This window comes from Gastrolobium bilobum, unplaced genomic scaffold, assembly GCF_033153095.1.
Source record: "Gastrolobium bilobum isolate Gb01-03AN ecotype WA unplaced genomic scaffold, APGP_CSIRO_Gbil_v1 utg3796, whole genome shotgun sequence".
NCBI lineage: Eukaryota > Viridiplantae > Streptophyta > Magnoliopsida > Fabales > Fabaceae > Gastrolobium > Gastrolobium bilobum.
Genome location: NW_026896017.1, coordinates 138973 through 191546, shown reverse-complemented (window position 1 = coordinate 191546; position 52574 = coordinate 138973). Strand labels below are relative to the sequence as shown.

Genomic DNA, 52574 nt, shown 5'->3' with positions numbered 1-52574 from the left:
GTTATGTTTACTTGCACCTTGACTAGTAGTATTGCTGGAAATATCTCAGTTTCCCAAGGTCTTTGACTTCAAACTCAGAGGCAAGCCGTGTTTGCAGAATCTGTCTCTCCACAAAATCATCACCTGTGATAATAATATCATCAACATATACAAGGAGCACAGTAAGCTTCCCTTTTGGGAGTGCTTGAAAAAAATAGTGTGATCTCCTTGACTTTGTTTATATCCTAAGGTCATCATAACCTTAGTAAACTTTTCAAACCAGGCACGAGGTGACTGCTTCAATCCATACAAGGCCTTTTTTAATTTCCGATGTTTCTGTAGACTTCTTCTTCTAACTCACCATTGAGGAAAGCATTCTAAATGTTTCTTCATAATCAATGCCATAGGTTTGAGAGTAACCTTTGGCAACTAATCGAGCTTTGTATCTCTCAAGAGTTCCATCAGAATTATATTTCAGGGCATAAACCCATCTGCACCCTACTGCTTTCTTTCCAGTAGGTCTATCAATAACCTCCCATGTTTATTTTTCTCCAATGCATTCATCTCCTCTTGCATGGCTTGAGCCCAATTCCTATCTTTCAAGGCTTCATGTACTGATTTTGGGATTGCAATAGAGTCTAGTGCTGAAACAAAGCTTTTGTGCTGCACAGAAAGATTAGCAGAGGAAACAAACTGGGAGATAGGGTATTGAGTACAAGAGGGACAGCAGGGACAAGATTTCTTAGGACAAGCTCTTTTTTCTTTTCTAAGAGCAATGGGTAAATCATCAGAATCAGTAGTAATGGGTAAGTCATCAGAAGTATTAACATCATGATCAGAAATATGAGATTCAGGACTTACCAGTGGTTCAGACGATTGAGGTTGCTGCTGAAAAAGGTGTCATTCTTTCCTCTGGTGTACTTGATGTATCAATCACAGGAGTGATAGCACTACAAAGGAGAAACAGACACAGGAGGAACAGGACCAGGTGTAGCATAGGTAAAGGATTAGACCTTCTTGATGAGATTTCTGGTGAAGGAACATAACCAAATGTAACAATACACATTTAATAGCCCTAGGGTTTAATAGCCAACTTACTACGATAGTTTTTTACCAAACTGGGTCTCAATCATTTTATAAAATTGAAAGAACAGTTGTGGTACCTCAGACTTTTCACGCATTAAGTACACCCAAGTTACACGAGTGCAATCATCAATAAAAGAAACAAACCATCTATTTCCAGAACCATGAGGGACTTTAGAGGGACCCCAAACATCAGAATGAATAAGATCAAAAGGTTCAACACTCCTAGTAATACTAGAAGGAAAAGACACACGATGATGCTTAGCAAATTCACAAACATCACAATGAAAAGACTCAACAGATTTAGACAAAAACAATGACGGAAATAAAGATTTGAGTAAACTAAATGGAGGATGACCTAAGCGCTTATGATGAAGCCAAATCAAAGAATCAGCAGTTGATTGACCATGAGAGATCAAGATGTGATTTGTTACTTTATTTGCAGGAGATTGTGACACCAGATAGTACAACCCACCTTGCTCTTTAGCACTACCAATCGTCTTCCCCGTGGCGAGATCCTGAAAAACACAATGGGTAGGATAGAAGGTTACAGTACAATTCAAATCTTTTGTAATTTTATGAATAGAAAGAAGATTCGTGGAGAGTTTAGGAACATGAAGAACATCCTTAAGATGTAAGGACTGCTGTAAGTTTATGTCACCAGATCCCGCAACTGATGTATGAGAGCCATCAGCTACGGCTATTGTATGAGTTCCAATGGTAGGATGATAAGAGGTAAAGGAGTCAGCACAACAAGCCATATGATCAGTAGCACCAGAATCAACAACCCAAGAATGTTTAAAATCATTACATGAAGAAAGGAAAGAATAAGTTTTGGAGCTCATACCAGTCATAGTCAAAGCACTAGTATCAGATGGCTTACTCATAGAATCAAGAATGGTTCGGAGCCGTTCCAACTCATCTGGACGAAATGCAGGTTGGGTCTTATTAGGTGTAGGAGTTATTTCAGAGGAAGTAAAATGCGCTTGACCACGCAACTTTGCCATCTTTTCTAAGACAGATTGCTTTCCATAAAGGCGAAAGCATAAATCCTTGATATGACCTGTTCTTTTACAATAAGAACACCATCGATCATCTCTCTTAGGTCTAGAAGAGGTACCATCATAAAATTTTGAAAAAGAACTCCTTTGAGAAGAGGCCATACTGCACAGAAAATGGTCAAAGAAAAGCTCCAAGAAGCCAAAAAAATCACAAATAAATACCAAACGATGTCCGATCAAAGAGAGGAGCACAGATCCAGAAAGAGGATGAAGGGACGATCAAGATCGCGGTGGTCCGATCCGGAAAAATGATCTCACGCGCCGCCACGCGCCGGTGAGATTGGCTGCGCGTGGGCTTCACTCGCGGTTGAAGGGGCGGCGCGTGTGGGTGCGTGCGGTGGCCGTCCGGTTTGAAATTTCTGGAGCAACGTCGTTCGGTGAGCGCGGTTCTTTCTGGGTCTGTTCGGAGTTGAAAAACCACCGGGAAAGGGTCCAATTGTGATGAACAGATGCTGTCTTGTGATGAAGAATAATGGAGACGATGAACAGTAACAGAGATCCAGTATAACAGAGATCTTCTCGGTCCAAGAGGTCCCCGGAAAAAAAAATCCGGTGGCGGCTGATGGCAGCGAGAGACAAAAAGAATAAAATGTTCTTGTTCTAAAGACAATAGGCGCGGAAGCAGAGCCCTCAGGATCGAGAGCATACCAACTTGAAATAAAATGGTATTTGAAATATTATTGAATCGTATTTGAATCTGTACATAGGGGTCTCTATTTATAGAGACTTCTTGACCTAATTTTGACCTAATGGGCTTGGCCCAATATACAAGTAACGGACTAAATAAATACAAATAAATGACTACATAATTACTATTTAATACAAATAAATGACTACATAATTACTAATAAATGACTACATAATTACTATTTACAACAAGAGCACATTAATGATTTTATATTATATTATATTTTTTAACAATTATTTTAATTTTTAGTAAATAACAACTCATTAAAATAAAGATATAGGAAACAATTATGATTATGGAGAAAAGGAAAAGAATTTATCGGGTTAGCGGCGACCGGTGTTGAATCCAAAAGAATTTCATAGTTCAATTTCATGAGAAAAAAAGAAATTCAAGATAATATTGAACCTGTGGTTTTGGTCAGACCACAGAAATGAACTATATATATATATATATAGTGGGAAAGGTGGGGGACACAAGAAGGGGATGGAAGAATACATATAAGATCAATGTTATTTTAAATTTCAATTTTATTTGAATAATGTTGCTTGCTGTGCCTAAGGTCCTTTGTATTTTTATTTAATGTAAGGGCAAAACGACCCTACTAGTAACAATTGATAAAAGTTTTTCCAACTCAAAGCTGTTTTGAAATGTGTTTCTTGACTATAGCAGTTAAACACGTTGGTCAACTTGACAAGACCAGTGCCTTCACAGTGCATGGCGCGACCAACAGTCATGTCATCACCTCATACAGTCCCGTCAAGTTGAATGACGCGTTCAGTGTCAAAATCATATGTGACACGTAGATCCTGTCAAGAATTGTGACGCATCCAACGTGTTATGGATCACGCCAAATTTTGTGACGCGTTGCTTCTTTCCAAACTCGTCAGCAAGAATGACGGATCCTTTGCACCCCCGTCTCACGTAGGTTATGCTTAATATTTAATACTTATTTCATTACTGTTTAATATTATTTTTTACTATTTTCATTACTGTTTAAGAGTCACTAGCTAGTTATGCTTAATATTTAATTAAATCAATAAGTATAATTACTGTTTAATAATTTCACTAACATGTAATCTATTCAACTAAGTAGGTTTTTTTCTTAAGGTTTCATAACTTATAATTACTAAATTAATTAAAACAAAAATGATAAAACAATTAAAATTAGTGGATACCCTAAACCCAAAAAAACCCTAAATAAAAAATGAATGGATCTAATTAAGACTTCAATAATTCTAAAGGCTAATTGAAGTTATAAAATAATTAAAAAAGTAATTAAAAAAAATTATTACTAAATATTAGAACAGTAATTAAATTTATAAAATAATTGAATTTATAAAATAATTAAAACAGGCATTTATAAAATATTAGAGTTTCAATAATTAAAACACTAATTACAAATTCATTATTTTACTAAATAGATTTTATTATTACGGTTTAAATAACATAAACACTAAGACAATTAAAATAATCAAAATACTATTTTTGATTACTATTTTTATTACTATTTCATAAATACATTATAAAAATAGTAACTGTAATAGTATACAGTATAAAAACACTAATTAAAAATAGTATACTATTTTTATACAGTATAAAAATAGTATTTAATTTGATTATTGTTATGCAGTGTGGCATTTCAGTAGTAAGTACTCAGGCAGTGGTCCATGACCATATATTCGGCGCCGGTTGCGTAGAGTCACGTATAGTTATTACCTTTCGCTTCTGTTTCACTCTCAGAACTAGTTAATTAGGTACGTACGTAGTGAGATATATATATCTATCTATATATATGTGGCAATATGTAAGGGAAGTAGTTTTACAAATTTCACTGAGTGAAACATTTTACTACTTCATAAACTTCAAATTTACAATATTAACCAACCAACTAGTTCAGGACCACACCGAGATCGATCTCAAAGGTACGTCAAAGCCAAACTATGACGTAAGTTACAATTTGCAGGCAGCAGATTTTTTTTCAGTGTTTCAAAACTCTTGTGCAGATATATTATATATATAGCTTCATTCAAATGTGTGGTTAATTTCATAGCCATCTTATTAAGGACCACTCTCATGAGATCAAAGAAGCTCGATCTCTCTACCTATCTTTCTTTTAGGTATAGCTAGCTAGGTAGGTCATTTTATCGTTTTCGATCTTTCTCGTGGAAATTGGAAGAAAATAACCATTTGGCTTGGTTTTTTAATTTCAATGAGTTGGGGTTGGGGATCGATCCAGTTAAGTTCTAACTAGATATACATGTGTTCCCCACCAGGACCTCAACAACCTAGCTCGATCTAGTTCAATACTGGCACCTATAATTTATTTATTTAACTTCGAAATTAACTTGATCCCTCGTTCAGATAGATCCAACGTAATGCTTAACCTCGATCGATCACTCGATGTAATATGCTTAATTATAGTAACAAGAGATTATTTATTTATTTATTTATTTAACATTCAATGTGTACTATCTCAGTAATAGTATTAAAAATATAATAAGAATGAGAGGTATTGACGGCCAAACATACATAACACGGAGATTCAAGCTTAAGCAGAATTTATTTTCTTTCTTTAATAGTAGACATCAGTCACTTGTAACTAAGTTAACACTTTTAACACAAACCATACTCAACGGTCAGCATATATATATATACTTAAAAAGAGGAGGAACTTTCATTCCACAAAGTCGAAGCTCGATATCCTTGTTTAAAATTATTGATCTAGTGGTGTCAACTTTAGGATTTAACCTGTCTAAAAGATAGTGAGTTTGATTCTTTAGAGTCCCCATTTCTGAAGAGAGTGAGGAGGCTCAAATTCAAAATCGAATAAGTGAGACTCATTAAAACTTTGGATAACAAATGATATTTACCAAAAAAATAAAAAAATAAACACCCTGCTATCTTTCATTTAAAATTATGGGAAATGTTTTTCATCTGTCGCAGAGGAGAAGCTATGCTTTCTTACTGAGACATTAACAAGTAGGGGCCATCATTTAAAATAAAAAAATTTAAAAAGAAAAGTTGGTACAAAATCCTATGTACGTGTAGGAAGGAGGAATAGTGTTCCTGCAACAGAAGAAAACAAAATCCCTAAAATTATTGACCTCATGGAATATTGAACAAAGCCTAAAGCAGCAACCAGTATTTTATGAAGTTATGCTATTTTTATACCACTTGGATTCCTATATATTTGGCATTATTTTCTACACACAAAATATGCAACAATAATCATTAATTCCTCTTTGCATTAGCAGATAAAGTTTTATAGAAACTATAAAGAATAGTACAGAAAAATTTCATGTACCTCTTAATTGATGGAGTAATAATTAATGGCACTCTATGATCTTCCCTTTTGAAACTAGGCATTAGACCAGTGTTTCATTATTTGTTGGCAGTGTCCAATCCATACGCCAGAACTAAGGCTCTCCCTATTAAAAGCATGTACGTGGTGTTGTTATCATGGGACGTGAATCAATAAACAAACAAAACAACTCCAATTGATCATGTGAACTTGCATTCTAAGATGACCTTTGTCTTATCCATTTCTTTCACCATTCGCTTCAAAATTCTTTCCTTATATATCGTAAGTACTCCAAAAAAGTCCAAAAGCACGCAGTCCTATAAATCAAAATAGCCCCGTTAGACATTCAATTGCATCAAAGATTCAAAATTCTATATATTAAACTAAGGGAACCTAGATCCGAACTTTATGCACAGATAGAGAGACAGAAGAAGGAGTACAAGTGAGATAGCACACTGCAACACTGTCCAAGTCATAATTAAGGCGAAAGAAGATAGGGTTAAATGAACAGAGATGAATTCAACTTCTGTTTTATTTATCATCCTTTATTTGTCTTTTATATGTACAACAGAGGTGGCAGTATCTCTGTATGGGAGAAAATTTTCATGTATGAGAGCACCAAACTCGGTGTTTTTTTTTTTTTTTTTTTTTTTTACAAAATAGGAAAACATTCTTTTTATTCATATTTTTTCTATATGTTTCTATAAATTTTAAAAAAATTCCTATTTAATAAAAAAAATACCGAATTCGGTGCCGATGCATTAAAATTTTTCTCTTCTTCCTGGGTGTTGCAATTTTGGAACTTATTTGACTTGTTTGAGCCTTTTTCCCTTATGATCAATGTTGTTAAAATCGATATCTTACATAAGATCGAGAGGTGATAAAAAAATCATAAATCGTAAGATCGACACGGATTGTAAGATCGTATCTGTACATATATAATATTAAAATAACATGAATATAAAATTGTATTTTATACATATATATGATAATAATTAATCCAAATTATACAATAATAATTAATTCAAATATATACAATAACCATTAATCCAAATCATCATTTAATTAAAAATTTCAAATTATAAAGAATAATTAATTTATTATTATTATTAATTATACAAAAAAAAAAGATTGAAAGTCAAAATTTGTATTGAAAAATGAAAAAATAATCAGCATTTTTGACACCATGTGAGTTAATATGAAAAAACAAAAACTAATACGGTGAATATAGACCACATAAATCAAGAGGTGGAAGAATAAAAGAATAAAAAAAATAAAAGTACAGAACCTACTTTTGAAAAGTCACTTTACCAGTAGACGGCCAAACAAAAGATGAACTCAGTTGAAGGTTGCAGGACATGCATAACTAGTCTAAGAACCAGCGATTATAGAAAGTAAGAGAAGGTCATATTGCAGAGATCGGTCACACATTGGTGACGAAAGGAAAATCTCAAACGAAAGGAAAATCACAAAAATAGGGTTTCTACTTTAATGAAATTAGTTTTTTAACCTTTTAATCCACTCTGGGTCGCTGGTTTGGTTGCTAGATTTTTTGGATTTGTTTTTTCTTTGAAATGCTGGAACGGTGGGATCGCACGATCTCACCGATTTTACGATTTTCCACTTCGATTTCATAAATTTCCACTTCATCTCGATCTTACACTTCGATTTTGATAACTATGCTTATGATGCATAATGCAAGATATATTATTCGCTTAGTTATTTTCTCAAACTATTTATTAATTTAATTTGAGTGAAACATGCATAAAAAAAAAGTGTATGCGTTTAAATTACTCATCATGATAAAAATTAATACAATATAAGACGCATATTTTAGCCGTGTCCAATTAATAAATAATTTGTCAAAAAAAATTAAATCGATAATATGACTTGAATTCTGGATCCGAAGGATAAAAAAACCGACTTGTGGGCAACGGATAATGCTTTTTTTTTTTCTAGTTGGAACTTTTTACATCAATTGACACTGAAAAATAATTTTTTCCGTCAAAATAGTTAAATCATTTTTATACTTTATTTATTTAAATAAAAATAAAAAACATATTTTGGAATATAAACGTTTCTTGTTATATAATGATGTATAAGTATCGTTACTCATTACTAATATTTCAATTGTTAATTAATAAAGTTAATAAATTAAGAATTTTATAATATTCATATTATATGATAAGAGAATTCTTATGTCATTGAAACAAAAATTCATATGGAACTTATATGTCAGAAAAAGTCAAGAGTAAGATTCATGTCAGCATGAAAAAAATCGAAAAATATATAAAGTGATGTATAAGTATCGTTACTCAATATTACTAATATTTCAATTATTAACTAATAAAGTTTATATATTAAGGGTTTTATAATTCTTATATTACATGAGAAGAGAATTCTTATGTCATTGAAATAAAAATTCATATGAAATCTATATGATAAAAAAAGTCAATGATTGAGATTCATGTTAGTACAAAAATCAAAAGTGTGTAAGAAATTTTTCTTTCTCATGTTACCTAAGAATTATAAAACTCATGAATTAACTACTTAGGGGACGTTTGATACGCGTTATTCTTTAGGATTCCTGAGAAACTGAATTTTTTTAAAATTTTAATTTTCGGATATTATCATAAACTGAATTTTTTTATCATATTTTTGAAAATCGAGATTTCCGGATAATTTTTTTTTTCTTTTCTACCAAACGCCCCTTGAGATATATATAAATTGAGTAGCAAGTTAATAATTCTTTCATAAAAACGAAAACACGTAACTTGTTTAATACATTTTATTAACTAATGAATAAGATATCATTAACTAAAGTAGAATAATATAAAAATATAATGTACAAATGATAGAACTGTTTGCCAATATATTCGAATGATTGATTTTTTTATTTCCTTGCCTTTTTTTGTGATATAATTTTTAAAGAAACTAAGTCATTTTGGTGTATTTTGTCATTCTCTCTGCTTCACTTTTTTTATATTCCTAATTTTATAAAAAAGAAAAATTGAAAAAACACATCAAAACGATATAATTTTATTAAAAATGATAAAAAGTTATGACATTTAAAATGAGAAATATTTTTTTCAAAAATTAAATAAGAGGTATTGAGTGAAATTAAATATTTACTTGTTTTATATTGAGTAGCAAGTTAATATACAAATTGAGTAGCAAGTTAATAGTTCTTTCTTAAAAACGAAAACACGTAACTTGTTTAATACATTTTATTAAGGGGAAGGTTATACTTACAACCTATTTTCTTTACAATCTCTTACAACCATATATCTTAACCGTTGATTTTCGTCAATCAACGGTTAAGATTTTCGCAAATTAAATTTATTAATTAAATATTAAATTACAATAAATGATAACCGTTGATTGACGGAAATCAACGGTTAAGATATATGGTTGAAAGAGGTTGTAAAGAAAATATGTTATAAGTATAACCTTCCCCTTTTATTAACTAATGAATAAGATATCATTAACTAAAGTAGAGTAGTATATAAATATAGGGGTTTGTATTTGCCATTTAACATAACACAACAAACTTTTCTACACACACATTTTGTGGAGTCCACACTTTTTGAAGGAAAAAAAATTATGACACACTAAACGAATCTCTATAACATTACACAATCACTTTTCTTGCAACATAACTCTTATAAAACTCATAAATATAATCTACAAATGATATAACTGTTTGCCAATATATTCGAATTATTGATTTTTTAATTCCTTGCCTTTTCTCGTGATATAACTTTTAAAGAAACTAAGTCATTTTGGCATATTTTGGCATTTTCTTTCCTTCATTTTTTGTATCTTCCTAATTTTATAAAAAAGAAAAATTAAAAAACACACCAAAATGACGATGTTAAAAATGATACAAAATTGTATCATTTAAAATAGTAAATATTTTTTTCAAAAATTAAATAAGAAGTATTGAATGAAATTAAATATTTACTTGTTTTATATTGAGTAAATAATTTAAAAAATTTATTAACTTATTTCATATAAATTATGATAAGTTTAAAAACAATTTTGTTTTTTAAAACAAAAAAAAGGGTCCCCATGGAAGCTATTTCGGGGCCAACTGACAAATGCCTTACCTTTTTACGCATCGTCCTGACAGCGCGTCCCTTATACAGTCTTTGTTCCCCGATATGAAACTTGCAGGTACAATTTTCATAATTTGACTTTTTGAAATTGAAACTTAATTTCAAAAATACAAAATTATAGTTAATAAATAATTATTACATAATAGAATACGACAAAAATATTTATTCTTTTAAAGGAGATAACATCATGTTCTTTTAATTGAAATATCGTGTTTCACTATAATATTTAATTATTATTTTTGAAAAATGATAAAGAAAAAATAATTGATTAAATATTAAATGAAACAGTTTTATAAAAAAATAACGTAATATTATATTCTTTAAAAGAATATATATATATATATATATATATATATATATATATATATATATATATATATATAAGAAGGTTATACTTACAATCTTTTTTTTTACAATCTTTTACAATCATATCTTAACACCGTTGATTTCCGTCAATCAACAGTGTTAAGATATGGTTTGTAAAAGGTTGTAAAAAAAAATTATAAGTATAACCTTCCTCTATAAATATATATATCGTTTCTCAAGCTGCTTGAGATAATCTTATCTCCGGCTACTAAATCATAACCGTACAGAGATGGATCAATGGTGATAAAAGAAGAGAGAGAAAAATGGAATCATAACCATTCAAAGGTGAATCAATTGATATAAAGAAATAAATAAATAAAACGACGTAGTTTTAGAGTATGCAGAGATAAACTTATCTCAAACTGCTTGAGAAATATTTTTTCCATATATATATTGGGGAAAGATATTGTGACAACCAAGTTGTGTTACAACCAAGTGACTACCAATCAATCTCACCGTTAGATCGATTATGTTGATCCAACGGTTATATTTATTTCTAACTTTGTATGGTCATGATTCCCTATATTTAAAGTGAAAGCATTAAATATGGGATATCATAATCATACAAAAGTGAAAATAAATATAAAGGTTTAAATTTGGGGAATCATGACCATACAAAGATGGAAATAAATATAACCGTTGGATCAATATAATCGATCTAACGGTAAGATTGATTGGTAGTCACTTAGTAGTAACACAACTTGGTTGTCACAATATCCTTCCCCATATATATTAACTCAACATTTTTTTTCTAACATATTTCACTAACTATGAAAGAAACAAAATCCAATTCACAAATCCAACACTCATTAATTCCTCAGGGGTGAAACTGGGTCGGGCCGGCCTACGGCTCGGCCTACATCAAGTCTAACCTGACCTAGTATATTTCGTAAAATAAGTCTAACTTGGGCCTTGAAAAAACTTGTGTAATAAACACGCCGTAGGCCCACTTTCACAAGGCCTGACCTATAAGCCAACAAGTCTTCCTATATTGTACTATTTATTTTAAATAAAATAAAATAGAATAAGTATGCCTTGAAGAAAAAATAAAAAATATAAATTTAATCAATTACAATTATTTATAACTCAATTATATTTTATTATATTTTAATAGAAATCTGACTTTATTTCTTATGTAGGAGGAACCAATATCTCAACATGTTAGATTGTGTATATAAATATATTAAAAGATTTTTGGGAGATGTTATATACTTACTACAAGCATCATGATGTATTTGTTGGATTCATGTAGTTATTTTAACTTACATAGTATGAATTTGTTTGTTGGATCTGATGAAATTTATGTTATTTAGTTTGAGCACTTTGCTTTTGAAAGTGACTTAAATGCAGATTGTGATGAGTTTTGTTGTGATTCATGATTCTATTATAACGTTGAAATTGTGAATTTTGGTTTAGCAACAGAATTTGAGTATTTTGTGAAGTTGATTCATAGTTCTGTTTGGAAGTTAAAAATTAACAGGCTAACGGACTAGGCCAGGCCATTTATTTTTTGATGAATGGGCCAAGTCAGGCTAACAGTAAAACCTGTACTAGGCTTGGGCCAGACTAAATTAAAATTTTTGACATAGACTTGGGCTTTTTGAGACAAAGCTTGATCCAGCCCAGCCCACTTTCACCCTACTCAATACTATGTGAGTCTAACCATCACAAAAGCCAAGAACTAGATAGTGCAGTCTATATTGTCTTTGTCAGAATTGACTTAAGAAAAACAAAAACAAAATTGAAATGGTTATGTTATTTTAGAAATTAACTTTCTCAAAATTTTGATTATTATATAGAAGTAAGAGTTTATTATGCTTGGGCTTTATGTTATGGTTAATATATATTTTTTGTCATTTCAAAATTCCGTAAGATAATTAAAAAAATCAAATCTATTTGTCAATTACTAAAGAAAATTAGTGGCGCAATAATGATTTATGTATGTGACATAATATTTCATCAACTTAATATATTATAAAGGGAAAAACATCTATGCTTTTAAAGGATATAACCTTATATCATTTTAGATCATAACTGTTGATTTCCGTCCATCAATGATTATAATCTATTGGGTCAAACTTAATGGGTCAAATTTAATATTAATTAATTAATAATTTTGATCCAATAAATTATAACCGTAGATGGACGGAAATCAACGGTTAGGATCTAAAATGATATAAGCTTATATCTTTTAAAATGACAGATGTTATTTCCTATTATAAATCAATCAGCGATTTTAATTTATTTAAATTTTATAAGATAAACAAATAAATATAAATAATATATTTAATAAAGATAATAATATAATTTTAAGCATATTAAAGTTATTAATAAGTCTATTAAGATATTTCACCTAAGAAAATGGCATGCACGTATATATTATATATTTTGGTGGCTAACTTTTAATATTATATGATGATGAACTAACGGAAAATCTATGAAAGCTGGAAAATTTCAAAAAAGAAATTAAAAAAAAAAAAAGCTAAACTGAACTGAATTGAACCATATTTATTTTTAGTAGTGTAAAAAAATTAAATCAACCAAACTGAATTGCAAACCAGATTGGTTAAATATCCAAATTACTTTTTAAAACTGGTTTAGTTTGCTTGAACCGAATCACTTTTTTAATTTGGCATAGAAAATGGAACCAAACTTAAATGTGGACACTTCTAAATTTAAGCCCTCTCGTAATTAATAATTTCGTATTTTTGACTAGCTTGCTTTCAAAAGAGAGAGTAATATTGAAACCCTTCATTGCCACGCCTTTCTATCTTCTGTCTACCATTGTGGTCCATCCTAAGTCCTAACCGAGGGAAGCCCTCAAGCCCATATAAGACACACGAATTTTGGCGATAGAATAATTGAAAGGAAGAGACACGAAAGTGAAGCCAGACATGGATTGGACTAAGAGCACAAGAACCTTTGATCCTCTAGCAGAGTCTTCCTTAAGCTTCCTCTACAACTATAACAACAACCCATATCCAGGTAACAGAACAAGAAAAACACTAGTCTTCAAAGGATTAATTTGACCTTTTTCATCGAATGTCAAGTTGCATTTCTTTTCTTATTCTTCATAGTTTACAATTTTGGAAACAATTAGCTTCCGTGTGTGTGTGTGAGAGAGAGAGAGAGAGTGACTTCCTTAGCAGCCAGTCTATAATTGATTAACCACTTTAAATGGTTGACTATTTATAGAGTCTTGCACATGAATAGTAACTTGAATCCCCAGCAAACTGTCCCAGTTTCTTTCTTTCTTTTTTGAACAGTACATACATAATAGGCAACCTTGAAAAGGCATATATTTTGAAATTGCACTTGATATTTCAGCTAAGAAAACATCCACAATATATATACTTTAAAAAATGTGATTCCAAAGCTAACTAAACGGTCAAGGATTTGCTTTGGTCGAGGGTTCAAATTTTGGCTAAAGCAAATTCTTAGAATTCTTTGGTTGTGAGAGGGGAATTGCCTTTCCTCCGAATGAGAAATAGTCTCATCTTTTTTTGTGACAGTGGTATCTCCGGGTTATCTACCTAAAATAAAAAAAAAATTGTGATTCCTGTTTTAGACACCAAGTCTCTAACACTGATGTATATGTTAAGGAATGGAAGTGAAACAACAGGCATTGGCCGAGACATCACAAATGTTGCACCCCACAATGGACAAAATGAACCGTGGAAACCGGGAGAAGAAGAAGCGGTTAACAAGTAACCAGAGTGAGTTACTGGAAAGGAGTTTCCAGGAGGATATAAAGTTGGACCCTGAAAAGAAGATGAAGCTTTCAAGGGATCTAGGGCTCCACCCTCGCCAGATTGCTGTTTGGTTCCAAAATAGACGTACAAGGTGGAAGACCAAGCAGCTTGAACACTTGTACGATGTTCTTAAACAGGAATTTTGCCTCATCTCGAAAGAAAACCAAAAGCTTCAAGAAGAGGTTGGTTGGAATATAACATTAATTACACATGTCTCTCTCTCTCTCTCTGTGTGTGTTTGTTTGTCTTATAACTAACATTTCATTAAGTATTGTTTATGCTTTAATTTGTTTGTCTCAACTTGAAGTTAGTTTATTTCCCGAATTGGGTTGATTCCTGTAGCTGATATATATGGCCTGAGCAGGTTATAAATTTGAAGGCAAGGCTCGGAGAGCAAGCTTTTAGGACGCAAACATTTGCTGGTTACACAGAAATCTCTGCGGAAGAAACAGTAGAAAGCACGTCAGAGGCGCTACGTGGTTCCAACAAGCCACAGGAAACGAGTAACTTTGAGAAGGTTGAAGAGGGTTACTGTTCTTTTACTGTGGAGGATTATAACACTGTCTCACTGCCTCTCTGCCACTGGTCAATTGTGCCTCATTATCCCTAATCTACAATGGGTTTAGGGATTTAGGGATAGCCCTTTAGGAACTGGCATTAAGATCCACGCAGACCTGTCTGGATGTTAATTAGGACTCATAAAAAACAGCTATTCGGCGACGTGCATTAGGTAGTTGGTAGTTTCCATTAAGTTGCAGAGTGTGTTATTTCTTACTACTTTTAGATAAGAAAACAATGATTGCACACTATATATTTTACAATTTTCTTTGGTTTAACGTTTCTCTCGTAAAGTTATTTTCTGCAATTTTAAAAATAAAGTGTTTGGGTTACACGAAATAAGTTTATATAAACACTTTTTCCATTTTCTTTACACCACATTGTTTGCAGAAAAGAAATATGTCCTAGGATGTTTTTTTTTTTTATTACATAACAAAAAGTGGTATAAGGACAATGTAATAAAAATGATGCGCTAATATCATTGATTAAGATATAAGTCATTGTAATTAGTAAGAATTTTAATTTTAATGATTATTGCGGGCGTAGCTAAATAAAAAGAGAGTCAAGGTGAGTTGTAAGTGGGAGCTAGCAATTTAGTCATCAAAACGGCTCTGCACGAGTAAGTTCAAAATGATCCAACATGATATTGTTCATTTTAGTGGTAAGAAATGACTTACCTACCTCAACTCATTTACATTAGTCGGATAAACAACTTGACACATCTAAATGAAAAGAATATAAAATCTTTAAAAGCGCATCTTACAGTATCGAAGGGATGAAAAGATTTCTTTCATTCTGATGAAAACTGATAAAATGAAAAGTAAGTCAAATGTACAAAGTGCCCTCCAATATGTATTAGGCACGTAAGCTAAAACAGAAAGCTAAAGAAAAAAAAAGGAACGCCCACATGGCAAGCCTAACAAAAATAACTAATAACTGCTTTCTAACTTACTGCATCTAATCACTGATAACAAGCAACAATACTGGCATCAAAAAAATCACACTGGCAATGGGCTCTGCTAGGGTTTCTGGGGGACTCGATATTTCAGAGAGCAATGCTGGAGATTTTCAATCAAAGGAAGATGATGATTTACTGAAGAGAAGTATAGAAAGACCAAAGGAAGCTGTACCGAACGTGGTAGCCATGGCAGTAGAGGGCGAGAAAGATGTCGGTATAGAAGAGGCTATGGGGTCACCGGAGAAAGAGGTTACCAAAGGGACCAGAAAGATGATATCTTACAAAGATACACTCCTCCAGTTCAATGGAGCTAGTAGAGAAAACGAAGAAGAAGAGCACTGGATGGCTCAACTGAGAAGGGAAGAAGAAGAAGCTGACTTCGTGGATGAAGGGGACAACATAGAAGAGGAGGATCCTTTCTGTCCATCTCTCAAAATCCCAAAAGAGGTTCATCTCGAAGCTTGCAAAAAGTGGAGGAAGGCACTGATAGTGAAGTTGCTAGGAAAAAGACTGAATGTCAAATTTCTACTAGGCAGGTTGCTGAAGATGTGGAGTATCTCAGGGAGATATGAGTTTATAGACCTGGAAAATGATTTCTTTCTGTTCAAATTCCAGGATGAGAAAGATTACACTCACGTGCTTGAGGATGGTCCCTGGATCATTGCTGATCACTATGTAACAGTTCAAAGGTGGAGACCTATGTTTGATCCATTCGACGTAACCATGAGAAAACTTGCTATTTGGATTAGAGTACCGGGTCTCCCGCTTGAATATTACACATCCCACATTCTGTGGAAAATTGGAAATATGTTTGGGCGAACCATAAAACTGGATAAAAACTCCATAAGCAAGCCAGAATCCAACGTGGAAGAAGTTACTGAAAGAGCAAAGTTTGCTCGTATCTGCGTGGAAGTGGATTTATCTAAGAAGTTTCTATCGAAGTTCAAAGTAGGAAGCAAAATTTTTCATGTCGCTTATGAAGGCCTGCATCTGATATGCTTTGGATGCGGAGGGTATGGCCACAGAAAGGATCTCTGTCCGGAAAGACAAGACATGGTTAATGCAAATAGCAGCAAGATAAATTTGGAAAAGGAACCTGGAGGAATCAGTGCCAGCAAAGGAAAGTCCATATCATCTGAACCATTCGGAGAATGGATGATAGTCCAACGGCCGGTAAGAGGAAGGAAAACTAAAGAAGTCCAGCCGAAACGGGAAGGAGTCGATATGAAGCAGATGATGAACAGTACCAGAGCTGATAAAGCTAAACCTAAAGGTAACAGCGACAAATCCTTGATTCAAGCAGCCAAACCTGGTGGCTCGCGGTTCGAGATCATTAGAGAGACAGTAGAGGGAGATGTGAACAGTAAACATCCACTGTTTCAGATAGCCAAAGCGGGGGGCTCGCAGTTCGAAATCACCAGAGGAACAAAAGGAAAAGAAGTGAACAGAGGTCAACCTCTGACTCAGACAGCCATAGCTGATGGCTCGCGGCTCGAAGCAATCAGGGAGACAGAGGAGGTAGGTTCGGTGACGGATATGATTTCTGAGGGAGTTTCAGAATTGATAGGTGAAGTGGTGGGGCCCTCCACAGTGGAAGTCAATCAACTGGAGACCAAACCAAACTTGCGGGTCCAGTGCTTGGACAAAGAAAGAATTCCAAATTATAGAAGCCCAAAACCTAAGAGAATTGGGCCCACTAAGCTCAGGCCTGGAAAAAACATCAGTAAACCTACTCAAAAGCCCAACTTTATACCGAAGAAACCAATGAACGTAGCGAAATTTCCAAGGCAGTCCAGGTCAATGGAAAACGTCAATGGAAGTTCTTCGGATTCTAAAGAGGAGATAAAGGTCACCATGTCAAGCGTTGAAGCCAAGGAGAACATCAACCCTCAAGGGAAATTTCCAGACGCCCTGGAATTGATGAGGAGATACTCCCAGACACCTGAAGGGAAGGAACTAGATGCCAACTTGTTTTCCCTGGATGGCATGAAGGTCTTTACAGAGATCATGAAGTAACCAATCAGGGTTTTGGAGGTTCGTTCGCCTTTATCCTTATCAGTTTTTATGATAGTGTGCAGCTGGAATGTCAGGGGTGCAGGTAAGAAAGGCCTGACCCCCCTTATTCAAGATATGACTAAAAAATTCAAAATTAATGTCTTGTGCCTGTTGGAAACAAGGATTAGCGGTGTCTTAGCAAAGAGGTGCATCTCTAATCTGGGTTTCAATAACCATTTCATCCAAGAAGCGGTTGGTTTCTCAGGAGGCCTGTGGTTGCTTTGGAATAATGAGGAGGTGGATGTTAGAATCATTTCTGCTCACCATCAGTTTCTGCATACGGCTTTGGTGTGGAAAGAAACCAGGAAGGAAGAGCTGATAACCTTTATTTATGCGAGCCCAAGGTGCACTGAAAGAAGAGTCCTTTGGGAGAACATTAGAGATCTGAGCATTAGTAACTCTGATGCGTGGATAACTATGGGGGACTTTAACGCTTACCTCAGGGCGGAGGAGAAGACTGGGGGCCTTGATCCTCACTGGACCTCAATGAGAGACTTCCAGAATTGCCTAGATGACTGTGACCTTTCAGACATTGGGTTCAAAGGGCCAAGATTTACTTGGAAGAGGGGGAAGCTGTTTGAAAGACTTGACAGAGCCTGTAGCAACGAGAACTGGAACATGAGATTTCCTAATAGATTTCTCTCCCATCTTCCTTTCTATAGCTCTGATCATCGTCCTATTATCCTGTTCAACGGGACCCCTTCTAGGTGCACTAATAGTACTAGACCCTTCAGGTTCATGGCTTCTTGGTTAACCTGTGAATCATTCCCTGGTATAATGAACAGATGCTGGAAAGAGGAAGCAATCTGGGGTGAAGCTAGCGAGAAATTCAAGGTTGAAGCTTCAAAATGGCATAATGAAACTTATAAGGAAGCTAATCGTAGGAAATTCTTGCTTCATGCCAGAATTAAAGGTATTGATGAGAGACTGAATAGGTATCAGGATTCTGCACTAGAAACCAATCAGAGCAACCTATGGAGAGAGCTGAATGATATCTACCTTCGTGAGGAAATCCTGTGGTTCCAAAGATCGAGATGCAAGTGGTTAAAGTTTGGAGACAGAAACTCAAAATTCTTTCACTCCACAACAATTGCTAGACGTAGAGCTAACAGAGTTGACTCTTTGAAAGATGAGAATGGCAATTGGATAGGAGAACCTAATCTTCTAGTGAGCATGATTACTCAGTATTTTGAGAACCTATACACTGAAAAGAATACCTGCAAAGCTATCTTCCCAGTGAAAAATGCTTTTCCAACTCTTCGTAACCAAAGTCTTCAGAGGTTGGTGATGACACCGTCGGCTGAGGAGATCAAGAATGTGATATTTCAATTTGGGGGATTTAAAGCCCCAGGGGCTGATGGTCTCAATGCTATCTTCTTCCAATCCCAATGGGACAAGGTCGGCAAGGTTGTCTGTAGAGTTGTAGAGGAAGCTTTCATCAACCCAGGTAGTGTGAGTGCCATCAACCAGACACTGTTATGTCTGATCCCCAAGGTAGACTGTCCTGAATCCGTAAAACAACTGCGTCCTATCAGTCTTTGTAATGTCATATACAAGACCATCACCAAGCTAATCTCGAACAGGCTCAGGAATCATATGAACCACCTTATTATGCCTAACCAATGCAGCTTCGTGAGAGGAAGACATAGTTCGGATAATATTATAATAGCCCAGGAAATCATCCACTCAATGAGATCCAAAAAAGGTAAAAAAGGCTGGATGGCCATCAAAGTGGATCTTGAAAAAGCCTATGATAAACTGGGCTGGGATTTTATCCAAGACACACTTAAAGACATCGGACTTCCTGATCCCCTAGTTAGCATCATTATGAGTTGCGTTTCATCCTGCTCAATGAATGTTTTGTGGAATGGTGCTACTACTAGAGAGTTCAAACCTTCCAGAGGAGTTAGGCAAGGGGACCCCCTCTCCCCGTATATCTTTATTCTGTGCATTGAGAGGCTAGCTCATCTAATTAGCCTTGCTGTGGAGGAGAAAGAATGGAGACCAATTACCTTGAGGAAGAACGGGCCTCCTATTTCCCACCTCTTTTTTGCTGATGACCTACTTTTGTTTGGAGAAGCCTCACTGAAACAAGCCAAGATTATAAAGCAGATTCTCCAGTGTTTTTGCAACAGTTCTGGGCAAAGTATTAGTGTGGAGAAGACTAGGGTGCTTATGTCAAGAAACGTCAACCATAACCATGCTTTGGAATTAAGTAATGAGTTGGGCTTTGGTCTAACTAGCGACCTGGGGAAGTACCTAGGAATCAATCTCCACCAAAAAAGAGTTACTAAAGGCAGCTTCAGCCACATCATGGAGAGAGTCTACCGTAAGCTGGGATCTTGGAAAAGAAGAACGTTATCCTTAGCTGGGAGAAATGTTCTTGCTCAATCAGTTCTTTCAGCCTTACCTATGTATGCCATGCAAACCAATCTCATGCCAGTAGGCTGTTGTGATGAGATTGAGAAATTGTCTCGGAGCTTCTTGTGGAATTCAGGAAGCAATGACAGAAGTCCTCACCACGTGGCTTGGAATAGAGTGTGTACCCCGAAAGAGGCTGGTGGTCTAGGTTTTAAATCTCTGAGGGATGTAAACAAAGCCTTTTTGATGAAAATCAGCTTTGGTTTACATACAAAAAAGGAGGCCCTTTGGGTCAAGGTTCTGAAAAGCAAGTATCAAATTGGTGATGATCTCCTTCCTGTGGCTAAAACTTTCTCGAATGCTTCAAACTTGTGGAGAGGTGTGGTAAAGGTCTGGCCTGAGGTAATGGCAAACTCCAACATCATGATAGGTAATGGGGAAAAAACAAGATTCTGGCAGGACCCTTGGATCCCAAACATTGGCAGCCTGAAAGGAAAAATTCAGGAAGTTCTTCCGGATAATCTCCTGCAGGTTAAAGTCTCTGATTATGTGAAATTGGATGGAACTTGGGATTGGCAAAAAATAGGAAATGTGATCAGTCCGGAAGTAGGGAGTCTTATAGAGAGCATGATGCCAGCAATTAAGGATTTGGGAGATGACCGAGTGTGCTGGGGAGACTCTAATGATGGCTGCTTTACTGTTAAATCAGCTTACAACTTATTAAGGAACCCTTATGTTACCCGACCTAACCTCAATTGGAAGATTATCTGGAATTGGAAAGGTCTTAGCAGAATCCAAACTTTCCTTTGGTTATTGTTAGGGGATGACTTAATGACAAACCAAAGAAGGTTCATCAGGCACTTTGCAAATTCCAACCTCTGCCCTCGTTGCTTGGATCACCCTGAGAGCTCTCTTCACGCCATTAGAGACTGCATCTGGTCTCAAAAAGTGTGGAGAGCTCTAGTTGATCCCAGTCAGTGACACCTTTTCTTTGCTAAACCATTGAGAGAGTGGATAGAAGATAATATAAAAACAGATAAACATGGCCCTAGAACCAGGGACTGGTCCCTCCTTTTTGGTATATGTTGCTGGAACCTATGGATAGAAAGGAATAACTTAGTCTTCAATGGGGTGATGCCGAACATCCAGTCAAGCATTCGAAGCACTATGTGCCACTATGAAAATTACATAACAGCAAATATTTCCCTGTTAGCAGGGGGCCTTGTTCAGAAGCCTAGATCAGTTAAGATGATTAAATGGCATCCTCCTCCTTCAGGCTGGTTGAAGATCAATGTGGATGGGGCTAGCTCTAAAGGCGGCTTAAAATCTGGTTGTGGAGGTGTAATTAGAGATAGCAAAGGTGACTGGATTCTGGGCTTCTCCAAAAACCTTGGCCAAGGCAACTCCTTTAGAGCTAAGTTGTGGAGCTGTCTAACTGGGTTGACTCTTGCCTGGGATAGAGGTTTTTCAAACATTATTCTGGAAGGGGACTCAACTCAGGTGCTGGAGTTCATTGATCAGGAAGTCTTGATGGATCACCCTTTGGCTATTATTGGAAGCAAAATAAAAGAGCTCTTAAACAGAAACTGGAACTGGAAACTGAATCACACTCTTCGTGAAGGTAATTTGGTGGCTGATTGGTTGGCTCATCAAGCTTTGATGATGAAGAAGGATATGGTTATTAACCCCTCTCCCCCGCATGGCTCTAGTGTTTAAAGATAGTTTGGGTACTGAGAGACCCAGAATAGCTAGTTAGGGTCTGCTCTCTCTGTAATTTCCAAAAAAAATAAAAAAATCACACTGGTTTATATAAACTCAGTCCATAACAGCGCAACAAAAAAAATGCATATAATTATAAAAATAGATAAAAAAAATAAAGAAAATAATGCTTTGAGGACTGGTGGTGACGTGGGTCAAGGGTCAAGCTCCATCACAGCAAGGGACTTTGATTTGAGTCACGACGGCCGGCATGGGACGATGTCGGAGTGGGGAGGCTCACACAGAAGCGAGGTCGCTAATTTGAGTCACAGCTGCCTACAAGAGACAACGGCAAACTAGGGTGGCTCACAAGAAAGGGCCAACAAGAATAAATGGGGAACATCGTCGTCGACTCATTAGTAAAATTAAAATATATTATACTGGTTTATCTCGCCATACTTAATATACACCATTACAAAAGCTTTTCAGACTATATATTTTCATTTTAAAATTAGCTGCATCGTTTAGGTATGCAGAATTTTTTTGGAACGGGCACGCCTATACTTTGAAAAGCTCTAAACTCTTGCTGCAATGGCCATCGTCAGCACAAGTTGAATGAAATTTCGAATCAAATCGTACCAACCAACTCCGCCCACAAATCAAAAGCACGAAATCCATAACTAGAACATCTAAATATACCCTAACAGAGACAGTCTTAACATACAATGCAGAGGATGATTAGCTTTAAAACATAAAACTAGCACGGCTGGGAAAATCCATTCAGTAACCAACTGAAGCTCCAAATACATATTTGATAAAACAGTCAAAATAGAAGATTAATCAAGCAAATAAAATATATCAGCACAAATTTCCAAAACAACTCTATTCAAATGATAGCCAAAAACGGAACAAAAATAAAAAGGTCAGCGTTTCCCGCCTCCACCACCAAGTTTGGGACCTTTGGATACAGAACCCTTCGGGACATTGCCTTTGCCTTGAGCTTTTTGTGTCTTAGACACAACTTCAGCTTTCTTAGCCTTCTTCTCATCCTTTGTTTTCTTAATCCTCTCTTTAATTTCACTGCACAACATCGTAAATTCAGATAGATATGTTATACATTTTGTATACAAAAAATCAAAGAGCTGATAAAAAAAATTAAGATCCAGAAAATAAATATTATATGATCAATTTCCAAAAAATATATATACGGACATGTTAGAAAATGAGGAAAGCAGAAAAAGAGCTTTCAAACAGTAGGGAGAAACGAAACTCAAAAGAAAAAGACACACCGAAGAGCAGCTTCCCTAGCTGCATCTCGAACTTCTGGCTTTTCAGCTCTTTTCTTCTGGATAACTTCCAAAGTAGCACCAACAATGGATCTAGAGTAAGGCTTTTTGGCGGCACGACGCCTCTTCTTTACAGCCTCTTGAGCAATGTCCTATACATCACATGCACACAAACAATCAAGGAACATGGATGCAACCAGTGGAGGAGTTAAATTGCACAGTAACCAGTTTATATGTGGAATTACTTGGCACATGGTAAAATGAGAAGGTCAAATTCAACACAAGTAGGTGTGCAACAACATTTTCTCCTTCTAAACAAATATTATTAATGGCAATTCTGATTTTACAAGTCATGTTCAGGAGCTTTATAATGGTTCTTATTGTTTATTGTTAAATTTTAACAACCAAACATTCAATTAAATAACCACCTTCTTGTGTTGCTTCCTATACATAGCAGTCCAGGTGAGCTTTGATGGCTTCAAGCGGTTGTGGAAATATCGTTTGCATTTTGAGTTGGAAAACAGGAAGACCTGTAAAATCAGCAAACAGAAACACTCAAATCAGTAACTAATAATGAAAACTACAGAGCACACAAAACATTCAGATCTATCTAAAGCAATACATCATCCCAAATTTCAATGTGAGTACAATTTATGTCACCTGAGAATCACCACGAACAAATCTGATGCCTCTCCCGGGGTATATCTTGGCACCACTGAATCGGCAAAGTTCAGTCCTGACATGGCAATATCAAATACTAATTAGTAATTACTAGACTTATCCAGCCTATAATCTATGTTTAATTATTTCAAAAAACTTTAGAGTTAGGTCCCAGTCCCACAAATTCCTCAAAAGCTAATTTGAAAAAATAAGACATTATCAGACGTTTTTTCTGAAAAGCTAATGTTGTCTCCAAAAAATGGAAACTGCAAGCTATTAAGAGGCAATTCCAAAACAAATCTAAATTTTCGAGCAATAGGTAGCAGGATTGCAATCAAATCATTATATCAAGAAACAAAAAAGAAGAAGAAAAAAACATCACAACAATGTAAATTTTGTTACTGTTGCCTGTATGACCATTCAAAATGTTAAATATAATTACATTTTTGAAATCATGAACACATTCGATCAAATCTAAACTCTCTAGCAGCCAACTAAAATCATCTAATAATAATTACTTAACAGCAGAATATGAAAATCACATAAAAAAGCGTGGAAACCAGCAAGGAAATTGGCAAAACAAAATGCAGCAACATGTCATTCAATCAAACTCGCTAATACCAACTGTAACATCATAAGACAAAATCTCGCCATATTGATATTCAACCAAATACTATGGCAGCAAAATAAGAGGGACAAAAATAAATCAATTTCACAGACAAAAAATAAAAAAGAAAAGAAACACTAAAGTGTAGCAGAGAGTTAAACTCATGTAGTTTAATTGCAAAGCGTTTAGGTTAGCAGCTTCAACAAATCAACATAAGGCTTATTGAATTTTGAACACAGATGAGATTATCAAAGAAGAAGAAGGTGCCATGAATACGTACTTGAGGACCATGGCTGCTGTGGAGGTGGCTGCTAACCCTAAAACCCGAACGCTTTACGATACCGCTATCTATACCCTGGAAATCAAACAAGTAACCTTCTTTATTAACAAAACTACATAAACGCCACTCTTGGGCCCTGTTTTTATTTGGGCCTAACGAGAACAGCTTACTCTGAAAATGTAATTTTAATATGGGCTCCTAGAAAAGGCCCATATGATACGGGAAAGGGAGGAAAAAAATGGGAGAGACAACAATATTACGGATTGGACTTTGCTTTCGGCCAAGCCTTTTAAAAGATTCTTTAGTCCGAAACAAAAGATTAAATGAGAAAAATATTTATTCTTTTAAATAATATAATTTATGGCATTTTATTCTTGCAGGCGAGACTCACATCTTTATTTTTATTTTTTATCCACTCTCTCTCACATGGTCTATCTATTTCTTTCACTTAAAATAACACAATTTTACATCTTTTATAATGACACACACTTTTTTCTTCTTTATATAACGGAATTCTATTAATGTGCGGCTTGTGAAAAATACAAAACTTAAAAATAAAGTTTTTTTTATTTTTTTATTTTTTTGGTAAATGAAAAATAATAATAAAGTATTTAACTTTTGGAAAAAAATCTAAGATATTAAATATCTATGCTTTATATCTTGAATGTCTTGCCCTTCCAATAAATATACACGGGTTACGGGTCAAGCCCTCGTGTATGCATCTAATACTCTCCACTACACTCTCCTCATATCATTAATTTGAGCATGAAGCCCTTGTAGATACATCATTCACTTTTTTCGGTTGATCACCGCCAACGTTTTATATGCTTAATATATATATGTTGTGTTGTTGAGCTTGTAGCTGGAGGAAGGAGTTTCTAACAATTTCACTGATGGAGATTAATCGCGTTTATCACATGATCGAGAAAGATTTAATAGTGCATTAATTGACCTTTCGCTTTAAAGCTTTGTACTACTCTTTGATTAACTTTTATGAAAAAGGTCAGATTAAGTTATTTGAGTCTACAATAATTGAATGATTAGCTTTTTTGTATTAATGCGCTGATATGTGCATAGTATTTTTTAAACAGGCGTGCAATCATGAAAACATATTTCTATTCGAGTTTTCCTATAATTTGATTGAATGAAAGCGAACAAATATACAACTTTATTGATAATAATGATTAAGCATATTAAAATTAAAAATCTAAGATAATTGAAATAAAATATGTCTTATTAAATTATGATTCAATGGATTAATTAATCAATTACGTATTGGTCTATAACTGTATTTTTATATTTACAAAGCAATCAAACATTTTTTTTTGGTAGATAAGCAATCAAACATTTAAAAACTAAACAAAATATTAAGATTAACTTAGATCAAGTCAAATATGTGACATGCATTTGGTTAAGTCATAAATGTAATATAATTAAGCTCGAAAAAAGTTTACCTATATCATTGTTATTAAATGGATTAATAATCGACTCAGGTCAAATTATTGAATTACTGATTCAACTAATAAATTATTGATTGAAATAATTAAATTATATATATATATATATATATATATATATATAATTGATGTGATACCATTGATCTTTTTTTATCTAACGGCTCTCAGATGAAGTGTCAAATTTCAAATTAAATTTGACACTGGTGTCAAAGGATCCTACCTATATATATATATATATATATATATATATATATATATATATATATATATATATATATATATTGAAATTTATAGTAAATATAATAATAATTATAAATATTACATAACGGTGAATGTTATATATACTTTTCCTGATAAGTGGGAACACACATGAAATTGTCTTAAAAAAATTTACACAAAATTGTAAGTATGAGTTGAACCCAAAAACCTATGACTGTTTAATGTGAGTTCAACTCTTACAGACAGCAGTGAATTCTCTAGATCGGACCTAGACTACGAGAGTTTTTTCTGTTCAAACATCCCTCTCAAAAATGGATAAAAAGGGAGGACTCAAAGAGGAATAGCAGAAAATATTTGGATTCAAATAATTTTTTTTCCCTTATTTAGGAAAGAGGAGCATTGACTTGTATACTTCCTAGCATCAATTTTTTTTTCCTAGACTACCCTTCACCGTCAGCCTTTTTAAATGTACCACGGTAAAAGTGACATAATCCAATCTCAGTTAATTATACAGTTTTCTTTCAGATTACTACTTTTTAAAATTTTCTACAAAGTCCTATTAATATTTTTTACAACTTTGAATACAATTTGACTTTATAACAAGTAGGTTTATGTAGCAATAAGGTTTTAGGCATAGCTGTTTTTTTTGGTCAAATTATTGAAATTATAATTGGGCAAGCCATGTGGAAGGAAAACTCGGGAGACCTCATGAGAATATGTGACGCCAAAGAAAAATGAACCATGTTTGCCATCAGCCACACGATCTCTTTATTTGTTGTGAAGCTCTTTGCACCAGAAGATTCTTACCACATATTCAAAATAAACCTTAACGAATAAAAGAAAATTCCAAGCACATATTCACCGTATACCTTAAGTACACAAATACAAGGAAACCAATCATCTCGCTTCCAAGCTTCCTAAATTTCTGTTAATTCAATTTATTGGTAGAAGCCAAACAAAACCGTGATTCGGACAAGGATGTATTTTTCTTAATCTTTTTCTGGCAGTCAGGTAATAGGTTCAACAAAATTAATCGCATAATCAAACTAAAGTCGCGCATAAAATATTCGATCAACCGGCCCTTTTCTTCAATTCTTAGCTAGTTCATTCCCAACGTCCAAAGAGTAAAGTCTAATCATACAGAACAGATTCATCTTTTCAGTTCTTAACTAGTTATATTTGCGTATTATTATATGTCCAAAATTTTGTATGTGAATAGATGAATTGACGGTTGAATGTGTGGTAGAAGTTAATTAACCATTGAACTACAAGAGAATAACAAAAGAAGAACAATCAAATGATAACTGCAATGAGAAAATTGTTAGCTAACACTCAACCAAAACAGATTTTCTCAATGGGGGAGGGAAATCAAGCCTTGTTTATTACATGGAGAAAAGGATCTTCCTTGGGGTCAACTAGGCATTGACCAACATTCCTAAACGCTGTTGTCCTACCCTGAATTCACTAGCTTTTTCACACTGACAATGGATTTGAATGAATACCAACATAAAAAATTTTAAATGAAAAATCAAACAATTGATGCACTGCAATGAGAAGTGTTAGCCAGTAGCTAACACTTATGACTCAAACACAAACGGTGCTTCACAAAGGGGTGAGCAAGCTAGCCTTATTTATTATTTGGAGAAAAAGGATCATCATGTTGGTCAACTAGGCATTGACCAACATTCATGAACGCTGCTGTTGTCCTACCCTGAATTTACAAGCTTTTTTCACACTGACTCCGGAGTATTCCCTTTGTTTGCTACCCACTGCACACTTCAGAAATCATTGACTGCTACAAAAGCCTAAAAATCCCATAAACTCGTGGTTTTGGATCATTCGAATGCTCTTCTCAATGCCCACGACACCTGAAAGAAAAAGGGTCAAAATTTGCTACTTCTGTGCATTACACTAAAACTTAAGTGAAGAAACCATTATATATAGATCAGTAATTGTCGCTTATTTGCTTTACCCATGGTGAGAGCGCTAGCAAAAATGACCCCTGAGAGGATGAATACAATGATTGAGGCCCTTTTAAGAATTGCCATTAATTTTCTTACTAAGAACTGTCCCCAGAAGCCAGCCAAAACGGACACTGTGGTGAGGTATAACGCTGCAAAAGAAATACAACGACAACAATAAGCTACAGATGTTTTCATATGATCAGAACACAACAGATCAGATTACTATATTTTACTATTTTAAAATTTGTTCTTTCACTGAATATGGTGAAATTGTAGACGTAGCCAGAGTACTGAAGTGGAAGGTGAGAGAGAAATGACTGTGTTTATATGAATAGGATATACTATAAACCATGATATAGTACTAGTAGTCATCTATTAACAATTTCCACACAGTCATCTCATTTTCACTCTTACAAGGCACAGAGTGAGAATTAAAAGGCCAGGCAAATTGAAACGAGATCTAAGCACGAGGAGTTGATGAAAACTACCGTAAGGAATGGGGAACCTCTTGAGAAGGTAGAATTCTACCACAGACAGAGATGATGAAAACATCATCACAAATGTTGCTGTTGCACTAGCAACCTGCAATTTAAAACAAACCACATCCTTGAAGGTTAAATTTCTTGAAATTTCAGCATCAAATCAAACTGTGTGGCGCAGTTGAAAGGGTATATATACTCTACCTGGGGGATGACACCAATCTCTATGAGAAGAGGGCCCAAAATGAACCCACCTCCACAACCAAGTAGGCCTCCAACAGTTCCCCCTAAGATACCACATAATGCACAAAATATAATGTGTAAAGCAGTCCATTCAATTGAAGCCTCGCAGATGGATTCCTGGTTTCCTGTGCCCATCCTCTTTTTGTGATCCTTGTATAATTTCACTGCTTCATAGCCAAACACCACAAGTGCTATAGGAAACTGAAACAGTAAGAAGAAAGGTGCAATCATGGCAATAAGTACTGACCCCACTGCATAATAAGTTAAGCAACAAGTTGTGCTTATGTAATTGCTGCTATCATCATACCTGTAAGGAGAAAAGCACCCAATACCATACACCGCAAACCTCTACATTATTCTGCAGACCAACACAAAATAGATTTAAAACAAAAAAACAAAAATTGAACAGACTTGTGATGTGGATAGGGGAGAGAAAGGGGCTTGCCTTGATAACTTGAAGTAGTAGGAAAGAAACCCACACAACCATTAGCATCAAAATCCCTTTCCACTTAAGGTTGAAGCAAAGAATTTGCTGAAGGGTTCAACAAACAAATAAACAAAAAGTCAGTTTCCTACTCACCTACAACGAAATGAAAAAAATTTAAGTGGATGCGAGATTTGCATACCATAGGTGACTTCTCTTCTCTAGGAATCAAAGGCTCATATTCTGTGTCGATTAAAACTGCATATTTGTGGAAACAGTTACTATCACTCGAAACACAATCAAAGAAACAAAATCATATGAAAAAACTACATATACACAGGGTACGCTTTACAGAAAATAAATTGTTCTTATTTCCAAATTTTCATTTATTGATTAAATCTTACGTTCTCCACGAGAATTGACAATAGTCGCTTGTTGCTTGGCCATTTCTTTCTGCAATTAGCGAACGAAAAATCAGAGAGATAAAGCTAACGAGTTTGCTTCTGTTAAATTATTCTGTTGATGGCTTATAAGAATATTAACTAGTCTTAAGTCGTGAAACTTTTACCTTGAGAAGAGTCTCTTCCTTCCACATCTCGGTTGCCTTAAAGAAAGACCTTGAGGAGGTTCCTGTCCAAAAACAACAATAATTAAAAAAACTTATATCAACTAAGAAGTAAGAAGTTATTCATTTAAAGCATAAATGGTTTGGTTTAGCACTAAACTTTTATGTTAACAGTGATGACAGACCTATGAAAAGAATAATGATGAGGACAGTGATGAGCCAGTAAGGGAAAACAACACTGAGGGCGACACCAACAGTGATACCAAGCATGAGCATAGGCTGAAAAATAAGAGCCAGATCGTAGTCTAATATAGGAACCTCTTTCGTTGGATGACGCACTCTAAGGTTATACCAAACCGAAGATGCTGACCCACCCATTATCATACCTGGATGAAGTCAACAACACCAAACTCAATTACAAGAAAGAGATAAAGCAACAACAACTTCCCTGTTGTTAATGGATTAGTAAAAGCAAAAAGCATGGGGGTTGCAACATGCAGAAACATCATGACCAAGAAAAGAGAGAGAGAGAGAGAGAGAGAATTACATTTAGAAAGAGCAGCAGCAGACTTGGTATCAAAACCAAGAATAAGAGTAAGCATTGGAACGAAAATGCCACCACCACCAACCCCACCAACGGTTCCAAAAGCAGATCCCAGAAAGCCAATCACAGTAGCCAAGGCAAGTCTCCAACTAAACTCCAATTCCTGCAACCCCCACCAACAAAGCAAGTATTAATCTTTTCACCGCATCAACGATTCGTTCATGATAAAGTACCTGAATATGGACGTGCGACATACGGGCCAAACTTTATCGGTTCCGGATCCATAACGAAGGGAATTGGGAGAGGGTGATGATAGTGACGAAAGAGATGGTTTGTGGTCATGGGTTTGGGTGAGGAACACCGCAGACAGAACAGCAACAGAGAAACCGGATACGAGGTAGACGATGAATCCTTTGGTGGACATGGACATGGACATGGCGGCCAATTGATTAATTTTGAGGAAGCAAATAACAAAATGGAAAGAAAAACGTTAAGAGAGAGAGAGAGAGTCACGTTTGGGCATGTGTATTTAAGTTGTCCTGCTCCACAGACCACAAGGACGAATATTCTAATAAAATTGTAAGTTGAAAAGGAAATTATAAATTATATATTTTGATAAATATATAATTATAACATTAAAGTTTTTTTTTTGTTGTTGAGAAAACATGTCAAGTTGATGTATTATATTTCCATTGGTGAGATAAGATGCACATAGGACTAATTAATTAGGTTATAATTCTAATTTAAAATATATATTTGATTATATTCTAAATTATGAAAATATTAATAAAAGATAGATTAAATAAAAATATTATTAAATCCGCAATATTTTATTTTCATTAGTTACCCCAATTTCTTTCATTTCCCTATGAGCTTTGACAATATTACTGGAGTACTGAAGATTTGTTACTAAATAAGGCGAAGGAGCTGAGAACCATAATAATACGAAAATCATTAGTTTTTTTTTTTTTTGGATACAACGAAAATCATTAGTTTGTCTGACAAAAACTATCGTGTTGGAAAAAACAATTTCAATATTATAAAATGAGGCTACAATAAATTTTTGGTGCTACTGTTACACCAAAGATTCTACATCCCACTAATAGATTTATTATATGTCAACTAAAGTTTTTTTTTCTGTTAAATTTTTTCTCTCTCCTATGATATGTAAAACTCACATTAATAGAATGCACTCAATCTTGAAACAACAATAACACCAAAGATTTATTCAACTCGTGTAATGCATGTGTATGTGTATGTAACTTTGCAATTTATTTTTATAAAGTATACTCACTTTGAGAAATCAAAATTCAAAAAGAAATTTATTTACAATAAACAATTATTCCATGCACCCCTATTTTTAAATTTAAATAAAATTTAAAAAGTATAAATTAATAAGTAATTATTACAGTTAACAGATAATTAACAACAAAAGTTAACGGTATAATTAGTTTCATGCTTTTAGTTTACATCGTTTATATAACATTTCTCTTTTATTTTTTTCAAATTAATTTATTGATTATTCGACTCATTATTTAAGGGGGAAAAGGGATCTCCGGGACAAAAGTAAAAATAATTTTTAAAACGCTAATATTTTCTCCCTTTTTCCTGCATACGTGTTTTGTAAATCTAACAATATAACTTTCTAATTCTCTTGTGTGTATTCAATACAGAGAAAATATTAAAAATAAATTCATAAAACATGGAGAAATTAAACAAACAAAATATAATATCAGTTAAAATTTATGAAAATTTTCAACGTGGAATTTTAGGTAATTAATAATTTGGCACCTTAAAGGTCATAAGAATAAAATTTTAGTAAAGTTTTCAGTTAATTCGATAAAAAAAAAATAATTTTGACATTTAATTAGTTGCAAACTTTTATTTTTGGGTAGACAGTTAGTTTCAAACTCTAACACGTATATAAACATGTGTTTTTTTTGTATAACATAAAGATATTCACATTCAACCTTCTCATGTCATCTTTTGTCCTGGAAGTATGGCTCCCAAAGTTATCCTTTATTGGACACATGTTCCTTTTTTTCTTCAAATATCTTTAAATTTGCAATACTCAAAAGGAAAAAAATAAAAATAAAAAATTAATTCCTAGAATTTTTATCTAGTTGAGTTTCGGTTCATGTAGCTTTTGTACTTAGATGTTGACCCTTTTATTTGTAATCATTTTAGTTTTAATTCATTTTAGAAAGATCAGTCATTAATATAATATATATATATATATATATATATATATATATATATATATATGAGTTGATATCTTAGCAATAAAAAAGAAAAACTCAAATAATAAAAATATGAAAATTAATATCTGCAAAATATATACAACAGAACCAAAACAAAAATAGGTAACTACAATGACTAAAATCTTATTCAAATAAAAATAAATAGTAAAATGATGGGGCGAAATAAAGTTTACAAGTTTAAAAACAGTTTGCGAAGTTTGTAACAATGTTATGGATGAATTAATGGGCTATAAATACGTCTCTTTAGATTTGACACTCATGTAAAAAAAATTCTTTTATATTCAACCTTAATTATGCATCAAATAATTTTAATTTATTAATCATGTGAATTATTAATTTCAAATAAAATTAACAATTAAATTTGAATATAAAATTTATTACTCTCACACTAAATTTAAAATTAAATTTTGGATAAAAGTAGCGGTCGGATAAAAATTTTATAAAGGAAATCATGATTCAATTTGTGTAACATTTTCTAATGTAATTCCTAAATTTTATGTTAAGTTTAATTCGCTTTTTTTCCCTTCGAAAATTATCTCACATTAACCTTCTACTTTCTTAGCATTGAGAACTACATGAATAGAATTAGAATTTGAACTTATTTTTTAAATAAAAAAATGAAAAACATAAAATAGAGTAAGGACCCGTTTGGATAGGTTCTAAAAAAAATGATTTTTATGCATATTTCTTTTAGAAGTTTTTTTTACTAAAGGTAAAGCTAATTAGATTTAAAAAAATATTTAGGTTTTAAAAAAATATATTTGGCTTTTGATTTCTGTTTTTTAGAAATTAAAATTTTTATTTAAAAAAATAGATTTTTGACTTTTTTGTGACTATTATTTTTTAAAAAACAAACATTGAAACGAATTTTGTAGTAGAAGTGCTTTTTTCTTTCTTTAAAAAAGCAGTTTTCAGCACACACAAAAAATCATCCAAACAACTCCTGGGAATAAGAGGAGAAAACATATTGAGGAGGAAAGTGAGAAGGAGAAAGTTGTGGAAAGTATTAAAAGGAGAAAGGTTTATAAAGGGAAAGCTCAATCTTCTGCTAATTAAATTGGACGATGTGAATTCGGGTGCAACGCTAGGGCTTAAATGGGTCAGGTCGGGTCAAGTTTTTGTGCCGACTCGACTCAACTCGATTTTTATAGGTCAGGTATTTTGACCCGACCCACTTTAATTTGATCCAAGTCAGGTCTGACTTGGTTTGAATTTTTTTGAACTAGTTCATAACCGGGTCGGATTTGACCTGACTTGGTTTCTGACCTGACCCGTTTTTGACTTGGTTTCATCACAAATTTTATCGAAATTTCTACGTTGCGAAAGACGAAAGTTTCATCACAAAATTATTTTTTCGTCGGAATACTTTTTGTCGAAAAGCGACGGAATTTTTTCTCTAATGAAAATTTTTACAAAAATAAATTTTAGTTTCCGTCAAAAGTTTTGACGAAAATGATTCCTCCGTCAAATGTTTTAAATGAAAAATGAATTCCGTCAAGAATTTTGACGAAATGTTTTTCGTTCAAAATTTCGATGGGAATGTGTTCTGACGAAAATTTTGACGGAAATTGTTTTGAGAGAAATATTTTATTCGAAACTTTCGACGAAATTTAGATTCTGTAAAGAATTTTGACAGAATATTTTTTTCGTCAAAATTTTTTATTGAAATATTTTTTGTCAAAAAATTTTACCAAAGTTTTTGACAAAAATGTGTTCTGTTGAAAATTTGGATGGAAAAATTTTTTATCAAAAAATTTGATGAAAATTTTCGATGAAAATTTGTTTCGGTTAAAATTTCAACGAATATTTTTTTTTGTCAAAAAATTTAACGAAAATATTTTCGTCGAAAACTTTCGCAGATATTTGAATTCTGTAAAGAATTTTGATGAAATTTTTCTCCGTCAAAAAAATTCGATGGAAATGTGTTTCGTCGAAATTTTTGATGAATATGATTTTTTGTGAAATATTTTAAAGAAATTTAGATTCCGTAAAACATTTGACAAATAAATTTTTCCGTCAATTTTTTTTACTGAAAGTTTATTAGTCACAAATTTTGATGAAAATATTTTTCGTCAAATTCTTTTGCAAAAAATTTTGGTGAAAATATTTTTCGTAAAATTTTTTGACGTAATTGTTTTACCTTAACTTTTTTTTTTAATGGAATTGTGATTTTTTTTTCTTTTTTTTCACATAATGGGTGTGGGTCAAGTTTTGGGTCAATGGATCTTTATTAAAATAAGTTAGGTTTAAAACTGATCCAAATAAAAATGAGTCAATATTTAAACCATTTCAAACAAAATAAGTATTTATGGATCAGGTCAAGATCAGATCAAAGACAGAGCAAGTAAACCAATTTTTTTCACACCCCTATCCACTGCATGGACATTTGTACACCAAAACTGATGCATTAGGGGATCAATTGCACTTATTTATGTGCGCAACTAATTTTATAGATAGTTGTTTTATAGATAGACGTCTAATGTTTGTTTTGGTGGTCAACCAGTTGTGCCCAATGCCATGCGCAATTGGTTGCATTAATTTTATAGATAGTTGCCGAATTATTTTGTTTTCGTATTTTTTATTAAAATTAAATTTTTAAAAAATTTCCCTACTTTTTTGTGTGACCAACTTTCTTTAATTACACGTTCCTAATAAAACGTCGATATCATTTGGAAACTTGTCTTTCGATTAGATATTAAATTATTTTAATGTTTTTAAGCAGAATAGTTTTCCTCACGGACTGTTTTGCGGGTGGGCCATACTAGTGATTCGTAATTGGTCCTGATAGATTCATCCTTCATTGATTATGTTCCCTGTTAAAGGTTACATTTGAAGATTAGGAAAAACATTAATATTTTTGTTATTTAATAATTTGTTAGTATATTGTTAAAAAATATATTTCTTAAATGTTAATTCTGATAGTCAATTTTTTTAATAATTAACAAGTGGATAAAATAAAATAATTTTGCGTAGTGGCATTTTGTTTCAGATTAGTGGGGGGAGGTCAAAGCAAAATTCGATTTGGCAAAGAACTGCAGCGCGGACGCGCAGTGCGGACGCTATTTGAATCGTAGACGTTACTACTTCTCATGCCATTTAAATAAGGAAAATATTACTCTCATTTTACATGGGGTAGTTATCTCCTTTTCTCTCACTTCGAAAATTGTACCCTTTTTTTTTTCTTTTTCTTTTTTTCTTTTAAATAGCGAGCCCTACTTGAGTTCTCTCTGTAACATGAGAGAACTACTCTCATGTTACATGAGAGTAATATTACCCTTTAAATATACAAGTTCAAAACTTAGTAATCTGCAAGATTTAAAAAAAAAACTCAACAAACTTTATTTAACCTATATAGCAAAATAATTAAGGGGAAATGATTTGTAATTTTAAAGAACGTAAGTTGTGTAGTTTTATTTGCTTATAATTGTGTATTCTGGGTGTACATAGTTATAATATTAAAGTTATATTTTTTTCTTTCTCATCATAAATTGTCGGCTGAAGTGAAAAATGAAAAAAATAATATAATTTTAATACAATAACTACATACTCACCGAAATACATACTTATAAGCAGCTAAGATATTACAATTTATGTCATTTAGATAGACAAATATTTTTTCCAATAATTAAATGCATTAGCATCTTAATTAGAACGATTCAACAAACAATGTCACATATAGACAAACTTGAGGACAACGACTAAATTGTCATTATTTATCTAAAATATTACCAGAATGCCACGCTCCAGAAACTTTTTACCAAAGTGTCATATCATTAGTCTCGCTACGCCACGTGGCGAGTTAGGATTGGCCACGTGGCAGCACCTGGTTGGCCACGTAACTAGCTGCGCAGTGCAGCTAGATTACGTGATAGACAAGGCCTAAAGTGCGGATTTTTTTAATTTGCTCCAGGAGCACATTAAAATTTGATGGTCCTTTACTAAAAAAGGAAATTTCTTTACCATTTATGCCCCTTTCTTCTTTTTAAATTCTCTTCCAATCCTTTTTTTCTCTTACTTTTGGCAAAGGAGCATGAGCTCCAGGGCCATATTAAACGAGCTCCTAAAATGCTGGGTTACGCGACGTCTTACGTGGTCAAAATTGTTGGACTGCATAGCTGTTTACGTGGCGGCTGTTGAAACACTCAACGCATATGTGACACGTGTCACACTGTGGTAAACTAGTTGGGGTGAGCAGCTGATTACGTGCATATGTGGCACGTGTTATTTAAATGAAATTAAATAATATTAATTCAACACTCCTAAATTTAATTACTTAACATTTACAAATAATTTAACTTAACATATTGCTAATTAAAATAAAATAATTAACAATCCAAAAATAAGTAATTAATAGTTATAACATAAATAATTAATCGTTATGATCAATTTAAATTAATATAGATTAAATTAAACTATTTCAATTAACAAACATAAAATATATTACATTAATTAACAACCCTTGGTTAAATTAAGTAACGTAACAGTTCACAAATTTTTAACATAACACAAATTACATTAAATTATTTTAGTTAATATCCCTAAAAATAACTAATTCATTATTCTAAAATAATTAAAATTAATATAAACTGAATTAACCGAAAAATAATCAAAACTAATTTAATTGTTTTAAATTTAATATAATTGAGTAGTGTTAAAGAATTAAACTAAATTAAATTAATGTTAATTATTTTAGTTTAATTCAGTGTATATTAATTTTAATTATTTTAGAATAATTAATTAGTTATTTTTAGGGGTGTTAACTAAAATAATTTAAAGTAGTTTGTGTTATGTTAAAAATTTGTGAACTATTACGTTACTTAATTTAACCTAGGGTTGTTAATTAATGTAATATATTTTATATTTGTTAATTGAAATAGTTTAATTTAATCTATATTAATTTAAATTGATCATAACGATTAATTATTTATGTTATAACTATTAATTACTTATTTTTTGGATTGTTAATTATTTTTTGTTAATTAGCAATATGTTAAGTTAAATTATTTGTAAATGTTAATATTAAATTTAGGAGTGTTAAATTAATATTATTTAATTTCATTTAAATGACACATGTCACATATCTCAGCCCAACTAGTTTACCACAGTGTGACACGTGTAACATATGCGTTGAGTGTTTCAACGGCCGTCAGGTAAACAGCTACGCAGTCCAGCAATTTTGGTCACGTAACCCATTGCTCATGGAAAAAAAAAAAAGCATTTTCGAACAAGCAAAAGGTTGTTTGAAATAATTAACATGATGGTCATGGACATTTTTTATTTTGTTGAATATGTATTTTTTTTTTTATTTGTCCTAGTCCCACCAAGACGAAATTTTGTCTCTTAATTAATAAATGAAATTGGAGCATTCGAACAAAGCAAAAAAAAAATCATTCATCTTAAAATTATAAATCATACGAAGAAATAATCAGGCAGAACATGTGCCTCAGTACGAGCAATAATGAAACTAAATGATTGGATATTTGAAAGTTTTTAGTTATTCGTATTTTAGGGAAATGTTAAATGGGTTTTATTAGTCTCATTTAACATAACATAGTTATCTTATGTTGTAGAGAGAAAATAGGGGGTTCCATCATTATAAGAAAAAAAAAAGGTGAAGTACAAAAATTGAAGTGAGAGAAAATGAGAGAAGATATCTCATATGAAAAGTGAGTAATATTTCTCATGTTATATTATTACTAATTAAGTTTATCATTTTTTTTTCTTTTTAATCCGTCGAAAGTGGTTAGTTCAACATGATAGGAAGAAGAAAGCGAGAGAAAAAAAACAAATGAAGAAAATGATTGAAGACAGAAAAAAAATTGTATTAAATAACTATTGGAATCGACACAATCACATACACACGATCGCAAATCAAAAAGAGAGAAAGGAAAAAAAAGTGAAATAACAATCTATCCTGATTCATCTAACGTGGGCTACGTGCAATAATATGCATTATATTCTCTTCATTGCACTCATTTTGAATATAAATAGGATTAGAAACCATAGGCAATAATAATTATTTTTGGGTCCAAATTCAAATTATTAAGAAATAAAAGAAAAATAAAATAAATCAGATACTCATAACAGTATAAGACCTCCACAGAATCCCAGTTGATTTTCTCTGTTTCGCGCCAACAAAATTTGTCATCTGAACGTGAAAAATGAATTATACCCAACAATAACAATCATTAATTTAATTTTATTCGATGATCATAAAAAACAAAAAAACCGACAAAGTTATTCGATGATAAATATAACATCTCTCGTCAAATAGGTGGGTTTCTTTGAGCTTATAGAGTTATAGACATGCAATGTACATAGCATTGCTAAAAAAAGTTTTTATTTTGAGAAATGATTTTTGCATACCATCTACTGAAAATTAAAAGAACAATGAATTTAGTTAAAATAAATGGATCCTTTTATAAAATTTATTATTATTGGTTTTATTGTTTCTGTTTTAGTTATAGATTTTTTTTTGTCATATTCATGTAAAAATTAATGGATCCTTTTATAAAAAAAGAGAGAGAAAAAATACTAATAAAACTTACTTTTTTTTATGTAAATGTGGCTAAATTTTTTTTTCTTCAACAAAAAAAATTCAATATTGTTATATATGTAAAGTACAAATGATCATTGTACTAAAGAAAAGAAAGTACAAATGGTCTACCAAAAAAAAGAAAAAGAAAGAAAGGACAAATGATCATCTTATATAACAGTAACTCTTGTGTTCAGTAATTCATCGAACAACCGTCACTCTCCCCGACAAACTTTTGTGTGATTGACAAACTTCACGCATCAATTCGGGCAGAAATAAACAAACAAGAATACAAGGACGAAAAGTTATGGTCCCTGAAATGGGATTGAACGAATGGTGAACGAAAGTTATTTCTTTTTTAAACCATAACTAGGACAAATAGATAGAATAAAGAGTGGGAAATATTATTTTTATCTGATATCGGAAAATTTTTCTCTTACGCATTCACAACTTAGAGGAAAGAGAATAGAGAAGAAAAATAAAAATAAAGAGTGGACCTCACTCTTGATTTGTGAGTGCATGAAAAAAAAATCATCTCATGTTATATTAGAGTAATATTTTCCTTTGTTTTTACCGTAATATATTTAGAAGAAGGACTTGATGTTTGTCATTTAAAATGACATAAGTTATGTCATTTTAGGAGAGAGATAAACACAGAAAATGAAAATCATGGAAAAGAAAAAGTGAGTGCTTTTTTTTTTAATTTAAAATTTAAATAAAAAAATTTATTTCGTGTTTATCTCTTTTAAAATGACATAACTTTATGTTATTTAAAAAGACAAATATTTTTTCCTCAGAAGAATCTAAAATTATATACTGCAAACAAAATATACTCACATTAATTTTAAAAAAAACAAAAAAAAAAATCTACTCACATAGAATTTAATTTATCAATCAAGGCACACACATGCTAGTTGATAGGAAGTTCTGTCCCAGTCCATTACGTCTTTTTCTCCCACTTTCACGAGTAATTAAGAGGTTGAATCCTAAATGATATTGCCCTCCTCCAACGTCCACAATCTGTCTCTGAGTAATAGTGTTGTATGACTTGTATCTGTCAGACTATCACAACCAAGATAAAAATAATATCTTCAATATATCACTCATTAAAATTTAAAAAAAATAATATGCATGTAAATGCCATTTGAATTTTACTTTTCACATACTTTTTAGTAAATCAATACTTACTTTTGAAGACATGCTACTAAGATAATCATATCAAAATATATCATTTTAACTAATTTCTTCAATGTAATTTGCTGAGTTTAAATTTAATATCATACTAAATCTTATTTTAATTAGACAAAAAATAACTAAGTAACTCATATATGGTCAAACTCTGAAGATCCAAGAACAAAATATTAAAATTTCCGGTATTTTGCGCAAATAAAAAATAATCGCATAATACTTAGTTTGTTTTTGGACATAAATAAAAAATTCAGAACCTGGTTCAAATTCATCATTAAATAGAGATGAACACAACTCGTTCTTTCACTACTTTTTAGGTATTGGTTTTGAATAATGCTGGCTGAGAATTAGCACCGAGGTATATCATTTTATATTTGTATTTGTGACAAAATCGTCAATATAAGAAAAAAAAGAAATAATTACAAAATGATAAAAATTATGGAAATGTGATATAACAGATGTGTATAGGCAATATTCTTTATTGGTTATTCATTTAACAACGAAGAAAGAAGGAAATGACAAAAAATGGTTACATCTCACAGTAGACGCTGTCTATAATGCAAAGACATAAGTGGGCCAATCATTGCTGTTGCACTGCCCTGCACTCGAAGATGGCGACGACCATGAGGTGAAAACTAAGATCTGAAAATTTTGGAAGTTATTCACAACTTGAATCCAAAGCTCGAAACGACAAGTTGGCCTTGGCCCATGAACACGACTAGGATGGAGAATCTTCAGCTGTGCTCGCAAAAATAACAGATACGGAATCTTCAAAAAGAAATGAAATCATTTACCATCCCTCGAGTGTGACCCTAAGATACCTTTGTTATAATTTTTATAATTAGTGTGGCGGTAATCAATTGTAATTTTTATTATTTTGATAAAAAATTGGATTAAGTCATGATCAAAGCATTCACCTAAAATAGTCACTCCATAACTTACCTCAATAATACTTGTGAACAGAAAATTATGTAAAACAAAAATCATGTCATCAACAAAGTAAAACAAGTAAGCCTGGCTATAAAAAAAAAAACAAAAAAACAAGTAAGCCTAAATAATGGTGCTCTTTTTTCATATAATCTTAATTCTATATTTTCCATAATTTTTTTTTATCAATATTAACTATGTTGCACCGACACCGATACGAGACACGGGATACGACACGATATGACATTCCGACACGTTAATTTTAAAAAATGTTAAATTTCGACACGTTAGGACACATTTTGATATTATATAATATTTTTAATTTATGTAGTGTATATTATATTTAATATTCAATAATTCAACAAAAAATAAAGCTAAACTTATAATATCCATCAATTTTGCAAATAAATATAAGATATCCCAAATATTTATATTAAACTCGAATAAAATAATAATAATAATCCAACGAATCTAATAGTTGAAACTCAAAATGCAACGCAAGTACGCAACGTAACCTTTGAACCTTTTTTGAGTCTTTGCAACGAGTATTAAAGTGTCGGAGTGTCGGTGAGTATCGAAAAGTGTCGGACACGACACGTTAAGGATTTTGAAGTGTCAGTGCTTCATAGAATATTAATGACTTATAAAAGTTTAAAATTAAACTAATTTTCAAGTTAAGCAATACATTAAATCATTGTTATTAGAATTGAATTAGACTGACCCAAAAACCGGCCCTGAATCGGTTAGACGGTTACACAATTACAAACCTCAAAAGTTTTTGAAAATTTGTACAAAACATTTGTAAGATAGCAGCCAAAATGCTCATTTTAATATATTTATTATATAATTAAATTAAATTAAATTTAACCGATTGAACCTCGACAGGGTTCATGATCGATTCGAGTTTAAAAGAAAAATGAAAATTTTAAATTTTGATGTCTAATACAATTTCTTTGGCAAATGTATGGTCTATTGTTTTCACGTGAATTCATTTGATAATTGATATAGCTAAAATGATTTTTTGCTTAATTTCGATCCACAAACTTGTATCCATGTTTTGGATTGAATACTTGGCAAAAAAAAATTAAAAAAATTACGTATTTAATGCTGTTTTGTTAAATATTACATATCTGTTGCACAATGAGACGTCCTCTTTGGGCGTCACATGTGCAACCTATATATACCCCACTTTCCTTTTTTCACTCCTTACTCATTTACCTCTCTAACCTCTCTCTAACCGCGGTTCGTAGCGAAGCTCTGCCATCGTAGGTAAGGTCATAATACCTCATATGTATACATTTAAATTACAGTGCTAGTTAGTAATACATGTTAGGATTGATTGTATATTAGAGACTTGGAACATTAGGATAGTCACTTAAAAATTTTGTGTCATGCTATGAATGTTGTAGTGATATAGTAATGTTATTATTACGTAATTATTATTATTACCGATTTTTAATTATGTATTAGGGTTTAGCATATTAATTAGTGATTTATAAATAGTGTTAGAGACTTTGTAAATTTCGTATGTATGATGTTATTAATGCGGGAGTGCATAACTTTGTAGTTAGTTGAGGATAATGGTTGAGTCATCATCTTCTTCGGGATCTGATTCAGATGTAAAGCCCACCGATCCCAGCATGTGGATCATACCTGGACCTTACAAGTGGGAGGTCCTTCGTCAGAGGACGCAGAAAGGTCATATTTCACAGCGAGTGTGGAATACTGAGCATGTAAGAAAGATTAAGACTAGGCGTGGGAAGCCACAAGGGGGCCCACCTACCGGCGCTATTCCACAGGTTGTGGAAGAGTACCTCAGACAGGCGGGTTTCATACATGTTGCCAGGATGCAACATATCCAGGTATGTTATTTATGTCGTTTTGTATTTATGTAATTATTTAATAAATTTCGTTAACACATGATAACTGCGTAATTTATCACAGATAGATACATTTTTAATTAGTGCTCTGGTCGAGAGGTGGAGACCAGAGACACATACCTTTCACATGACCCAAGGTGAGATGACGATCACCTTACACATGTGACGCCCCATTGGGGCGTCTCTCCCATGGATAAGACACCCCATTGGGGCGTCACATGTGACGCCCAAAACTGGCGTCACATTGTGCAGTAGATTTGTAATTTTTTACGAAACAACATTAAATACGTAATTATTTAATTTAAATACATTATTTTAATTTTTTTGCCTTGAATACTTAATCAATAACAGCGGAGTGATGTCAAATCATAAAGGCATATTCTTACCCAATGGGTGCAGCTCAGTTAGTAATTTGGCGCTGAGTTAGTGGGGTTGGATATGTGTTCGATTCCCGCTGAATGCATTCTTGGGGAGGGGGCTGAACCTTTAGCCATCACTGTTCTCCCGCACTCCGGATTAGTCCCATAGCCGGCTCAAAGAGTCGAAGCTCGTGGGGATACTGGAGGAAGCCAACTCGTCTCAAAGAGATAATTAGGGTTGGGTAACTCCAAAAAAAAAATAAAGGCATATTCTTGCCTTGATGTCCTTGTTTTCTTAAGAATAAAATAGGTATAATTTGAATCTTAATTATACAAAGATAAGAAGAGATCTATGATTTGCCAGAAAAAGAAAAAGGAGAGATCTATGTGCATTTTAGATTTATTTATTTATTTATTTTCATTTTGGCAGAGGCATATTTCATTTCTGCTATTGACCTGGCCACATGAGACTACATTAGATCTCATTTATTATGGGTCTGGCTAAATGAGAGATTAAGATCTCATCTGACACAAACAATATGGTTATGACCTTTAATGTGGGCTTAAATGACAATCCTTCTCTAGGCATCCTTTAGTATCACGAACGGAAAAAAGTTGAAGAATTTATTATCCCTATTTATTTTTTTGGTAAGCAAGGAAGCCAAGGAAAGTAATTTTTATAAATATATTCATTCTCCTTATTTCCCTAAGAAAAGGAAGTATGCTTGCTTTTCTGTTGTAGGAAGCAGGTGATTTGTATTGTGTGCACTGTGTAGTATAGTTCGGGCTTTTGGCCTTCTTTTTCTTAGGTCTGCTAAGGGCCCGTTTGTATTTACTTTTTTTAAAAGTCCTTTTTATCACTTCTTTATTTTAAAAGTATTTTATATAAAAGTTACAGTTATTTAGATTTTTAAAAAAATATTTGACTTTTGACTTCTGCTTTTTTGAGAAGCTAAAATTTTTAGCTTTCGAAAAAAGTAAATTTTTGATTTTTTTTATGACTTCTGCTTTTTTTAAAAGCAGGCATCCAAAAAAAACTTTTTTCGAGAAGTGCTATTTTTTCTTAAAAAAAGCAGCTTTTGAAGAAAAAAAAGCTCATCCAAACGGACTCTAAGACTAGTTTGACGACTTATTAGAAACATTCTGGTGCTGATTGACGACCAAACCTATCCAACTACATGATGGATATATTATGTATTCAAACTCTAGAATTTTTTTTAAATATTACTATTTTAAAAAATAATTATGAGTATATAGTTATTTAAAAATTATTTACTATCTATTGTATTCATTTATGCCCAAATTAAGTATAACCATTCACGCTTAAGTTAGGTGTGACTCACAAAACATTCGCACCTAATTTAAGCGTGACTCGTCTAGTGTTAATCAATTTACGAATCGTAAAACATTGAAAGGTCATAACTTTTGACTCAGGTATCCAAATCAAGTAATTTTTTTTTGATTCCACAAAACTTTTCAAGAAAATCTCATTTGAAATATTCTATCTCTCATATAAACCCAGAAGCCTCCAAGTTCTGGATTTGTGATTTAATATAAAAATATAAAAATTTGGTTTGTTATTTAAATTAAAAAGAATAAAAATTTTAATGTAAAAATAAATAAAATTTTGGTTTGTGATTTAAAGTAAAAAAATCTAAAAATTTATTATTAAAATAAAAAATAAAAATATTTAATTTGTGATTTAAAATCACAAGTCAATTTGAAATAACTGTATTAAATAAATATTCTAATGATACAATCCAATATGATTAAGGAGGTTCTAGTTGCAAATTGTTGGAAAAAAACTCCGAGGCTTATGGATTTAAGCTCTCTTATGTACAATTGTTGGAAATTCAAAATATGTTTGTGAAGGATAAAATATCCTAATGAGATGTCATTGCAAAAAAATTATTGAAATCAAATATAAAAAATTATGACCTTGTAGGGTGAATGATAAGGTCCATTTTGGACGTGAATACAGCTATATATTTTAATTTCTCCCTACCAAAAAAAAACCTCTATAATTATAGGCCCAACTCATAACAAAAACTAAAAAATAGCCCAATTTACTCGTTCCCTATCTTTTTATGTAAAAGCCTGGACTTGTAACGCTGCGTACCCACCGTAACAATCAGGGAGCCAAAACCAAAAACAAATACCATTCTCTTACCAAACAGAAGCTATTTACTCCCCATTTTTCATGTCTAACTCAAAAACCAAAAAACGATACATACTTGGAAAAAAAAAAAGAAAAAAAGAAAAAGAAGATGAAGTGGAAGTGCATTACATTAACCGGGAAACTTTGCATTGCAAATATATATTATCACATTTTCTCACGACGGCGCTCCACATGAATGATGCCTTCTTCGTCCTTTCGTCCCGCATCTGCTGCTTTGAGCGCATCTGCTGCTTTAAGCGCATCTGCAACCACTCCCGGTCGCGTTTCTTCCATTTTGATCACCAATTTTTCTCTACCCCGTCCTTCTTCTTCTGATCTAATGTCCTTATCTCGCAAGCCCAGTTCTTCCATTTTCCTCCTCGCTTCTTCCTCTGTTTCGCTCAGCTTTTCCTGCATATACCCCACATCACAATTACATTATCTTAAATTTAATCACATCTTAAAATGAAAAACAAACCTTAGTGGCCTGCTTGGTTTCCTCTTTCTTCCCAGTGAAGAAACCCATTGCCCTTTTAGCAGCATCAGCAGCTGAGTCTTTCAGCTCCCCAAGCTTCCCCACTGTCGTGTCCTTCCCTTCTTTTGTCTTCTCAGCCGCATAGTCACTGTATTCTTCAGCTTTTTGCATTGTCGTGTCTTTAGCTTCTTTCGTTTTTTCAGCAGCATAATCCTTTAACTCTCCAGCCTTGTCCTTAGCTTCCTTAGCCTTCTCTGCTACATAGTCCTTGCTCTCCCCAACCTTGTTCACGGTTGCATCCTTTGTTTCTTTTGCTTTCTGAGAAGCATAATCTGCATACTCCCCAGCCTTTTGCGCCGTTGCATCCTTTGTTTCCTTTGCCTTCTGAGCAGCATAATCTGTATATTCTTCAACCTTTGACCCTGCTTTGTCCGTGGTTTCCTTTGCCTTCTCTGTTGTGTAATCCTTGTACTCCTTATCCTTTCCCGTGGCAGAATCATTATGATTCTTGCCAACCACAGCTTCTTTGGCTGCCCTAAACATTGATCCAATTACACCGGGTCTCTGCTGATCATGATGTTGTTGTTGGTTTTCAGCACCCAATGCATTGTTTTTTGCTATGTTAACGTCTTCAAGATCCTTAGCAGCAAGCTTCGCAGCTGCCTCAGCTCGTGCCTGCTTGAAGTTCGTTTCTGAGTTCAGCGTATACCCTTCCTCACGCTCGTTTGCTCTATTCACATCGCCGATATCTTTAGCAGCAAGCTTTGCAGCTGCCTCGGCTCTATCTTCCTTAAATTGTTGCTTTGACGCCATTGATCTTATGCCCTGATTGAACAAAATCTCACCCAACTGTAATTGCTGTGTGAAAGAAGAAATTTTAGTAAGAACTCGCTTTTGAAATTTCTTATATGGATGAATGAAGAGAAGAGAAGTGGGTCTTTGATGATATATGCATATCGTGCATGAACATTAAGGAGAAGGATGTTAAGGGGGTGTGACACGTGGAGGAAAGATTTCTAATAAAGTGACACGTGGAGGGAGTGGCTGTGGGACGAAATTTCTCAATGTTTAGTAGGCATGAAGGTGTGACACGTTAGCCTGAGATGCTCTTTGGTGGAGACATCTGTCTTGTAATTAACTATGTAATGTAATTGTAATCTGTTAATATTTTTTATTTTTATTTTCTCTGTATTTTTGATGTGCAAAAGCTTGATGTGGAAGAGAAGCTGAAGCAAATCCATGACAGAATCAGAGGGTATGGTACACGTGTCCAGCCACGTGCGTATTCAGGGCAAACCGGCAAAGTGTTGTGATATTCGAGCGGTGCATTTTTGTTCAGCTCAGAAACACGTGAGCTGACGGTGCGAATTACTTTTGAATAATGGGGTTTATATTTCTATTTGATATGACACAACAAAAATTTTTACCCACATAATATTTTGTGGGGACCCCAAAAAAAAGAAGAAAAAAGAATCATGACACACAAAACGAATTTCTATAACATTACACCATCACTTTTCCTACAACATAACTTTTATAAAACCCTTGAATAATATACGTATTTGATTAGTTTAAGTATGAAATATGCTTCTTCTTTATTTTGATGTATACATTCCTAACTTTCACCACTTATATACGGTCATCTATATCTTTATTAGTCACAGTTTATTCATATTTTAATTTTCGTAAAAAATATTTTGTACCAAATAGCATTATTCATCCCGGGTAAAAAAGTTTCTATTGATAAATTGTTTGACGTATACAATTTAATTTTATAACACTATAATTACGTTATTAATGAGTAATAAATACATAAAAAAATTATAAGAGATCTAGTTCGAATATTTTATTTAGATATTAAGAAGGCTTATTTGGGTCTCAGACATTTTTTTCCTCAAATATTTTTTTTTTTCATTTAAATGCAAAAACTATTAAATTAATATTTCAGGCACAAGTCTTCGTATGTTATTTGAATAGAAGCTCAAGTAAAATATTAATGAATATCATTCGGGTTGAAGTGAAGCGCACGTAATGCAATTTATTTTTATTTTTGTTGAAAGCGTGCAAAATTTTATTTCAATCTTTTTATGTGCCTATTATATCCATTGATGTAAACAAAAGTATTTCTTAAGAATGTAGTTATACTTCACTACGACGGGATTCTCAATTTTAAAATCACAAGTTAAGGCTCAATTCAGGTGGTTTCGAATAGACTCTCCAAAGAAGTAGAATTGTCATATTTTATTTTATTTGGACATCACTATCCTTACACATTCATTGTACTAAATTGGGATCCACTCAATTGAATAATACACTAAACTTCACTAATGATATTTTAAAACAATTTAAATTCTATGCGATATGCAAAATTATTTTGTCTAATCAGGAATAGGAAATAATAGACACCGGCATTCAATATGGGAAAGTGGAATTTTATTTTTACCTTAACAATTTTATATAAGGTACAGGAAAAGAATCACACCATCTTACATTGTCAATTTGAAACTGTTGAAACTAATTTGTCAAACTTGGTCATAATCTACGAGAGTTATTGATCATCGTGGACTCTGAAGTTCAATCTTCTAAGCCAAACAGAATGAAGGGTCATATGGAACACATCGAATCGCTTGGGAGGAAAATGTACCTCAAAGTGTCTCCTAATTTGTACTACTCTTCTCTGCATTCTTATATACTGCGTTGGAGAAATACTCAATAGAATTTTCTTCAAGTTAGGAATGTCCTTCACTGAAACCTCAACGGAGAATGCTTTCCAATTCAAAACATCACTGAATGGAGGTACATAATGATCTGAAATGAGCACTGGAACGCACCCTGTGTAGATTGCCTCCACTACTCTCGGACTAGCTACCTCGTACCCACTTGGACAAAGGCAGAACCTGCTCTTCCTCAGCATATCATAGTAGGACATACCCTTTGGAAGGTACTTGTGAACCTGAAGGTCTTCATCCTTGTTTTCCCAGTGCTCAAGAAGAATAGGCCTAATGGGACCATGAAGCCCCCCAGCAAAGAAAGCCAAAACTGAACGTTTAGATGCAGATGGCCCACCAATGATACCATTTGTTGAACCGTATTGGAGATTGATTTCTGGGAAAGATACATCCTTTCCAGGCTTGAATCCCTCAGAGGTGTTAGCATTGCAGAGTACACGAATCGAATTCTTGTACAAGTTAGGAACAGAAAATGAAGTCTCTGGCCCCTGAAATACAAGTTTAAAAAAAAATGAAAATTTTGTGCAACATAGCATTAGTACTTGTCCCTCTAAAGTCAATAATGTAGGGATTATGAATAAGTAATAGTGATGTATTTACCCAGTCATGGCAAGATAGCATGAAATGATCAGCTCCAAGGCTTCGGTTCCAAAAGGGATATCTTTCAGCAATGAGATTGACATAGTCCGAGACAGTTTTTTTTATGGGGCCAAAATCATGAGAGTTAGGTACATAGACAAATTGAACCATCATTGCTATACTAAAAGGAAGGAAAAACACATGTGCTTTCTCTGGATCTCTTGTTCGAAATTGGTCATTCATCTCAATAGCATGGATGAAAATTCCCTCCATGGAGTATATGCTTTTACAAGGTCCATTATGGAAAACTGGGGGCTCCCCTTCTTCATAGACGTATACTTTGAACTGTTTCTCCATTTCTAAGTAACTCCTGTCATAGCAGTTTTGCAAAGATAAATTAAGTGAATTATACTAAAACCATAAACAGTAAATTAAGTTCAAAAGTACAAGGTTCTAGTTCTGTGTGTAGCAGTAGTATTCATTACTTACTGTGCTTGGGGTATTGAAAGACGTGGACAGGCCTACATGGTCATTCATTAATTGATTATTGTTGATTGTGAACATTACTCTCAATCCAAAAATTGGACAGGGTCTAATTGATATTAGGTATGTTATGGGATGACAGTTGAACAGAGAAAAAATAAAGCAGTGCATTATTTACCTGTGAAATGCATTAGCATTATAATACATTGGTCCTACTGGAACATAGTCACTATCTTGTGTTTGATTCCCGTTTCTTGCTTCTCTAATTGCAGCTCGAGCTTGTAGTAGACCAGCTTCGGTTCTATCTAAGATGCTGAACTTTCTTGGCTGCCTAGGTATCCTTAGAGGAACAGAAGAATCATTGACCGGAGCCAAGTTAGGCTGAATTTGGGAGACATTGAGAACTTCTTCAGCTTTGTTCTGGTAAGAAAAAAATGATGGGTCATCATTACCTTTATTTAAACATATAAATGGTAAGATTTTGATTTCAATGATTCTTACTTGAATTATCTACCTAGCAAGGACGCATCTGAAAACCCAATTTGATAATAAAACATGAGAAATTAATGTAACCTCTCTTGACTTTTCACCTCTCCCAAACCGAAAATGACACCTACTTTTTTTACACCAAATCTTTCATAATCATTGTTCAATGTTCAGGAAATGGACATACTATCTAAAATGAAAATGGTCCATAAATAATGTAAAGAAAAAACTCATAACAAACTATTAGCAATCCTCCCCAAAATCCAATTTGCCACTGTAACTTTTAGAAACAAATTGTAAATTTTAAACCAACTAAAATATCTGAACACCCAAACGCAGAGGGGATTCATATTTCTTTGCGATATTACAAAGTTAATATCAACAGAGTGAAAGGATAATCTAGAAATTTAAGTCTGTAATTAATTCCTAGGATTGCTACATTAAGGCAACAATTACAAGGTAACATGCATCCAAGTTGGTACAGCAATTTGCGTGTCAGTTCAGATCCTTCCATTTCACAAAGCAAGATTGCCTCGAAAAGATGAATATAAAACAAATAGATATAATAGCTGTGCGTAAACAAAACGGAAGGTTCTGTCAAATGTTAATTTTAAATTAATTAATTACTCATGATGGGGAACCTTGCAAATTTACCTTCATTATAATTTAGCGATAAAAAAGACAATTAAGATTCTATCTCTAGTCGTCAGTGTTGTCAAAGAATCATGCATTTACAAATTAAGTGGGAAATTAAAGGAAACAGATCAATGGCTTTAATTACATTCCTTCCTTCTTTCGTTTGATTTGTATATTCTTTCCTTCTTGAACATAATAATCATCTTATATTATATGAAAATTCCATCAGGGTAACTTCAACAGTACTTCATATTAATTCCACCAGCGTGACATTTGACTTTAAGAAAAAAAAAAAAATCAGAAATTTAAGGAGTGAAATAAAAGAAAATAAGCTCTTACAGGTTGTTGAGGAGTTTGTATGGCCTGAACGGAAAGTGGTGGAGTAGATGAGTGATTGAAGGAAGTGTCATCGGAGATAGCTTTCTCTTCCTTGCCGTGAGAATCCATGGCCACCACCATTAACCCTTCTCTCTGTTTCACTTCAGATGAAACAGGTGGGGCCTCCACAATGATCACAGAAATATCAGCTCCACCACTAGTACTTGAGGAAGAAGATGGAGTAACAAAGCTCCATAAGAGATGTGAGCTAGTACTAGAAGGGTTAGGACCCGATATTGAAACAAGCCCTGCAACGAGTATGAGAGGCACCATGAACAACAAGAGCTTCATGGATGCTGATGACTCTGAACCCCACCATGCACAACAACTCCATCTACCTCTTCCCATTAGAGTGTGTTATCTTCTTAAACTTGCCCTCTTGGTCAACCCCAAATCTTATCTCTTCTCTACCTATATATAGCACAGTTCCATGGTAGCAGAAACCATGCTTGTGTTTTGTTTATACAGAATGAGAAAGAGAAAGAGAAAGAGAGAGAAACAGGGGATATAGAACAGAGAGGTTCTTGGTAATAAATGGTTGCAATCTCATGCCAAATGTCTTCATACTTTTGTCCTCAAAATCGGTGTTTTTGCATGCAACTTTTTTAGATTTCCGGTTTTACCCTTTCTTTTTGCCTTTACCAACAACCCACCGATTCACTTATTTAATGGTTTCCTTATTTTCGACTTTGAGTTTCTTCTATGCGAGCACGTCTTGGTCCCCCACGTGTAGTTTTTTGGAACTTCTTTCTGCTTGGGACGTGTGTCGTTTTGGGGGCTAAAGATAATGTTGA

General features: G+C 33.2%; 5 protein-coding genes across 6 annotated transcripts; 1 reads left to right on the top strand and 4 right to left on the bottom strand.

The window, feature by feature from the left end:
* The first annotated feature begins 13373 nt into the window (after nt 1-13373).
* Nucleotides 13374-15174, top strand: LOC133297323 (putative homeobox-leucine zipper protein ATHB-51). Its single transcript, XM_061496437.1, has 3 exons — nt 13374-13581; nt 14199-14530; nt 14713-15174. Exons 1-3 carry the CDS (start codon nt 13491-13493, stop codon nt 14956-14958), a joined length of 669 nt encoding a protein of 222 aa, XP_061352421.1. The 5' UTR covers nt 13374-13490; the 3' UTR covers nt 14959-15174.
* A 7588-nt stretch (nt 15175-22762) lies between these two features.
* LOC133297320 (large ribosomal subunit protein eL24) lies at nt 22763-24886 on the bottom strand. Its single transcript, XM_061496432.1, has 5 exons — nt 24812-24886; nt 23925-24000; nt 23693-23794; nt 23268-23416; nt 22763-23058 (listed from the first exon to the last, which is right to left on the bottom strand). Exons 1-5 carry the CDS (start codon nt 24820-24822, stop codon nt 22902-22904), a joined length of 495 nt encoding a protein of 164 aa, XP_061352416.1. The 5' UTR covers nt 24823-24886; the 3' UTR covers nt 22763-22901.
* A 2908-nt stretch (nt 24887-27794) lies between these two features.
* LOC133297318 (sulfite exporter TauE/SafE family protein 4) lies at nt 27795-31211 on the bottom strand. Of its 2 annotated transcripts, none has more exons than XM_061496430.1 (12): nt 30963-31211; nt 30710-30869; nt 30348-30548; nt 30166-30227; nt 30002-30050; nt 29800-29855; nt 29619-29705; nt 29481-29531; nt 29135-29374; nt 28940-29033; nt 28460-28600; nt 27795-28355 (listed from the first exon to the last, which is right to left on the bottom strand). In XM_061496430.1, the coding sequence occupies exons 1-12, from the start codon at nt 31140-31142 to the stop codon at nt 28273-28275; spliced, it is 1404 nt and encodes a 467-aa protein (XP_061352414.1). In that variant the 5' UTR covers nt 31143-31211; the 3' UTR covers nt 27795-28272. The 2 variants fall into 2 exon arrangements, with proteins under 2 accessions (XP_061352414.1, XP_061352415.1); XM_061496431.1 differs by having other exon boundaries at nt 30940-31098.
* Nucleotides 31212-46179: 14968 nt separating this feature from the next.
* Nucleotides 46180-47302, bottom strand: LOC133297326 (embryonic protein DC-8-like). Its single transcript, XM_061496440.1, has 2 exons — nt 46493-47302; nt 46180-46425 (listed from the first exon to the last, which is right to left on the bottom strand). The coding sequence occupies exons 1-2, from the start codon at nt 47300-47302 to the stop codon at nt 46180-46182; spliced, it is 1056 nt and encodes a 351-aa protein (XP_061352424.1).
* Nucleotides 47303-49037: 1735 nt separating this feature from the next.
* On the bottom strand, nt 49038-52071 carry LOC133297315 (probable glycosyltransferase At5g03795). The gene is made up of 4 exons (XM_061496427.1): nt 51742-52071; nt 50459-50700; nt 49819-50167; nt 49038-49706 (listed from the first exon to the last, which is right to left on the bottom strand). Exons 1-4 carry the CDS (start codon nt 52069-52071, stop codon nt 49038-49040), a joined length of 1590 nt encoding a protein of 529 aa, XP_061352411.1.
* Between the last annotated feature and the right edge of the window lie 503 nt (nt 52072-52574).

Excerpts from the sequence above, each read along its gene's own strand:
- LOC133297323 (XM_061496437.1), top strand. The coding sequence starts at position 13,491 with ATGGATTGGACTAAGAGCACAAGAACCTTTGATCCTCTAGCAGAGTCT. Across the intron at positions 13,582-14,198 it reads TAACAACAACCCATATCCAG|GAATGGAAGTGAAACAACAG; the intron begins GTAACAGAACAA and ends GTATATGTTAAG. Across the intron at positions 14,531-14,712 it reads ACCAAAAGCTTCAAGAAGAG|GTTATAAATTTGAAGGCAAG; the intron begins GTTGGTTGGAAT and ends TGGCCTGAGCAG.
- LOC133297320 (XM_061496432.1), bottom strand. Across the intron at positions 23,795-23,924 it reads TTGTTCGTGGTGATTCTCAG|GTCTTCCTGTTTTCCAACTC; the intron begins GTGACATAAATT and ends CTGATTTTACAG. Across the intron at positions 23,059-23,267 it reads GCTAGGGAAGCTGCTCTTCG|TGAAATTAAAGAGAGGATTA; the intron begins GTGTGTCTTTTT and ends GATGTTGTGCAG.
- LOC133297318 (XM_061496430.1), bottom strand. The coding sequence starts at position 31,142 with ATGTCCATGTCCATGTCCACCAAAGGATTCATCGTCTACCTCGTATCC. Across the intron at positions 29,034-29,134 it reads AGATTGGTGTCATCCCCCAG|GTTGCTAGTGCAACAGCAAC; the intron begins GTAGAGTATATA and ends TTTAAATTGCAG. Across the intron at positions 28,356-28,459 it reads TGCTAGCGCTCTCACCATGG|GTGTCGTGGGCATTGAGAAG; the intron begins GTAAAGCAAATA and ends TTTTTCTTTCAG.
- LOC133297326 (XM_061496440.1), bottom strand. The coding sequence starts at position 47,302 with ATGGCGTCAAAGCAACAATTTAAGGAAGATAGAGCCGAGGCAGCTGCA. Across the intron at positions 46,426-46,492 it reads AAACCAAGCAGGCCACTAAG|GAAAAGCTGAGCGAAACAGA; the intron begins GTTTGTTTTTCA and ends GGGTATATGCAG.
- LOC133297315 (XM_061496427.1), bottom strand. The coding sequence starts at position 52,071 with ATGAAGCTCTTGTTGTTCATGGTGCCTCTCATACTCGTTGCAGGGCTT. Across the intron at positions 50,168-50,458 it reads AATGCTAATGCATTTCACAG|GAGTTACTTAGAAATGGAGA; the intron begins GTAAATAATGCA and ends CTGCTATGACAG. Across the intron at positions 49,707-49,818 it reads TGCTATCTTGCCATGACTGG|GGGCCAGAGACTTCATTTTC; the intron begins GTAAATACATCA and ends CTTGTATTTCAG.